Source organism: Nicotiana attenuata, unplaced genomic scaffold (genome assembly GCF_001879085.1).
Source record: "Nicotiana attenuata strain UT unplaced genomic scaffold, NIATTr2, whole genome shotgun sequence".
In the NCBI taxonomy this organism is placed as follows: domain Eukaryota; kingdom Viridiplantae; phylum Streptophyta; class Magnoliopsida; order Solanales; family Solanaceae; genus Nicotiana; species Nicotiana attenuata.
The window spans coordinates 106,255-173,066 of record NW_017671648.1 but is presented as its reverse complement, the minus strand read 5'-3'; the positions used below and the strand labels follow the sequence as shown (position 1 = coordinate 173,066).

General features: G+C 38.3%; 2 protein-coding genes across 2 annotated transcripts; one reads left to right on the top strand and one right to left on the bottom strand.

Moving 5' to 3' along the window:
* Positions 1–27,655: 27,655 nt before the first annotated feature.
* Positions 27,656–30,200, top strand: LOC109209479 (histone H2A.Z-specific chaperone CHZ1). The gene is made up of 3 exons (XM_019372750.1): positions 27,656–27,815; positions 28,096–28,166; positions 29,068–30,200. Exons 1-3 carry the CDS (start codon positions 27,741–27,743, stop codon positions 29,747–29,749), a joined length of 828 nt encoding a protein of 275 aa, XP_019228295.1. The 5' UTR covers positions 27,656–27,740; the 3' UTR covers positions 29,750–30,200.
* An 88-nt stretch (positions 30,201–30,288) lies between these two features.
* On the bottom strand, positions 30,289–41,786 carry LOC109209480. Its single transcript, XM_019372751.1, has 2 exons — positions 41,069–41,786; positions 30,289–30,766 (listed from the first exon to the last, which is right to left on the bottom strand). Exons 1-2 carry the CDS (start codon positions 41,278–41,280, stop codon positions 30,709–30,711), a joined length of 270 nt encoding a protein of 89 aa, XP_019228296.1. The 5' UTR covers positions 41,281–41,786; the 3' UTR covers positions 30,289–30,708.
* Positions 41,787–66,812: the final 25,026 nt, after the last annotated feature.

Here is a 66,812-nt window from a genome sequence, read left to right as displayed (position 1 = left end):
AGAGTTAACTTGAAGTTGTCACAACAGTAGAGGCTGTGTGCCACAACGGGATTAGACTTAATCCTAGGTTTACAAAAGAGTTTTTGTAAATGCAGTTTTTGGCTAAGTGATTTTAGTGGAGACTTAAGGAAAATCCTACTGGAAAGTAGGTCGTGGTTTTTTCACCTTTTGAGCCAGGTGTTTTCCACATAAAATCTTTGTGTTCTTTAATTTCTGTACTTATTATTCCGCAACAATAGTAGTTGGAACACTTAGAAGAACCAGGTCCTTCTATAATCAAGTTAAGTGAAAAACTGGGTACCACACAAATCATTCATCCCCCCCCCCTCTTGTGTGGTATTGAAGTATAAAACATCATTGGTACTTGCCAAAATTGGGGCAAGTACCATATAACATCATAATCTTGCAGATAATAACGAGGTAATACATAAAAGGCAAGTAAATCACAGAGGGAGTCCATGATTTACTCGGATTTGGAGAAGATGAGGGAGGTGGCTAGGGTTTTTGAAGGAGGGAGAAGAGAGATGAGAGTATACAAAGGCGGCGGGCAAAGAGGGAATGGGGTTAGGGTTAGGAGTTAGGTTAATTAAAGGTATTGTGGGCCGTTGATCTTGAGAGATCAACGGCCAGAATTAAAAGAAAGCTGGGGCGGGTCGTGTAAAGCGGGTACTGACTGGGTTGGGGTTAGTGGGTTATTTTTGTTGGGCTTGGTGTAATTGGGCTGAGATTTGGGGTAATTGGGCTGAGGTTTGGGTAGTTTTAGGTCCGAAAATAGGTAAGAAATTAGGCTATTGTTTGAATACCCCAAAATTTATCAAAATAATTTATAAAAAATGCTTAATAAATGAATGAAAATATTATTTCTGCACTAAAATACTTAAAATAATAACTTTGTATTCTAAAAATATAAATTTGCTAATAATATAAATAAAGAGCCTTTATGTATGAATATAGGCCATTATTGCAAAATTAGATAAATATCCTAAGAAATACTAATGTAATTATAAAAATAGAATAAAAATACTTGAAACATATATTATAGGTGAAAGATATGTATTTTAGGCAACTAAGTCATCACAAAATAATTTAAAGGATAATTACTGGATATTTAAATATAAGAAAATTAATTTTAAAGCTTTAAAAATTATGGGAAAAATTATAGAAAAAGTTTGTATAGGTTTGTAAACTAAATGATGATGCAAATTGATGTTTTTAAAGTATATATACTATTTGAAAAAATATGAGGGCAAAATTGGGTATCAACAACTGCCCCTCTTTAGCCGGGAATGATGGAAGAGTTGTCGGGTAAAGAAAATGATGACCAATTTTGGCCGAATAGAATGAGGAATGATGTAATTTAAAAGATGGGGGCCGAACCCTGGTTCTTGAGTTGCCTATATATCCCTGGTGTTACGGGAATCAGGCCGTATGTAGTTCTGGATCCAACGGTGAACGAAACCGATGGAGTTGTTGCAAGAATGGTCGTATGTTTTGGAAGTTGTTCTTTTGGGAAGGATAGTATCGGATGGTTTTATGCGAAGTCGTGAATGTGAATTTGAGACGTTATGGATGTATCACATGGCAAATATCTGAATGGTCATGGAGTGAAAGGTGGGCAATTATTGGTGGTCGGTTACGTTTGGAATAATTGCAGGATGTGAACGTTATGAACGGAAACCGGAGTGAAGATTGCTCCCGTTTGAAGAACGGTTACTTCCTGGATTACCTGCAAAACATAAAACACAATGCATGCAAATATATATATGGATTATTGTGATAATTTAAACATGATGCAAATTCCCTTTGGACCATGAAGGTTGTCTTTGGACGGTAAGGATGATGTCCTTAGACCATGACGTCCTGGGCCATGAATCGTGAGATAAGGGATTCGCAGGCCATGAAATGATGTCCTCAGGCTATGAGAATTATGCCTCTAGACCATGACGCCTTTGAATAATGATGTGCAATATTAAGAGATCCTCAGGCCATGGAATGGTATCTTCCGGCTATGAGGATGATGCCTTCGGATTATGATGCCTTGGACAGAATGGCGGTATTACAACCCATGAAATGCAAGACGTGATGCTTGGTCATATGCTAAACAAGATAAAGCTTAGTGTCGCGTAAGATTAGGGGAGTGCTTAGCCCCAGGTGAGTAGAGGATAGTGAATAGCGTAATGGAGATAGCATTTGGTCTTATGCGGGAAAAGGCAGTGCTTAGCCTCATGCAAGAAGAGGAGACAGAACTTAGTCTCATGCAAATAAGGGAGGCAGTGCTTAGCCTCATGCCGGAAGAGGAGACAATGCTTAGTCTCGATGAAAGGAAAGACAGTGCTTAGCCTAATGCAATTGGGGAGGCAATGCTTAGCCTCATGCAGGAAGAGGCGACAATGCTTAGTCTCGATGCAAGAAAAGGCAGTACTTAGCCTTATGCAATTGGGGAGGCAATGCTTAGCCTCATGCAAGGAGGAGATGATGCTTGGTCTCGATGCAAGGAAAAGGCAGTGCTTAGACTTATGCGATCAGGGAGGCAATGCTAAGCCTCATGCAAGGAGGAGACAATGCGTAGTCTTGATGCAAGGAAAGGCAGTGCTTAGCCTTATGCAATTAGGGAGGCAATGCTTAGCCTCATGCAAGGAGGAGACAATGCTTAGTCTCATGCAAGGAAAGGCAGTGCTTAGCCTTATGCAATTAGGGAGGCAATGCTTAGCCTCATGCAAGGAGGAGACAATGCTTAGTCTCGATGCAAGGAAAAGGCAGTGCTTAGACTTATGCAATTAGGGAGGCAATGCTTAGCCTCATGCAAGGAGGAGACAATGCTTAGTCTCATGCAGGGAAATGCAATGCTTAGCCTTATGCAATTAGGGAGGCAATGCTTAGCCTCGTGCAAGGGATAGAGACAAATGGAAAAGTAAAGTATTTCTTAGCTGAAGATGTTCGTGCTGGATAATTTGTTGTCTTCATGTATCTGCGAATATCGTTGTCTTATTATTCCTGCATTCAAAGAAAATTGTGAGTTCTGTGGGGGAAGATTGGTTCGTGCTTTTGTCTTCTGCCTTGCTTGTGCTCCTGTCTTGAGATTCTGTGAGATTCTGTTTGAGTTACCCTGGGTAACATCTGGCTGTCATAGAAATAAAGTTTTCAAAAAAAGTATGCATGCATTTGATAAATATAATTGTCTTCTAAAAACATAATAATATGCGCTATCAAGTAAGTTGGATGAACCAGTGAGTGTGACATATTTTAGAGACATTGCGATCTCCTTGCTTTAGAATTTTGAGGGTCCTCCTCAAAATTCTGCCCCAGTTTGAAAGCAATTCTTTGACTATTCTGCGTATGACAAAATCGGCTGGACTTGCTTCGGAATTTTGAGGGCCCTCCTCAAAATTCTGCCCCAGTTTCTGACCATGGCAAAATGAAGATTTTATTAAGATGTGACCGAACCCACAGGGCTGCCTACGTATCCCCTCTTAAACGGGAATCAGGTCAAGCGTAGTTCAGTTACATCTAATGAAGAAATGTAAACAATCCTAATCATAGTATCTCTTGACTGCGTCTGAGTTGATAGGTTTTGGCCAAATTTCTCCGTCCATTTCTGCAAGTATGAGTGCTCCTCCTGTTAGTACTCGACGAACCATATAGGGACCTTGCCAATTGGGTGAAAATTTCTCTTTAGCTTCGTCTTGATGCGGGAAGATTCATTTTAGTACCAATTGCCCCGGCGTGAATTGCCTTGGTCTGACCTTTTTGTTGAAAGCTCTGGACATTCTGTTATGGTAAAGTTGACCGTGACACACCACATTCATTCTTTTTTCGTCAATGAGAGTCAGTTGTTCATAGTGGCTTTGTTCCCATTCTGCGTCGCTGAGCTCAGCTTCTTGTATGATTCTAAGAGAAGGGATTTCTATTTTGGTAGGGATAACTACTTCAGTACCGTAAACCAATAAATAAGGAGTTTCCCCAGTTGATGTGCGAACTATGGTACGATATCCAAGCAAAGCAAATGGTAGCTTCTCGTGCCATTGTTTGTAATTATCTACCATTTTCCTCAATATCTTCTTGATGTTTTTGTTGGCGGCTTCTACAGCTCCATTCATTTGCGGCCTGTATGCTGTGGAATTCATATGCTTGATCTTGAAAGTTTCACACATGGCCTTCATTAGATCATTGTTAAGGTTGGCGGCGTTGTCGGTGATGATTGACTCTGGTACTCCGAATCGACAAACAATGCGATCCCGAACAAAATCTGCGACGACCTTCTTAGTTACAGCTTTGTAGGATGCGGCTTCAACCCATTTTGTGAAATATTCTATGGCCACCAGAATAAATCTATGCCCGTTTGAAGCAGCGCGATGACATCCATGCCCCAAGCGGAGAAAGGCCAGGGTGCGCTTGTTGCGTTGAGTTCATTGGGTGGTACTCGTATCATATCAGCATGTACTTGGCATTGATGACACTTTTGGACATACCTGATGCGGTCTGTTTCCATGGTCATCCAAAAATATCCTGCTCTTAATATCTTATTAGCTAAGACGAAGCCATTCATGTGTGGTCCGCAGGTTCCGACATGTATCTCTTCGAGCAATTTGGATGCTTCCTTGGCGTCGACACACCGTAACAACCCCAGACCCGGAGTCCTCCTGTATAGAATTCCCCCACTTTGGAAGAAGTGATTGGATAACCTTCGGAGTGTGTGTTTCTGAGTATCATTTGCGTGCTCTGGGTATTCCCCTTTTGCTAGATATTCTTTGATATTGTGGAACCATGGATTTCCATCTGTTTCTTCTTCAACATGAGCATAATAAGCCGACTGACTTTGGATTCCTACCGGGATAGGGTCGATGAAATTCTTGTCTAGGTGTTGTATCATGGAAGATAAAGTAGCCAATGCATCGGCGAACTCATTCTGAATTCTTGGAACATGTTTGAATTTTATCTTTGTGAATCTCTTCATCAACTCTTGTACATAGTGCAAATATGGCAATATCTATGGCTAACCTGAGTCCTAAGATGCAGGCCTCGTATTCTGCCATGTTGTTGGTACACAGGAATCTAAGCTTTGCAGATACTAGATAGTGTTGACCTGTTTCTGATACTAAGACAACTCCAATAACCACTCCTTTGAAGTTTGCACCTCCACTGAAAAACATTCTCCAACCATCGTATGTTTCGGTGATATCTTCTCCTATGAACGATACCTCTTCATCGGGAAAATACGTTTTCAGTGGTTCGTATTCTCCACCTACAGGATTTTCTACAAGATGATCCGCCAACGCTTGCCCTTTGACCGACTTCTTAATTACGTAGATGATGTTGAACTCACTCTGTAGTATCTTCCATTTTGCTAACTTCCCGGTAGGCATGGGTTTCTGGAAGATGTATTTTAGAGGATCCATTCTTGATATGAGATACATGGTGTAGGCACAGAAGTAACGCCTCAACTTTTGAGCTATCCATGTTAAAGCGCAGCAGGTGCGTTCCAGCAAAGTTTACCGTGCTTCGTATGGTATGAACTTCTTACTCAGATAGTATATGGCCTGCTCCTTTCTTCCCGTCTCGTCGTGTTGTCCCAAGACACAGCTGAAAGCCCTATCTAGTACAGATAAGTAGAGTAGCAGAGGTCTCCCAGGTTCCGGTGGGACTAAGACTGGTGGTTTGGACAAATATTCTTTGATTTTTCCCAAAGGCTTTCTAGCATTCTTCAGTCCAGCTTGTTGCAGCATATTTCTTCAACATTCTGAAAATCGGTTCACAGATCACAGTTGATTGTGCAATGAAACAGCTGATATAGCTGAGACGCCCTAAGAAACTCATCATGACTTTCTTGCTCTTTGGAGGTGGCAAGTCTTGGATAGCTTTGACCTTTGACGGGTCTAGTTCAATCCCTTGGCGACTGACGATGAAACCTAGCAATTTTCCGGCAGGGACTCTGAAGGCACACTTTGCAGGATTCAGTTTCAGATTGTACCTTCGAGCCGATTAAAGAATTTCCTCAAGTCTGCTATATGATCTGTGCTTCTTCTGGATTTGATGATGACGTCATTCACGTGCACCTCTATTTCTTTGTGAATCATGTTATGGAAAATGATTGTCATGGCTCTCATGTAAGTGGATCCAGCATTCTTCAGGCCAAACGACATCATTTTATAGCAATACATCCCCCACGGAGTGATAAAAGCTGTCTTTTCTGCATCCTCTTCATCCATCCAAATTTGGTGATATCCCGTAAAGCAATCCACAAAAGACTGGAGCACATGCTTGGCAAAGTTGTCGATCAGTATGTGTATATTGGGCAACGGAAAATCATCTTTGGGACTTGCTCTGTTTAAATCCCGATAATCGACACATACTCTGACCTTCCCGTCCTTCTTCGGAACTGGCACAATGTTGGCTAACCAGGTTGGATATTCAACCACTCTGAGAACCTTGGCTTTGATTTGCTTAGTGACTTCCTATTTTATCTTCAAACTCATATCTGGCTTGAATTTTCTGAGCTTTCGTTTCCCTGGTGGGCACGTGGGATCGGCGGGTAACTTGTGAGCCACTATGGATATGCTCAGACCAGTCATATCATCATAAGACCATGCAAAGATGTCTTCATACTCTTTTAGGAACTGAATATGCTCTTCTTTCTATGATGGTGATAGGTGAATACTTATACGGGTTTCCTTGACCGTTTCGGAATCTCCTAAGTTAACTGTCTCAGTTGGCCAAGTTAGACGTAGGCTTGTTTTCAAAATTTTCCACCTCTCTGACAATTTCCTCAGGTATTACATCATCTTCCATATCCTCTGAATCACTATCCTTATCCTGCGTTGTCTCATTACATGTCACAGTCGTAGGTTCATCGGGATAAGTAATAATAACGCTGTAGAGAAAACGTAAAGGATAATAATAAATACTAAAAATAGCAATTCATTAAATAAATCTTAAAAACATCAAAACAAGTACGGCTCTATGACTCGAGCAATTATTTCAAAACAAAAACGTTCAAAACAAAATACTGAAAATGTCTTAAATGCTCAAGATTGCTTTTAAAAAAATAAATTGTGCTAATTGCCAGGCTACCCAGGAACTCAACGGGCCAGGGATAGTGCAACAGTCCAATTCTTGAGGATAGTTCCTTTCTCCATGGTCTGAATAGTAAGGTCTTCCTCCTCCTCCTCCTCAGATATCACATTGCAGTCCATGTCTTCATCATCCAGAAACAAATTCCTTAGGCCAACTAAAGCTTCATCTTGTTCAGATCCCCATATCACGTCAGTTTGTTGAAATGTCTGGTGCAAATTCGGTATTGGTTGTTCCAGCGGATAATAAGGACCACGCCATGGTGGCGACCAATCCTGACACTCTTGCCAAGTGTATTCATACCCAAGCCCAAAAGTTGTACCATGGCGCTTTAACTGTACCAGTTTGGTGATCCCTTGGAGATTCTTGCCGAGACCCTTGCCGGGTTCATACCCTGTCCATGCCAGTATGCTTTCTATCTTACAAAATTACACCAATTTTCTTTCTCAATTGCGTTGACGTGCTCGATGCGATGGTATGTTTCTACACCAAACTTCCTTCTATTCTCGACGACCGGAACAGTCTGATTGGTATAAATGGGGTTACTCCCGTCTCCATAGATGATCACTTCCTGATGATTCCATTCAAACTTTACAGCCTGATGCAGAGTAGAAGCTACGGCCCCAGCGGCGTGTATCCAGGGTTGTCCCAACAGCAGGTTGTAGGTTGCAGATATGTCCAATGCTTGAAACTCGACATCAAACTAGGTCGGTCCCATCTGTAGGCTGAGGTTGATCTCTCCAATTGTGGCCCGTTGAGACCTATCAAATGCTTTCACATTCATACTCCATGCTCGTATCTCATACAGACCAACCTCTTCAGAGTAGTCAGCGGACATATGTTGAGACTTGAACCCCCATCTATTAGGACCCTGGCGATGAAATTGTCCTCAAATTGCACTGTGATATGTAGTGCCATGTTGTGGCTTAGTCCTTCTGGTGGCAGCTCATCTTCATGAAAAGTGATTTTGTGGCTTTCCAACACCTGTCCTACAAGTGTGGCCATTTCTCCACTGGTAATGTTATTGGGTACATAGGCTTCATTCAACACCTTTATCAGGGCATTTCTCTGTGCCTCAGAGTTTTGCAGTAGTGATAAAATGGATATTTGAGCAGGGGTTTTGTTCAGATGATCAACCACACAATACTCTCTTGCTTGCACCTTTCTCCAAAGGTCATCTGGGCCAGTCTCACTGACAGGCGGCTTAGAGGAAGCTTCTTTGCTTGTTCCTCCCAAATGCTCGGGTGTATAAACCCTACCGGTTCTGGTCATGCCCTGTGCTGCACCTGTTTCTTCCATTTTTACCTTCCCTTTCCTTCTTGCCTCCGCAACATAATCCCATGGTATAGCATTAAACTTATAAGATGGCGTAGGTGCTACCATCACGGTGAAGGGTGTTGTTACTTCAACCTCAAATGGAGTTGGTGCGGCTATCTTAACTTCAATCGGCACCTGAGTTTGCACTACAATGGGTGTGAGGGTGACTGGAAATGTTTTAGGATCATCCCCCTCCCGAATGAGTCCAATTGACCCTTCCGGATCCCATTCTTCGGGTCTCTATCACGTTCACTCCCTCACCTCTGTGATCTGCGAGAGGATTGTTACGGACATTGGATGCAGTCTCCTTTGCCTATATGACTTTAGTGTTAATTAATGTTTGGATCTTGTCCTTCAGAGTGCGACATTCATTAATGGTGTGACCCTTCATGCCCGAGTGATAGGCACATGTCTTGTTTGGGTTAATCCACTGGGAAGAGTTTTCCATAGCAACATCGGGAATGGGAGTGACATAGCTGCAACCTTCAGTCTCTCGTAAAGTTGGTCTATGGGTTCAATCGGAGTGTATTATCTGGGTGGTCTGCGGTCGAAATTTGGTCTTGGTTTTTGGTAATTTTGGTGGGCTGGTGGTGAATGATAGTATTCTGGCTGAGTGTTATAAGTATGGTAAGTGGCTGCAGGTTGTTGGTATCTGGGAGGTGAAGGCTGATATGTGGGTGGAGGTGTTTGGTATGTAAGAGGAGACTTTGGACCTTGGGCTACCATCACTGCCCCTACTTCCTTCTTCTTGGAGATACCTCCCGACTGTAAGGCTTTGTTTGTAGCTTGGAGTGCTTCAAAATTTGTCACTATTCCTCTTTTAATCCCCTTTTCTATTCTTTCTCCCATTTTGATGATATTAGAGAACTTATGGTTTTCAATAACCATCAACCTTTTATAGTACTGCGGATCCTGAGCTCTGACAAAGAACTTATTCATCTGTTCTTCTTCCAGTGCTGGCCTTACCTTTTGCGGCTTCAGACCTCCATCGAGTAGCATAATCGCGGAAAAGTTTCAGTTGGCTTCTTCTTAAGATTTTGAATGTAGAAAACGTCTGGTGCGTTTTTCGTATTAAACCTGAACCGGTCCATAAAATTTGATGCCACGCTCACCCAATTAACCCATTTCTTTGGGTTCTGACTGATGTACCAAGACAGGGCGTCCCCAGTGAGGCTCCTCATGAACAGCTTCATGCGGATTCTTTCATCCTTGCCAACCCCTACAAGCTTGTCACACTACGTTCTTAAATGCACCTTTGGATCACCAGTTCCGTCAAACATTTCAAACTTAGGAGGTTTGTAACCCTCCGGCAATTCTACATCTAGCTGAATACACAAATCCTCATAATTTAGACCCTCAATGCCTTTACCACCTTCGACTCTTTGAACTCTGCCAGTAAGCTTCTTGAGTTCTTCCGCCATGTTCTTGATGAGCAGGTCCTTCTCAGCGGATTCAGGTATGTATAGGGTCTGTTGTGGGGTGTGCAGTAAAGTTCCACATATATGGGATTGCTTTGATGGACTCCAGGAATCTGGGCATAGTGGTGGTCGTTGGTTGAGTTTTGGGGATCAGGGGTAGGTTGTGGTGCGTTTTGAGGAATGTGATAGGTGGTGGTTTGTGGATACTGAGTTGGATGGTGATAATGCTGTGGAGGGGTAGGTACTGGTGGAGGATTAGGATTTTGAGGAGGTGCGGTGTATTGCTGAGGTGCGGGAGCATTTTGCGGATTTTGGTTTTGTGTGTTTTGAGGAGGTGCCGGGTTTTGGGCGTTTGTGTTCTGTTGGTTGATATCGGGGACATTTAGGGTGAGGGAAAGGTTTGCCAAGTTCTGGACCTGCTCAAGCTCTCCTTGTAACTCCAGTATTTTCTGTTCCAAGCGCAGGACCAAATCGTTCTGTGCTGGAGTACTTCGGTCATCCGAAGTTTCAACGTTTTCTGCATTGTCTCTCCTGTTACCACTTAAATCGTCCATCTTTCCTTTCCCTTTGCTTTTCCCTTTAGGATCTCTTGGTGGAGGAGGAGGTGGAGGACCTCTGGATCTAGTGTGATATGCGGATGATGCCAGTATGCACGAACCAACCTTGGGGAATGGGAATAAACAAAAGGTAACCAATTTAGTAAGGGGTATTGAAAGAATGCTTGCAATATTAAACATGCTTTGCAAAATAAATTTGCGTCCTAATTTGGGGGACCTCATTGTGCCCGAGGTAGGCCTAGCGACATATAGACTTGGAGAAAATTGATGCACAATAATTGTGTCATTCCATTAATTTGAAAATAAATCAAATCTTTACTAAAACGACAATAATAAGAGAGTTACTAATGGCATATGCCTTATTACAATCGAAATCTAAACTAAACTAGAAAGCAGTAAAACAACATTCCCCTAATCGACTCTGTCTCAGAAGGACCTTCCCTGTGCTTGGCTCTTTGACTCGATCGATCAGATTCCCCAAGTCGCGCATATCCAGCAATAGATTTTCCACCAATCCAGCAGCAATGGTAGGATGTTTTGGATCATGCCGAACCTGGGAACTTCGTGCTTCATTTTTTGCAAACAAATAGAGTTAGCCCTTCCCCTTCCAGATTCGACTATTTACACACTAATGATCAACATATTGGCATATCTTCTCCAAGCAATGCACATAACGTGATGGTGTCCATTGGGATTGTGGAAATCCCGTCGGACTTTGGACAAGGCTTATCTTAGCGGGATATCACGTTGAAAATGTTATAACCCGTGCTAGGTTTAACATGATGAATGTACATTTATATTGGAATAAGGTTTCTGGAATGGTCTAGACTGATACTCTCAAGTGGACAACTTGAGAGGAAAAGGCACGGGACCGTCGACTGCACCGCTGATCGACTAGTCTACCGCAAATATGCCTTTCCGATTTAAAAAGGGTAATTTTGGAAGAGCGCGGACACTCATCAAGCGCCACTTATATTGATAATTGGAACGAGTGGAATATGATGTGGAGCATGCTTTATGCAGAGATAATAACACATTGCCAAGTATTGCATGATAAATTTGTAGAAAGCGGTAAATACAATATTAAGGTAAAACATAAGGAATATAAAAGAAAGACAAAGGAAAGAAGTTAGTTCGCGGAATATATGAGAATGTAATAAAGCAAGCAAGGGAGTAGGGACGAGAGAGGCATAATATAGCAATCTTTAAACAAATGAAGAGCAATTATAGCAAATAAGGGTGAATAGGAGAGGGATACGCATGTTACAACCAATTTAAGCAAGGAAAGGGTGAGAAGGGAAGGGATTTGCATATTTAAACAAGTAAAGGGAAAATAGAAGAGGGATGAGCATGTAACAATGAATTAGACAAATAAAGGAAAATGGGAGAGGGATGAACAAGTTGCAGCAAATAAAACGGAAGAAGGAAGCACGTTTTATCAAAGAAAACTAATCCATAAGCCAAATTCACTATGGTAAGAGCCTAAGTGTAAATTCCAGCAGAGTCGCCATGCCGTCGAGCCCCTTTTTCTCGCAAAATCAGGTTTGACACGTGACAACTCTTTTAAAGGAAGGGTTAAAAGAGAAGAGTGGCCACCTTAATTTTTAAGGTGCGTTAGGGCACCTATTTGCAAATGACTCAGGTTCAACTAGTTTGTGTCACCAAAGATCGGGTAAGTGCTCGAAATTACCTCGAAGAGAAGGTGTTAGGCACTCTTCGAGGTCCACAACTGTGGGTCCGGGCCGAACTTGAATTATATGGATTAGTCAAATAAACAAGGAGAGAGAGAGAGCACAAAGTTTGGGAATTTTATCATTATAAAAGACTTTGAGTAAATGAATACAAACACTTGATAAGGCAAAAGGGAAATAAGATGGGGGTCCTATGATTCATAAATAATACTTTGTAACTCCCTCAAGATGGGTTGTTACTCATATTATTCAGCGGGCACAGACAATCATCTCCTGCTACCCGATTACTATCTTTAAGTTGTTACCTAAAGCGCACTTGTTCAATTATAAGTCGTACCTTATGCGTGCACTACCCATCCCATACCTTTGTCCAGGAGGCATTGGACCTCTATTTTGGGTGGTTCTAGACTTTACTTAGGTTGCTCAGAACATGTCAAAACTAGGCGACATACAAAACACGTTGGACTTCACATATAGGCAATTAAAGGCTCAAGTTAGCCTCCACACTTAAAACACCAAATGCACGCGAACAAGTTTTCATGTTATGCAGTTCAATATTAAGGAATTTAAATCCCTATATACATGATTTCTACGTGATATGCACCAAGGCATGCAAGCAATTTTAGGAAGCAGCATTATTCACAGACCGGATTGCAAGGTTGTTACACATTGATTATTAAGAAGGCAAATTCCCAGTTATTAGTCCTGCAACTGTTGTGCTTAGGTGATTTTTGATAATGAGAGTAGAAAATCAGAATTACTCATGCTTTTGATAACGGCCTAAGTGAGCGATGAACAATGTTAAGAGGGGTGCCATTACCAGTTATTAAGGCAAACAGTGGCATCCTATAGGCAGGATTTCTAACGATTAACATTTGGGAACCTGATTTTATTGTTAAACGTTACAGGCAGGTTTTCTAGGTGAATAATGCGATGCAAGGACAAATAAAGGGATTAGAGTCCTATAGGCATGATCTCTAGTGGATACACTGCACTAATGCAAATTAGAGGGGAGTTCCAGGATATTTATTTCCAACGGCCAGGTTCTCTAATAACATATAGCAACAAAGATATTGAGGCATTTGAGCTTATGCTTTGCCAAGAATCAAGTAGTGCAAGTGTGTGCTTTTCCTAATAGCATGATTCTACAGTATGCATAGAGAATGAATAACATAAAGCTAGTGCATCATTCAATCCTATAGACATGTTATCTACCCATCGCATATTAATATTAGAATCTATCCCATCCCCTTTTACTAGCATCCCAATCGTTTATACAAAGATATTATTACAGACCCAAATTAATAAGTAAAGTAGTAATATTACATGACAATAGACAGGCATATAGCAGGCCCCAAATAAAACAACTAAATACCCAGCCTTGTTGGGCCTTCAATATTTCTGACATAGTGTACTTAGTCCTTCAACAAAGAACCACACGATCACACGATAGTTTATACACCAAGTGTTGCACCACTTGGAACAACCAGTATAGAACACAATACATGATAGGGAAGTAGAGCATTAGAGACAGTTTTGGAGGTTGAGGAAATGACTAGAACCTAGCCCTAGTGTGTTAGAGTTCACAAGGGCCTCAATTGGACCCCGAGCAGTGCTCTCACTAGGGAGGCCAACAATAGGACCGAGATAGCCTTGGCGTTCAGCCGACTAAGAATAGGAATTTAGAATGTATGAGTAAGAAGTAACGAGGGTAGACAGAGATCGTTGAACGGAGCATACAACACAAATGGTTAAGCAAGCCAGTTGGTTCAGCAAGGTTCACATAGAAAAGTATCACATAAACAACCATCATAGGAATTAGGACAAGAAATAGGTTTGCAAGCATACATAGGTTGCACTAGTAGACATCTAAGGGTCTAAATTAAGTTAAGTTTAATCAACACTTGAACACAATGGGGGATACACATATTGATAATAACAGAAAGGAGAGAATACCAGATGAACCAAGGCATACTGGAAAACATGTTAGCATTAAAGTCCTAAAAAAATAGAGTGTTTGTCTTTTAGAAACCCAGGATAGTATGAAAGCAAGGGAGGAAGAAAGATGGAAGATAAATAAAATAATAAACAAAAACAGAAAAAAGGATAAGTGGCACCAAATAATAGCAACTGGGAATACAATACTCGAGGCGAACAAAACCACATAACATAATAAAAATCTAAGACTATGAAGGGACTTGCCTACTACTAAGACTATCAGTGAACAACTATAAACTACCAACTAACCTTCTACCTTAATCCTCGACCTCCACCCTCTCCTATCAAGGGTCATGTCCTCAGTGAGCTGAAGCAGCGCCATGTCCTGCCTAATCAGCTCTCCCCAATACTTCTTAGGCCTACCTCGACCTCTTCTCAAACTCTCCATGGCCAACCTCTCACACCTCCTAACTGGAGCATCAATGCTTCTTCTCTTAACATGTCCAAACCATCACAGCCTCGACTCCCGCATCTTGTCCTCCACGGAGGCTACTCCCACTCTGTCCCGGATATCTTCATTCCTAATCCTATCTCTCCTGGTATACCCACACATCCATCTCAACATCCTCATCTCTGCTACTCTCATCTTCTGCACGTGGGAGTTTTTGACTGGCCAACACTCAGCCCCATACAACATAGCCGGTCGAACCACCACTCTATAAAACTTACCCTTAAGTCTTAGCGGCACATTCCTATACACAAAACTCCGGAAGCGAGCCTCCGCTTCATCCATCCCGCTCCAATGCAATGCGCGACATCTTCATCAATCTCCCTGTTTCCCTGGATAATAGACCCGAGATACTTAAAACTCGCTCTCTTGGGGATAACTTGAGCATCAAGCTTAACCTCTACGTCTGCATCGTGGGTCCCGTCACTGAACTTGCACTCCAAGTATTCTGTCTTGGTTCTACTCAGTTTGAAACCTTTAGACTCCAAGGTCTGTCTTCAAACCTCCAACCTCGCGTTAACTCCGCTACGCGTCTCGTCAATCAACACTATATCATCGGCAAATAGCATGCACCAAGGCACCTCCCCTTGGATATGACGTGACAATACATCCATCGCCAAGGTAAATAAAAATGGGCTAAGAGCCGATCCCTAGTGCAACCCCATCACCACAGGGAAATGCTCCGAGTCACCACCCCCAGTCCTCACCCGAGNACACTTGATAAGGCAAAAGGGAAATAAGATGGGGGGGGGGGGGGGTCCTAAGTTTTTTAGCCTAAAGGATCACCCCGAGCAACATAAATAATACTTCGTAACTCCCTCTAAATGGGGTGTTACTCATATTATTCAGCGGGCACAGACTATCATCTCCTGCTACCCGATTACTATCTTTAAGTTTTTACCTAAAGCGCACTAGTTCAATTATAAGTCGTAACCTATGCGTGCACTATTCGTCCCGTGCTTATGGTCCAGGAGGAGTTGGATCTTTATTTTGGGTGGTTTTAGACTTTACTTAGGTTGCTTAGAAAATATCAAAAATTAGGCGACATACAAAACACATTGGACTTCACAAACGATGCAATCAAAGGCTCAAATTAACCTCCACAATTAAACAACAAATGCACGCGAAAACAGATTTTCATGTTAGGCCGTTCAAGATTAAAGAACTTAAATCCCTATAGACATGATTTCTAGGTGACCTGGATTCAAATATTACTGCCTTTAGTGGTTTAGGCGAGGAAGCAGTAGACCATTTACTGTTAACGGTGGTTTTAGATACCAGTTTTAGAAAAGTGACATTGTCCTATGGGCATGATATCTAACAGTAGCATAGTTAAACAAATGAAGATAATTCTGGAAATCCAGCCTTGACAAGCGGATAATATTAAGCGAGTGACAGTCCTATAGGCAGGATTTCTAGCAATTGACAATTGAATTTTGATTTTATAACCCATTACCTCTTAAACATGTTATCTAGGCGGAGCAGTAGATGATTGGTTAATTAAGGTCCTTTAGACATGATTTCTAGGTGAAAATTAATGGAACATAAACTGGTGAGATCCTATAGGCATGGTATCTATTGAATATGATGCAATAATGCAAATTAATAGAAAGTTCAACGATATTTCCTACAGGCAGGTTCTCTAACAACATATAGCTACAAAGATATTGAGGCATTTGAGCTCACGCTTCACTAATAAACAAGTAGTGCAAGTGTGTGTGTGTTTTTCCCAATGGCATTCTCTCTACAGTGTGCACGGGAGTGAATAACATAGAACAAATGCACCATTCAATCCTATAGGCATGTCATCTACCCATCGCATATTAATATTAGAATTTTCCCCATCCCCTTTTACTACCACCCCAATCGTTTATACAAAGATACTATTACAGACCCAAATTAATACGTAAAATAGTAATATTACATGGCAGTGGACAGGCCTATAGCAGGCCCAAATAAAACAACTAAATACCCATCCTTACTGGGCTTTCAACATTTCTAACATAGCATACCACACGATCACAGGTCCATAGGGGAGTTTAAACCACTTTCAGTGAGCTACAGCACCAAGTATTACATCACTTGGAACAACCAGTATAGAACACAATACATGATAGGGAGGTAGGGTATTAGGGACGGTTTTAGAAGTTGAGGAATGACTAGAGCCTAGCCCCTAGTGTGTGAGAGTTCACAAGGGCCTCAATTGGACCTTGAGCAGTGCTCACACAAGGGAAGTCAACAAAGAGCCTAGGTAGCCTTGGCTTTCAGCCGGCTAAGAATAGGGATTCAGAATACAAAAGCAACAATTAAAGAGAACGGACAGAAATTCCCAGGATGACCATACAGCATGACTGGTCAGGTAGACCAGCAAAATTCAGCAAGGTTCAGTAGCAAAGCATCACATAGAAAAACATCATAGGGAAAGGAAAACAAGTGTGCAAACATACGTAGATTGCACTAGTTGACATTTAAGGGTCTAAAATTAAGTTAAGTATGACCTAAAGCCATATCAACACTTGGACATAATGGAGGGATACATATATTGATTATCACAGAAAGGAGAAAATAGCAAATGAACCAAGACATACTGGAAAAAACATGTCAACATAAGAGCAACGTCCAAGTCGATTGAAAAATAGAGTGTTTGCCTTTAGAGAATTAGGATAGCATGAAACAGGTTTAAACAAATCTCAGAGCAGTATTACAAAACACTCCAATATACAGGACTCAGTAAAAGTTAATTCAAGTAAAGGGGTTTCCATTGAGCTAGGGCATTATCTAAACACAATATGCAAAACAGCATATAACCACAATATTGAAGTCCAAAATTAACATGTTAAGATGCTACAGGGTATAGAACTAATCTTACGAGATAAGAGATCATAGAGTGAAAATTATAGTGAAGCATGACATGAACAGTAGACTATTCTTATGCGTCAATTAACACAGAATGATATCAAAGTTGAACACCATCACAGTTGAACCAAAGTTCAGATACATGTGCAGAAAGAAGGAAAGAAATTAAACATTATGAGGGTCTAAACACTAACTAGTAGCAGAATTAAAAGAGTGCAGAGTGTAGTAGAAAAAACCCCAAATCCCCGATGCTTCAGAGTTCACAAGAGCCTCGAGAATGGGATCCGAGCAGTGCTTGCACCGGAGGAGGTTATTCAATAGTTTTAGAGAGTTTGAGGGTAACAGTGAGTAAGTGAGAGAGTAGTGAAAAACAGTAGCCGGAATCAGGATTCAAAAAGTCTCTCCCTCTAAAGGGTTTCATGAGAGGGGTTTATATAGTATAGAAATCGAACAAGTAAACATGAAAAATAAATTATTCAAACACAAATAAGGAAAGATATACTATAATCAATTAGAATAGGGTTTTTAGGGTATAAACAAAGGGGTTCAGTAAATCAACAGGGAAACAATTATCATGCAAATAATACTAGAATAAAGGAATACAGAAGATTAAACAGAGAATAAGGAAAATATCATACCAAAAATCATTTGGAGTCAGATTTAGGGCAAAATAAAGTAGAAAATAGGGAAACATGGCAGATTAAACAGAAATATGGAAAAGAATAGTCAAACACGAAAAAGGAAAACTATCAATCAAGAACCAGCAAGAAATAAGGGAAAATTTCAAACCCTAGTTCGAAAAGGAAGCATGGATAGTCGAAGATCTCACTGAATCGGACCATATAGAGTGCATATAAACGAAATATCGTCTAAATTTCAAGGATTGAAGGCGGTGGAATCCCGTTTAGGTACTGGTACTTGCCAAAATTGGGGCAAGTATCATATAACATCATAATCTTGCAGATAATAACGAGGTAACACATAAAAGGCAAGTAAATCACAGAGGGAGTCCATGATTTACTCGGATTTGGAGATGATGGGGGAGGCGGCTAGGGTTTCTGAAGGAGGGAGAAGAGAGATGAGAGGATACAGAGGCGGCAGGCAAAGGGGGAATGGGGTTAGGGTTAGGAGTTAGGTTAATTAAAGGGAGGGTTTAATTGTGGGTCGTTGATCTTGAGAGATCAACGACAAGGATTAAAAGAAAGCTGGGGTGGGTCGTGTAAAGCGTGTACCGACTGGGTTGGGGTTAGTGGGTTATTTGTGTTGGGCTTGGGGTAATTGGGCTGAGGTTTGGGGTAATTGGGCTGAGGTCTGGGTAGTTTTAGGTCCGAAAATAGGTAAGAAATTAGGCTATCATTTAAATACCCCAAAATTTATCAAAATAATTTATAAAAAATGCTTAATAAATGAATGAAAATATTATTTATGCACCGAAATACTTAAAATAATAAATTTGTATTATTAAAATATAAATTTGCTAATAACATAGAATAAAGAGCCTTTATGTATGAATATAGGTCATTTTTGCAAAATTAGATAAATAGCCTGAAAAATACTAATATAATTATAGAAATAGAATAAAAATATTTGAAAACATATATTATAGGTGCAAGATAATTATTTCAGGAAACTATGTCATCACAAAATAATTTAAAGGATAATTACTGGATATTTAAATATAAGAAAATTAATTTTAAAGCTCTAAAAATTATGGAAAAAATTATATAAAATATTTGTATAGGTTTGTAAACTAAATGATGATGCAAATTGATGTTTTAAAAGTAAATATACTATTTCAAAAAATATGAAGGCAAAATTGGGTATCAACAACTCCAACATTATTATCTCTTATTTTTGTTTTACAAACAAAGCGATTAATTCATCTTCTCCAATACTATATGATTCGAATATTATTTTTTTAAATGAAATGAAATAATTCATTTATGGAGGACTTCTCTCTAAGTTAAATACGAGAATTTTCCACTTTCCTAATTTGGCGCTCTCTCTCTCCCTTGCCTTACCTTCCGCACTTCCAAATGATGCTTTAAATTGATCTTATCAACTCGTGACCTTTCAAGTATTCAAGTTTTTCTAGTACTATCGATTGTTACTTTTGTTTCGATTACTTTATTATCTTATTGTTGTTTAATATCGTGCGATAATTTCATATATTTGACGTTATTTACCCTACTTGCTTGTTGTTTGGATGCTAATTTGTGCGACAATTGCGGTTAATAGAGCTTATTTCATGTGTAGGAATGTTTGGACATGAATTGGAGAAAAGTTGCACGAAATGGTACCCAGAGCTACAAAATGGAGCAATAAAAGAAGACGTGCAAGGCAATAAAAAGTCATGGCCATAGACAGTGCAAGGCATTGTCCAGGGCACTATCATTGGCGTCCCAGACAGTGCCTTGCGCAGAAAGAATGGTGCCACAGATAGTGCCTCGCGCTGACGATGCCATCCGAGCAAATTTTAATTCCTCATTAGTTTTGGACATGTAGAATTTGGCCCCTACCCTATAAATACCTAATAAATGATGAAAAGTGCATATATTTGAGTATATTTGCATATTAATTCTTGTTTGAATCGCAGGAGTTTATGTGGTTTTCGAAGTTATATATGCTCATTATGTGTTTCTTATGTGTAGGAACGAGTTTGGATGATAAATGATTAAAATATGACAATTTGATACAAAAAGAAAGAGATGGAAAGAATTAGGAGCTCCTCTATTCTCGTGCGTAGCACGAAAACGGACACGAATAAAGGAGAAAAGTGAAGTAACAAAACAATGAAGCGAAGCAAAGGCACGGATCGCTTCGCGAAATGGAAGAATTTCAAAAGCTGAATCTGCGTCAAAGGGCGCGCGCTGCGCGAAGACAGATGCGGATTCCCAGCTTCTCCCATTCGAAGTTGGATTGAAAACTTCCGCCCCTCATCAACCCTAGGTCATATAAATACATCCTAAAATACCACTTTGAAGGGAGAGAAGACTTTAGGGAGGCAAGAATACGCTAGGAGCAAGGAGGAGAAGGATTCAATTTCACATTTTCCTCTTTCTTCCTCTATTTCCATTATGGTTATGAATTCTAGTATTGCAGTTTTGCATACTATTATGAATAGCTAATTTGTTATTTAGGGTTTTGGTGGAACCTTTTAGATGATGAATTCTTGTTATGTTTTTATATAATTGAGCCGTTGGATTTCTCTACCTGTTCAACTACGTATTTGTTGTTGTTGATTGAATGGCCATCAATTGCTTGTGCCTATTTAATGTGTATTGCTTGGAAAAGGGTACATATTTAGGTAGTTGTTGAACAATATCACTCCTAATGTATGTGAGGTATCAATACAGAGGGTTTAAAGGTATGATTAGGAATAACGAAGCCTTGGTGCAATCTTAGTGAGCGGTGCACTAGTGCCAGCTATCGTAGTTCGGAAGAATATGTCTAGTAAATTGTGATAGTTGCTCGGAAGAGAATTATGACACCCGAAGCACTCACGATCGGTAGAGAATATTTAGGCGAAATTATAGAAAACACAGCGGGAAGGATTCCGACAATTGGGGAAATCATAACTCTAGACCTCCTTAATCTTGTCTCCAATTATTATCCTTGTTAATTGATAGTTTTACTGCTTTTTAGATTTTTAGTTAATTAGATAGAAATAAACATTATAATCTTTATAATTAGGAAATTGTTTGGACTTGCGTTTCTTAGCAATATTGAAAAACTGTAGCTAAGCCTTAGTTCTCTGTGGGATTCGGCTCTGGACTTGTAAATCAGATTATATTTGTAACGATCGCTTAGTCTTTTTTATAAGGCATAGTTGGGCGTGATCAATACCCCTTAAAGTTAGTTTTATGAGGGTTAGACATAATAAGGGAAGACATTATTGGGGAGAGAGATATCATTAGAGAGGGGTTTCAACCCAAGGAGGCAAGAACACGCTAGGAGTAAGGAAGAGAATTCTTCTACGAGTTTTTCACTTCCTTTTTTCTATTTTTATTATTGGTTATGAATTCTAGTATTGTAGTTTTGAATACTATTATGAATAGCTAATTTGTTATCTAGGGTTTTGATGGAACCTTTTCTAAGATAAATTCTCGTTATATTTTTATATAATTGAACTGTTAGATTTTTCTACTTGTTCAACTACGTGTTTACTGCAGTTGATTGAATGGCCATCAATTGACTGTACCTATTTAGTATGTATTGCTTGAGAGATGGTACATATATAAGTAGTTGTTGAACAACATCACTCCTACTGTATGTGAGAGATCAATATGAAGGGTTTAAAGGCGGGATTACAGATGACGAAACCTTGGTGCGATCGTAGTGAGCGGTGAATTAGTGCCAGCTAGCGTAGTTCGAGAGAATATGTCTAGTAAATTGTGGTAGTTTCTCGAGAGAAAATTACGACACCAGAAGTACTCATGATCATTAGAGAATACTTAGGAGAAATTATAGAAGACGTAGTGGGAAGGATTCCGACAATTGGGGAAATCATAACTCTAGACCTCCTTAATCTTTTTTCCAACCCTTAGTATCCCTAGTTGTTAATTTACTACTTTAGTTTGTTAGTTAATTAGTTAGATATAAGAATCTTAATATTTATAACTTAGAAATTGTTCAAACTTGTCTTCTTAGTGATATTGAACAGTTATAGTGAAAACTTAGTTCTCCGTGGGATTCGATTCTGGACTTTTAGACCGGATTATATTTGCAACGACCAGTTATCCTTTTTAGGACTAGAGTTGGGCGTGAACATTGTTATTTCTTCTTTTCATTAGAGTATCTATTACTGCTTTTCTTTTCAACAATTGTGACTATGTTTTTACTGAGCCGAAGGTCTATCAGAAACAATCACTATACAAGGTAGGTGTAAGGTCTGCGCATACACTATTCTTTCCGGAGCCCACTTGTGAAATTATATTTGTTTTGTTGTTGTTGTTATTGTACCGCGTATTCAAATTTCTAGGGGTGGGTATAATAACTAAGTATTGATTTCCGGTATACGGTCTTCGATATTGGGATATCAATATTTCGGTTCTTCGGTTCAGTGTTCGCTCTTACCAAACCTCTTTTATTATGCATATTAAGTAGCTTAATTTAGCTTTGAGTCCAACCACAAACCTAACCCAAATTTCATTTTTTCTTTTTAGCTTATTAGAATACATTGATATTACCATTTCAGTGACTACTACAAAAATTAAACTTGAGGAAATTTGGTTTATTTGTGCTGCGACTACCTCAAGTCAATGCCATATTATGTTTATTGCATCCAGGGCAGATTTAGGGGGCAGAAAGGGGTGCCTGAACCCATTTCGTCGGAATATTACATTGTATATATAATGCAAAATCAGTTATATATTTTATTTTGAATCTCCTTGGCACAACCTAAAAGCATAGCTCAGTGTTCAAGGGGGTTTAACTTTTTCTTTTTTTAAACCCCTTTAGCAGAAATCCTGCCTCTGATTGCATCAACTTTTACTGGTCTTTAAAAATAGAAAACGGATTTGGTCTATCATTAACTAAGAATTTTGATCTCCAACAGCTACTAAAAGATGTTTATTTACTACATCTAATAATTAGCAAGAATGATATGTGATTGTCCCACAATGTAACAGAACAATAATAACAACAACAACAACAAGCCCAATAAATTCTCACAAGTGGGGTCTGGGGAGGGTAAGATGTACGCGGCCTTACCTCTACCGTGGAAGGGAAGAGATGTTGTTTCCGATAGACCCTTGGCTGGAGAGCGGATAAAAAAAGTAATGGCAACAAATAGGAATAACAACAAGATAAAATAAGAATGAAGCCAAAAAAGCATTTAAACTCTAGATAGTAATAACAATCTATCACAAAAAGAACATAATGTAAAGGAACATTTAACTTTAAGTAATCTAGATTCAGAACACATAGCATGACTTCTACTTCGAACCCCTAAACAATGAGTAAAATTTCAGAATTTCGCAAGGTCAATAGCGCTACTTGGAGTGATTTTTGCTGTATTTCTATATTGTGAGTTTGTATTAGGGCTGGAGAGTGGGCCAGGACCGGTCCTAAATGGGCCTAAGTGGGCCGGTCCTAAGTGGTCCCGGGCTTCACGGGCTTTTTGTAGGAACCAACTGAGACCGGGACCACGAACTAATGGTCCCGGGCCTAAGTGGGCCCAACGAATAAACTTTCTATTTTTTTTAAATTTTATAGAAGTTAGAAAAAAAAAAGATGGTAATAAAAATATCTAAGGCAATGCATTATAATTTTTATTATAGCATTAACAAAACATGGCAATATCTTTCTTAGTCTTCCTCCCTCGTATGGAATGAGCACAACAAGGTGCTAATACCACCATTGAGAAGAAAAAGAAACTAATCAAGATGTGCCAAAATACAAGTTACATATTAATTTACATGGTATCTCTTACAAACTTCATAAATCCATTAAGGTCCGGAGGAATTTCCGTTGGTGGTGGCGGAAAAAAAGCTTGGTCATCACCGCTTCCGGGCGAAGCAGAATCCTCCGCAAGTTGAGCTAGCATTTCTTCGTAAGCTTCGTCTACCTCTGGTTGCGATTCAGCAAGTCCAAAATTTCTTCTCTCCGAACGGATCCAATCTCTAAAAAGTACTCATTTTGTTAAGCTCTCCTTCATAGACGCTATATAATCACCGAGTTGAAGTCTTGCTTGACTGAAAGCGCTCTCCGATGCCACTGTTGAAGCTTGAATAGTTAAAATATCTCGGGCCATCCTTGAAAGAATCAGAAAGCGTTTTTCTTTGTCCTTCCACCATTCCAAAATATTAAATGAGCTGTCAGGATTCACTTCCTCAATTCCCTGTGACAAATAAACTTCAAACTCATTTAGTTGTGAAAAATCACTAGTACTAGAACCCTGAGAACCCCTGAACCCGGCCCAAGCACTAAGTGGTCTTACTGCCGCAGTTCTTTTAGATGATTGAGAATCAGAAGAAGAAGGAGTTGGAACATTTGGTCTAGCCTGATCTAATGCAACTTGATAAGCATTATAAATAGTTTGAGCATTTATTTTAATTGAGGCTATTGCTTCCGAAAGTTTAGACAACTCATCTTCTTCAAGTGCTAAACCATTATAAACAATTTCATACCAAAATTGAGGACCTCCTAATTTCATAGTAGGATTTAACAAGGCAGCAACACCATAAATAGGGGAAATAGGGAAAATATATTTTTTAAACTATTTTCTCATTGAATCAATAGCTTGTTCATAAATTTTCCCACCCTCTGAAAAATGAGCAAACAAATTTGCATTGTCTTAGACCCGGTACTAAGGCCAACCTGACTAGGAGTAGGTACACTTGTCCCCTCGGTCAAGGCTTTCATACGAAAATATTTGATTTTATCTTGAGGGTGTATCGATATGTGTCTTTTCAAAGTTCCCGTCCCTCCCTCCTCCCCCGACCGTCAAAATATTTAAAAGCTAACTCCTTGCCATAAATTTTACACTTAGCCTTATTTTGTGGAATTAGTTGAGTAAAAAAAGGCCAAACAATAGATGTTTCTGACCGTTTGGGACATTGTCTAGAAAAAGTAGGGGTAATAACAGGAGGGTCAGACAGGGCATCATGTGGATTATCATTAGTTGGGTTAACTTCAGGAGCATGACTAGTGGGTGTATCGTCATCCGGTTGCGTTTCATCAAAATCTATTTCCTCCTCATCATCTTTATCAATAGTTGGATTAGAATAAAGAGCATTCATTAATTCATGGTTTAACTTTTCACCAACCCCAACATTATGGCAAAATTGACTCTCAGTAAATTGTAATAAACTATTATCGCTATCAAGAATTGCAGGTGTAGGGCGGATATGGGGTTTGGGTCGGGGAGTCGGGGGCAGTGGAGGAGGAACAGATTGGCCACTAGATTCGCCACTCTTGGATTTTCCCTTATTTTTACCAAAAAGTTTTTTAAGGAAGCCATCATAATTAATCAAATAATAGAAAATAAATAAAACAAACAAAACTATAATATTAAAAATTATGAGTTGGAACGAGTTTACCGAATTGACGAACAACTTGTTGAAAATTGATTATCGTTGAAGACTTTAATTCACCAACTTCATAATTTTTCACAAATTGTAACAATAAAGTAAGGAATTATAGAAGAAAATTAGAGAGAGATTGATGATTTTGTGAGAAAAATGAAAGAATGAGGGGGTATTTATAATTGAAAATAGAGAAAAAGTGTAATTATAAAAAGTTTGGGGTTAAAACAAAGTTGGGGAGGGGGGGGTAGGGGAGGGGGGGGGTAGTTAAATGGCTATTTTGTAAATAGCCAACGACTATTTTGGCAGAGAAATGACTACATTTTAAACGCCCTACCAGGCAGATTTTTTTTTTTTAAAATAAGAGCCGTTGGGCCCGTTTAGGACCGCTTGTACCGGCCCACTTCCCAGCCGGTCCCGGTCCCAATTGGTCCCGGTCTCGCGCGCCTCGTGCACAGGACCGACCCACTACCCAGCCCACCTCCCCACGGTCCCGGTCTTATACGGTTAGGACCGTTTAGGCCCACAACCCATATGGGCCGCGGTCCTGGGCCGGTCCCGGTCCTGGATCGGCCCACTTGCCAGCCCTAGTTTGTATAATACAGTCAGACCTCTCCATAACAACATCCCTATATAATAGCCATTACTATAAAAGTTGAGTTTTTTCGGAACCGAATATTATATTATATAATAATATATGTCCTTTATAACAACACTTCACTATAGCAGCCAAAAAAATTCGGAACAAACGAGGCTGTTATAGAGAGGTTTGACTATACAATCAGACCTCTCTATAACAACATCCCTATATAATAGCCATTCACTATAAGAATCGAGTTTTTTTCGGAATCGAATATTATATTATGTTATAATATTTGTCCTTTATAATAGCATTTCACTATAGCATTCAAAAAAATTCGGAACAAACGAGACTGTTATGGAGAGGTTTGACTGTACTTTGCCCAGATGATGTCTTTTTGTTACCTTGCTTTCATTTTACTAAATGAAATTTGATTCGGTTGATGTATGAAATAGGACAACAATTTGTTGTTGTCGCTGCATTTTCTATTGAAATTTCAAGCAAATTGATAAACCGAAGTCATACTGAATCAAATAAGAAATATTGAACGTATCGAACGACTTTGGTATGGTATTCAGTATACGTAGTTGATAAAATTAAATATTGAAGTATCAAATCGAAATTTTTAAATATCGAACCGAAGTACGGAACACACACCTAGACCAGTTTCGTCATGTTCAAAAATTCAAGCACTTCCAAATTTGCAGTATATTGAAAGTCAATGTTCTCATAGTATATTTTAGTTGATAAGACTTGCTTCGAGATGCAAAACTAGCAGCCGCAGGTCCCTTAGATGTAAAATATTCTAGACTATGTAATTGATGAAAGACAAAGAATTCAAAAAGTGATTCATTTATTAGAGTTTTGTCAACATCAATTTGCGGAAAGCTCCAGTTACTTCACATTACCTCCTGGGTCGTTTGGTTGGAAATAAGTTATTCCAGAATTAATTATCTCAGGATTGTTATTTTGCCCTTTTGTAAGGATAAAAATAATACTATAATCTCAGGATAAGTAATACCGTAATTTTATCTCAACCAAATGTGAGATAAATTCATCTCAAATTTACGACCAGAATTAATTATCCCTTATCCCTCGTACTAAACATTCAATTTTGACTAAGATCTTTTTCTTTCCTTTTCCTTTAACCCAAGCCTTTCCATCCAAAAGAAATAGAAAAAAGAAGATAAAAGAGTATAGAAAAAACAAATCTTCAAAACTTCACAAAGCAATCTTATTACCAATTTCAGGCATATTATATACTATTAGATAAGAGTAGTCATAAAACTACAATTAAATTCTTTTAACATTTATTTAAATATTTTCAAGTCCTTACATTAACTTTTCTAAAATCTTTCTGTACCTCTTGTCAAATATCAAAAAATTCAAAAATATCTTTAAAATTTCTTAAAAAGAATTTGACAGGGTAATTAAAATTTTATTAGAAAAATAGAATCTCAATATTACAGAAATCAGAAAAAAGCTGGCAAACTGGTTTTGAACCTTGTCTTTTTACCCACTACCCTACTACTTCATTATTTTTTCTATCCCTTTTTCTTAACGTTCCTATTTTTCAAATACCGTTGGAGGCAACATATTTAAATCCTTCATTACCAAAAAAAGCCACCATTCTCCCCTACCGCCCACCTCACCCCCCCCCCCCCCCACCAACCAACAAACTTTCATATAAACACACTGCAAATATAAAAGACAAAATCTTCCTCCATTTTCTCTGCAGGGTTTTTTGGGAAAATCAAGAAAGCAGAGATCTAAAAAAGAAATGGGATGTTTTCTTGGCTGTTTTGGTTTTACGACCAAGAAACAAAAGCGTATAAAACCTTGTAACAAGTTCCAAGTAAGTTATACAACTGTTTGTTAAATTAATTTGTGTCAATTTTAACTTCTGTTTGTTTCATATGACACGTTTTTCAAGTTTAATTTAAATGGTTATAGGTGTGATGAGTTAGTTAGAAATGAAGGTTTATACTAGTGTTGATTCTAATTCTAAGCAAAATTTAGACTTTTTTTTTTTTATATATATATGAGTTGGATGAAGCCATATCCTTTCATATGAAGTGTTTCCCTTGTGTTATTTGGATTCCAATATGTTTGCTTTCTTTGAATCTTGTTTTTAGGTGCATCAAAAGTATGTACAACTAGACTCTGAGAAGGCAAATGCTGCAGATTCTGTAAATTCTGAACCCAGGTTAGTCAGTAACACATGAATTTTCATTTTTTTCCGTACAATTTTGATAATGGTGGTGTGTGAATCATGAGATCACAAGTCTGAGCCGTGGAAATAGACGCTTGTAGAAATGAAGGGTAAGATTGCGTACAATAGACTTTTGTGGTCCGGCCCTTCACCGGACCCTGCACATTGCGGGAGAAGGGGAGCCTTGGCATAACTAGTAAAGTTGTTGCCATGTGATCAAGAGGTCACGGGTTCGAGCCCTGCAAACAGCATCTTGCAGAAATATAGGATAAGGCTGGTACAATAGATCCTTGTGGTTCGGCCCTTCCCCGAACGCTACGCATAGCGAGAGCTTAGGCATTGGGCAGCTTTTTTTTTTTTTTTTTTGGATGTGGTGTCCGGATCACCTTGAGCCAATCCTCTTTACCTTCGCAAGGTAGGGGTAAGGTCTGCGTACACATTAGCCTTCCCAGACCCTACCTGTGGGATTACACTGAGTTTGTTGTTATTGTCATTGTTGTGATGGTGTCCGGATGAGTTTATGCATCTTGACTATTTCACCAAATACTTATTATCTTCCAATACACAAATACTGAATAATTTTGCCCACTAAGGCTTAAGACAAATGAGATTTAACCACCTAGTTTTTTTTGTTTGTCTCATTCGAATTTGCCCCTTGATCTCTTATAATTTTCACTCATTTCACCGACTTTTAAGCCACTTCATGTTAGGTAGTTCGAGAATTTTATTTGTTTTTTTTTCTTTCATAATTTTCACCGACTTCATTAACGTTAATCAGGTAGTTTGCGAACTTTATTAGGTTTTCTTTGATCTCCCATAATTTTTACCGACTTGATTGACTGCGTGGCCACTTTCATGTTGGGCAGTTTTGTAAAAATTATTTGGTTTTATGCAGGGATAAGCCTAAAGAATCATCAAAACCTAAGGTAAAAAAGAAAGTGAGCTTCAATTTGAATGTTAAGGCGTATGAGAGAATCCAAGATGATGACAACAACTCAACATATTTCTCAGATGAAGAGAAGAAGACACAACGTGAATACAATGAACAAGAAACAGCAAAATCAAGTATGTCTATGTACCCTTCAAGTTATCGATACTATAACTGCAACTATGAGGAAGACGAGATAACACTTGAGGAAAGTGATATCGATGATCTTGATGAAGAAGACTATGGCGTTAGCGATGATGATGATGATGATGATGATGATGATAATGAAGATGGAGGTGACGAGACACAAAACAAGTATGAAAATGATAAAAGGCTGAACAAGGATGAAACATATGAAGTAGGTCAAGATCATAGGAATGTGTATGGGAATTCTGTGCTACTTCCAGTTGAAAATCTCACTCAATGGAAAGCAGTTAAAGCTAGAGGAGCACAGCAAGTGAAACATCAGAAGGAAAACATTATCAAATCTGATGGAAAACAAGAGATACCTTTGCCTAGAAAGCCAGTAATCAATTGTGCAGACCTAAATCCCAAAGAAAACTCTAAGCCTAAGCCCCAGGAAATTGCAGTTGATACGAGTCTCTCAAACTGGCTGGTTTCAGCAGGAGCAGCAACAGTAAATCGCTAAAGATCATCAAGTTGTGATTGATGAATCCAATACCATATAAACAAAGAAAGTGCAGAGAATGGCCTAAATACATTTGGATTGATATTTGTGTAAAATATTGTTTGTCTTTATGCTTGGACACAGTATGTGTAACTCAGTGGAGGGCATATATGGAAATTTAAATAATTATTTGTGGGACCCAGGTTGAATGTAGGCAGGGGAAAATTAGTTATAAGTATAGCAGAGGGGGTAGAGTATTCTTTATGCGGAAGTTGTCAAGTCTTAGCTCTTTGTTCTCATCTCCCTTCTTCTATATTTCTCATCTCCAATTCTGTATCAGTCTAATTCTCATCCCCTTTCTTCTTAGATTTCTGTTGCTTTATCCTTACTATCGTTAGCATCTACATTGTAATTACAATTACTGTTGAGTTAATATAATCAGTTGGTTGGGTGTAATATCGGATTTGTTACAGTATGTGAGTGCAGTTGTGTTGTATTCTTTTCTAGACAAATTTGGGGGACAGAAAATTCCATTTGTGGAGACCTGTATGTGGTTGAGAAGCATATGAATGTTGTAATACATTACTTTTACAAAAAAACAAAGTAGTGGACAAATGAAGAAAGAAAGTTGTTACAAAACCAATTCTTGTTATGCATCCAGCTATATGCTAGAACACCATCATCATGTAAACTCATTTACATTATAATTGAGCAAAAGAAAACAAGAAAAACCCGAAGGTTCTGTATGCTACATACAACAGAGGAAGTCATTCTCTCTATCTGATTGTGTACAAAGGAAAGGGTCGATTCATTTGACTCGAGGTACCAGATAACTTGAACAAAAATTAGAGACAGTTGACTCTCTTTAACAAGCTGCTGTTATTGAAGGCTATATAAGATGTGAATCAAGGAGATTCACGCGTTGATTCACCCTGTATTAAGTCAAAGGAGAACTGGTTTGGTAGTGCATTCACTGAGAACTACATTATTCTACAAATGCAAGAATCTGATTCATCGTCATCTGAGTCACTGACATCACTGCAAAACAAACAAAAATTTATGCGTTAGAGCAATCCAAACAAACTATAGTTTAGTCATCTACTAAAAACATTGCATATAATTCCAAATTTCAGAACTAATCATTACACATTCCACAGCTCGGGGTAAAAGTAAATACATTTTGTCTTTTTAATGAACTAAATAGAGAAAACAAACAAACATTCACAAGCTCTATCGACCAGTGTCCTGCAACTGCAAGTGCCAGATCGCCAACAATGAGAAAACATAACACAGTGGCTCATTAACAAGAATTCAATACCTACACTTGTTCTGGATGTAAACCGTTAACCGTCAAAAGTCAAATTTATTATGAAAGTGAGATTTTTTTTAGTTTAGTTGTTTTTTTGGATAAAGGAAATTGATAGATTTTCTCATCTTAATCCGAATGTTGGGCAATATACATCTTTATGATGCATCATATGACACCACGTTTAGCTTATGTAGAACACTACAGAAACTAGTTCAGTAGGACCTTTATATATCATACAATAATTATGAAATTAGTAATGACTCAGAGCATGGAAGTCCAAGGATAATTGCCAATTTATACTATAAGAAAAGGTACTCAACTATATAACCGTCACCATTTGGAAGGAAAGCTAAATATAAGATATCATAAGATTACAAATGCAATTTCTACCTCATCCAGTATAATCATATTGTTTCAAAACGGAACTTCTACCCTTGCTGAACTGGAAGGGGTAGAAATTCCATTTTAGAACAATATGAATATACTGGGATGAGGTAGATATTACATTTGAACTTCTACTCTTTATTATATAGAGCCAAATAGTCACGCCGGAATCATTTTTCCACCCGTCAGTTAGTTTTTGCCCTTTTCCGTTTTAGAAACCAAACATCAAATTACGAGGTTTATGTGTTTCCACTAGGGATGGTAAGAGGGCAAGGTGGGTCAGGACAATGCTTAGGTAGACAGGGCAGGGCAGGATGGCGATCAATGTTTTTCTTTTTCTTTCTAAAATAGTAAAATATATAGTGGGGGCAGGGTAGGGAGCAACAGGTGTCTCGATGCCTCCGATATAACCACTTTTAATCTGCGACGACAGAAAGATGTAGTGGGTTTCTGTAGTTTTGTGTTATGCCTGGTTAATATTAGTTAGTTTATGAAATGTTTGTATTCTTCATTGTTGGATTTAGTGTATTTTCTTGAAGCTTTGGAAAAAGAGTTTTTGTTCAGGGTTAGGGTTGAGTATTCAGGATTATTCTACTGGGACTTATGTGAGCTTTGTTTTTTGATTTGAGAAAATAGAAAAGTTAGTTTCTAACTTAAGCTTTACTGCTTATGATGCTTTTAGATCATTTAATTGGTAGTATAGGAACAGCTTTCATCTGAGGAAAGGGCTTTGACCTTCAACCTTATAGTGAATCTCAATGACCAGTTTGGTAAGATGCATAATTTTAAACATATTAGATGGGGATTTGGCCGATGTTGAAGCCTCTTCGATCTGATTTCCGAGATGATTGGCTATCTTTGAAAGGAGAAAAAGAAAAGGCAAAACTAGTTAGCAGATTTGGCTTTTCGGTAATCTCCATTGGAATGTTATGTTTTTGCATTGTAATAGTTCTGGGAAATAGTACGAGAATTTTTGCAAGGATTTATTCATCCAATATGGTTGTTGCTAGCTATCATCATGGTTCTTTAGGGAATTATTTGCACTTCCTTGTATATTTTTATTATAACAGTATAAGATTAAACTTCAACCTAGTTGTTAGAGTAAAAACGATCACTATAATTCAGAGGACAAAATATGAAAACGAAAAAAAAGAAGCAAACTGAAATAGAAAAGTTTTAAAAAGAGAAAGAAGTTAAGAGGAGTGGAGGTAGGCAGGGTGTAAATAGGGGATTATGTTATACATGGAAGGGAAGGGCAGGTTAAAACTGTGGCGGAAGAAAGAATCATCAGCCCCATTTACCATCCCCAGTTCCTCTTAGCTAAGCCTAAGCAATAAACATAAATTTACTCTTAATTCATGTGCAAAGTCAGACAAGAAAATTTCAGAAAACTAGCAACTTTAATTGAAAGCACAAGTAAAAAGGTGTCAGTTAGCACCTACGAAGCAAGCTACCTTAATTTATTTTTTCGATAAGTAACAAGCTACCTTAATTATACACGAGGCTTCAACCGAACTCTGGTTATCTCTTACCTCATTTCTCCTGATCGAATGGAAACTGCGGTTATTTTTCCTCACACATAAGAGGACCACAGTAAGCGATAGCAATGCTGTTAAAGAAGAGAGAAGCATTGCTCCAACTGCGTTAAAACCCCTTACAATCTGTTTGGTTCCCTCGAGTGAAGTATCTATCATTTTCTTAGAGAAATGGAAATGATTTAGTTTCTCCTCTGTCCCAAAGGGTGGAAAAAGCTAACATGGAGGAACTTCCCATATTCTGACACACACACACACACACACACAAAAAAAAAAAAAAAAAAAGAGAGAAAATAAGCTTATGACTCCTCTTTCACTTTGTAAATCTTTCTACCCTTCCTTTTCATAGTTCAATCCCCCTAGCGAAAGTATTGGACCTCCTAGTTCATATGTCAAATTAAATCTGGAGGCATGGTACTGAATTCCGGAAACAGTCCAACTCTAGCCACCTTACAAAAATATCTTACCACCTTCAAAATCCAATCAAAGTATCATGTTGGTTGCTGAAATTTTGTCAAGACACATATACTCTACTGCTCAATTTTATTGTGATGACGTACTAAAGCAAACTGTAGAGACACACAGTTCCAAGCAGATGGCTCTATATGCAATAGTATTGTCGATAAGTCACAACATGAGAAAAGGCTTCACCTCTCCCAAGTTGTTAATCCTACTTCTCTTCTCAGGCTGCACACATATTTCTTAGTCCAAGAACTTTTAAAGTCTACACTAGTACTTGCTTCTGCAAGGGTCTTTAGATATTTGAGAAACCTATAATGAATAGAATAGATGGGCAAGTTAAAACTAAACGAGTACTGATAGCTCATTAAATGCCTATATTGCTCAAATAGGAGTGCTCCTAAGTAGGGGGAGTTGCCACTAAATTACACTTCAATATAAAATGACACCATGCTGCATTTGGATGGCGTACTACTTTGGCATTTTTTCACTGTGTTTTTGCTTTTTTGGATAGGGTGAGCATTAAATTGTTACATTGCCCGATGCTAACAGTGAAGCTTGTAGACTGACCAGATCAGGCCAACAATGGAGTCAGGATTAGAACATGCACCATTAAGGCCTAACAGTTCATCAGCTATTAGTTTAGGAAATCTAATGATCGCATGCCTTTTTTCTTGTGGATGATGGCGGTGTCATTGCCAGTTTGGCACACCTCGACTAATCCACCAAGTAGCTTGCGACTGTCCACAATCACAGGTTCTGGGTAAACATGCCCATCAAAGTTGGAGCATACGAGCTCACATTAAGTGTTGTAGCTGGGATACGAACATGGAACTCCAGGTTGTTACTACTGTGGCTCAACTACTCAGTAATCCGCTTGGGAACTAATAATAACAGGCTATATTTTGCTGCTTATATTCCTATATGCCAAGCACAATAGCATCGCGGACAGACAGTCTACAGCTGCGATTCACTTAATCAATCTGCGTATCATTGAAAAGATATCCACATACAGGCTACATATACATCATTTAGTACCGTGTTTCAGATTTGACATAAACGAAATACCACACTTAAGTAATTTCTTTTTTTATTTTGTTTTAATTTTTTGATAAATCAAAAAACTATCAGACTAAGTTACTATAACTTTTTTTTTTTTTTGATAAAGACTTAAGTACTACATGATAAATAATTCTAATGAAAATTATTCCTTTGCCACATTTATTCTAGTGATCGACTGTGTAAAATAAAGGGCAGTCCGGGGCACTAAGCTCCCGCTATGCGCAGGGTGAGGGAAGGGCCCGACCACAAGGGTCTATCGTACGCAGCCTTACCCTGCATTTTTGCAAGAGGCTGTTTTCCCGGCTCGAACCCGTGACCTCCTGGCTCCTGGTCACATGGCAACAACCTTACTAGTCACCCCAAGGCTTCTCTTCTGATCGACTGTGTAAAATATGGAACTTATTTAGCTAGTATGTGATGATAGGCTATAATTGCATATTTTAGTCGCTTATTACACTCGAATTTACTGCACTTTAATTGAGTTTGCGCTTTAATCACTAGTGTTTTGCACTAATTGTGTGTTTTATGCCTTGTAGGTGTGATTCCGAGCTATATATATATGTTATGGAATGAATTTAAGTGATTTGAAGCTTTGAAGCCTGAGTAAAATCTCAAGGAATTAAGCCGGGATCGTGTTCGGAGGTCAAATTTGATAATTAAGTACGAACGAAGACTTGACGAGGCATATTGCGCACTGTCTAGTAAAATAGACATAACTTTTTGCTCATAACTCCATTTGGGCTCCACAATATATGGTTGGAAAGCTAACTCAAAGGGCTACAACTTTCATGTTTTACGTTTATCTAAATTCCAAACGGAACAGGGTGAAAAACCGCGGTTTTTCCGCGACCGCGGCAGAACCGCGGCAGAAGATGGTCGCGGACAACTGAAGAATCAGAGGGCATGTTTGGCCGCGGTTCCACCGCGACCGCGGCAAAACCGCGGCAGGAAGCGAAAATTGCAGGGACTAAAGTGCAAAACATTGAATTTTTAAGTCCTAAACCCTATATTAAACAAAGGAGGCCGGCCAAGAACAAAAGGGGGACATATTTTGGACACAAATTAGACCTAAGGAGGCGGAGAGACACTACTTTAGGGTTAGACAACACCCTTGGAGGCAAGAACACATTGGGAGCAAGGCGGAGAATTCTTCTACAAGTTTTTCCTTCCTCTTCCTATTTTTCATTGTTGGTTATGACTTTTAGTATTGTAGTTTTACATACTATTATGAATAGCTAATTTGTTATCTAGAGTTTTGATAGAACCTTTTGTAGGATAAATTCTTGTTATGTTTTTATATAATTGAGCCATAGCTTTTCTCTATTTGTTCAACTACGTTTATATTGTGGTTGGTTGAAGAGCTCTCAATTAGCTGTGCCTATTTAGTACGCATAACTCGGGAGAGAGTGCATATTTAGGTAATTGTTGAACAACACCACTCCCAGAGTATATGAGGGATCAATAACCGAGGGTTTAAAGGTGAGATTAGGGATAACGAAGCCTTGGGTGCGATCTGAAGTGAGCTGTATTAAAAGCCAGCTAGCATAGCTCGGGAGAGTGCGTCTAGTAAATTGTCGTAATTACTCGGGAGAGATTTACGGTAATAAGAGTGCTCATGATCGGTAGAGAATACTTAGGCGAAATTATAGAAGACATAGCGGGAAGGATTCCGACAATTGGGGAAATCATAACTCTAGACCTCCTTAATCTTTTCTCTAACCCTCAGTATCGTTAGTTGTTAATTTACTATTTTAATTTATTAGTTAATTAGTTAAACACAAGAATCTTAATATCTATAAGTTAGGAATTGTTCAAGCTTGTCTTCTTGGTGATAGTGAACAGCTGTAGCTAAACCTTAGTTCTCTGTGGGATTCGACTCCGGACTTGTAAACCGGATTATATTTGCAACGACCGCATTGTCCTTTTTATAAGGCATAGTTGGGCGTGATCAAATTTTGGCGCCGTTGCCGGGGAACTAACGGTGTAGTTGTAGGTGTACATATTGCTAGGTTTCAAGTTTGAACTTTTATTTTATTATTTGATTTTTTTTATTTTTTTTTATTTTGTTTTATTTGTTTATTTGAGAAACATGACATCATGGAATTATGAGAATTTTGTTGTTGGTAATTCTACTTTTGATCCTCCTTATGCATATTGTGAAGGAAACCACCCAGGGCAAAATTATCAAAATATTCCTGAGAGCGAGTTTTGTGCACCAACTCAATCTTATGTGTGGAATGTGTGTGATATGTGTGGTGGTCAAGATGGTCACTTTCACGGTTGTGCTTATATTTCTTACCTTCCCCCAACCCCTTACTTTGATGGTTCTTCTTTTTCTGGTGAAGTTAATAGGAACAAAGAACCTAGGGAAGCTGACCTAAAGAAGCTCGAAGATATGTTAAAGTGCATTTTGGAACAACAGAGTAAATTACTACTGCGGATAGAAAGGCAGGAGGAAACTATTCACAACTTGAAAGTTCACATGAGTCAACTGGTTGAAGTTTTTAATGCTCAACAAGCCAATATTGTGAATAGTATCCAAGAAGAGCGTGAATTAGATACAGAAATTGATGAGCTAGAGGAGGAGGCTAGAGTAGAACACCAACAATCAATCACACTAGATTTTGAGGATGTCGATGTTGTAGAAGAGATACTAGAGTCAACCAAGGATATTGAGGATACATATTTAGTTGACTCTATTGTCATTAGTGTTGAGAATGTAGATAGTCCCAATGTTCATGTAGTTGAGCGCATTGGTCCTCACTCCAAGCATTTTTCCACATTGTGTTTAGATGATGATATGGAAATAGAGTCGTCCGAGCCATTTGAGGAGTCAAGGAATGAGGAACAAAGTGCTTACATTCTGGAATTCTTCTTGCCAGAAAGTCGGGATTACACACCTCATATAAAGGCCAAGAAGTGCAGAATACTACATTATTTTATTGGGCCAGTCAGATTCGTTCCACCACCCCAGGAGCATGATCATAGAGCAGAATCAAAACTTGGGGTCCGATTCATAAGTTCAAAGTGGAGGCAGAAAGTGATTCACGTCGTGCCGCGACGTTAAATCAAGCGCTTGTTGGGAGGCAACCCAGCTTTATTGCTTTCTTTTATTTATTTTTTTTTTTTTTTTAATTGTATTATTTTTGTAGTGTCAATTTTTTTATTTTCTAGGAGCATGGAAAGCAAAGGTATTGGAAGGATGCATCAGCAAACCAAATGGTTGGAACTAAGTGTGAGGTACCCACACGAAGGACCAAGCTTGGGAGAAGTCTGAGTACCCCATGAACTGCTAGTGCTTCGGCCTTTGGCCTACCAGGGAGTTTCTTTTACCCTCTTGTATGTATGGGTGTGCATTGGGGACAATGCACAATTTTAAGTGTGGGGTGAGGAGATTGTCTGGGTGATTTTTCATGCTACTTTAGCTGTGTTTTTTTTTTTAAAAGATTGGACTTTTCCTGATGACGGATCTTCTAGACAGTTTTCTTGAGGGAAGTAAGTCTAAAGAAAATACCAAAAAGATTTTTTGTTTTGTTAGGTAGTGTAGCAATTACCCCTTGGTTTTTCTTTAAACCACGGTTCTTTTCCAAGGGTTTTATTTGAACCGGGTGTAGTTAGTTTTTTTTTTGGGAATAGGAGCCATTGTGTTTTGTTTTGAAATGAAGCAATATCTCTTGACTTTGTTATGCCTTGAGAATAGTGAGTACTTTGGCTGTGACGCTTAGGCTCAGTTTTTGACTCTTGTATAAGTACCTTAAATTGTATGATCTTAAATTTGCTTAACTGCTCTGACTAGGGTGTCTTGATGAATCCAATCCTGAGTGAGTTATGTGCCATGTGTGTGTAAGGTTTTGTGATATTCTGTGCATTGCATTTGATGCCTAGAACTTGCCCCGTGTGTTTGCAAAGCGAAATAGTAGTTTTATTCAGTCTAGGAAGTGATATAGGCATTTCTTTGTTGAGCCAGATATGTATATTTTACCCGCCTAATTATTATGTATCGTAGTTAACCCCTTTGAGCCTGTAATCCTGTTTCTTTGGCAACCACATTACAAGCCTTACCCATTTGTTCGAATTAATCATTTGTTTTAACCTTTTAACCTCTCATGAGCACTTGAATTATTATGAACTGTGTAAAAGTTAAAGTGTGGGGTGGTTGGTTTGGCTTTTGAGTGGAACTAATGAAATAAGGAGAAAGGTGCACTGTTTTGAAAAAAGTAAGAGCCACTTGAATTGAAAAAAAATAAAATAGTTGGATTGTTGTGAAAAAAAATTCCTTGATAAGTGGTGGCTCTTGACGTAAGTGTGCTTAAAGAAGAATGGGATAATTTACATTGATGTGAAGGTGGAATTTTGGTTTGACATAAGTATGGGGTTTAAATGTTAAAATGTATGTATTAAAGTGCTTAGGGAGGTGTAGTCACTCTTATATCTAAATGTATTCCTACCCGTCCTGTAGCCTACATTACAACCAAATAAAGTCCTAATTGATCCAAGATTGAATGAGCTCGATTAGTGGAGTAGTACACTACGGGCAAGCTTATGATGCATCTTTTGTGGCATATGAATGTTATTTCTGAGAGTGAGTGAATTCTTTCTATCTTGAGTTCCTAAGTGTTCTTAAATTTTATTGTGTGGAACTACTCTCTTTTGTTGTGTGAGGGCACATGATTCATGAAGGAAAGGCAATGTCAGTGACCTCTATATTAGAGTAAATGGGTGAGTTGTGAATAACGTGTGGTACTTGTGAGTCAAATTTTGAGGTGAAGATATGCTTTTGTGCTTAGTCTATTTTAAATACTCTTGGTGTGATGAGTTAGGAGAATTGTTTAAAAAGGTCGTGTCTATAAAAAAAAATGTAGTTTGATTGCTCGAGGACGAGCAATGGTTTAAGTGTGGGGTGTTGATGATAGGCTATAATTGCATATTTTAGTCGCTTATTACACTCGAATTTACTGCACTTTAATTGAGTTTGCGCTTTAATCGCTAGTGTTTTGCACTAATTGTGTGTTTTATGCCTTGTAGGTGTGATTCCGAGCTATATATATGTTATGGAATGAATTTAAGTGATTTGAAGCTTTGAAGTCTGAGTAAAATCTCAAGGAATTAAGTCGGGATCGTGTTCGGAGGTCAAATTTGATAATTAAGTACGAACGAAGACTTGACGAGGCATATTGCGCACTGTCTAGTAAAATAGACATAACTTTTTGCTCAGAACTCCATTTGGGCTCCACAATATATGGTTGGAAAGCTAACTCAAAGGGCTACAACTTTCATGTTTTACGTTTTTCCAAATTCCAAACGGAACAGGGTGAAAAACCGCGGTTTTTCCGCGACCGCGGCAGAAGATGGTCGCGGACAACTGAAGAATCAGAGGGCATGTTTGGCCGCGGTTCCACCGCGGCAAAACCCCGGCAGGAAGCGAAAATTGCAGGGACTAAAGTGCAAAACATGGAATTTTTAAGTCCTAAACCCTATATTAAACAAAGGAGGCCGGCCAAGAACAAAAGGGGGACATATTTTGGACACAAATTAGACCTAAGGAGGCGGAGAGACACTACTTTAGGGTTAGACAACACCGTTGGAGGCAAGAACACATTGGGAGCAAGGCGGAGAATTCTTCTACAAGTTTTTCCTTCCTCTTCCTATTTTTCATTGTTGGTTATGACTTTTAGTATTGTAGTTTTACATACTATTATGAATAGCTAATTTGTTATCTAGAGTTTTGATAGAACCTTTTGTAGGATAAATTCTTGTTATGTTTTTATATAATTGAGCCATAGCTTTTCTCTATTTGTTCAACTACGTTTATATTGTGGTTGGTTGAAGAGCTCTCAATTAGCTGTGCCTATTTAGTATGCATAACTCGGGAGAGAGTGCATATTTAGGTAATTGTTGAACAACACCACTCCCAGAGTATATGAGGGATCAATAACCGAGGGTTTAAAGGTGGGATTAGGGATAACGAAGCCTTGGGTGCGATCTGAAGTGAGCTGTATTAAAAGCCAGCTAGCGTAGCTCGGGAGAGTGCGTCTAGTAAATTGTCGTAATTACTCGGGAGAGATTTACGGTAATAAGAGTGCTCATGATCGGTAGAGAATACTTAGGCGAAATTATAGAAGACATAGCGGGAAGGATTCCGACAATTGGGGAAATCATAACTCTAGACCTCCTTAATCTTTTCTCTAACCCTCAGTATCGTTAGTTATTAATTTACTGTTTTAATTTATTAGTTAAGTAGTTAAACACAAGAATCTTAATATCTATAAGTTAGGAATTGTTCAAACTTGTCTTCTTGGTGATAGCGAACAGCTGTAGCTAAACCTTAGTTCTCTGTGGGATTCGACTCCGGACTTGTAAACCGGATTATATTTGCAACGCTCGCATTGTCCTTTTTATAAGGCATAGTTGGGCGTGATCAGTATGCTTCTCCTTGACGAGCAACCAATACAATTCACATATAATCAGAGGAAACTTAAACTTTGAAACAAATCTTATGGACCAAAACTTCTATATTATTAACTAGTATAAGTTAGTAGCTAGAAGCCAAATAATAGCTGAATGAAGAGAATTTGATCAAAAAAAATTTACCTTGGCTGAAATTCCAAAACCTCAGCAAGTTTATTTCCATTTGTATCATTCCACTGCACTTTCCTCTTTGGTTTGCCTTTATCTTTTGACAACCCACCTTTTTTACAAGGCAACAACAATGCTTTAGTCTCATCATCCTCATCTTTAGAAGCTTCCACACTATCTACATACTTATTTTTCTCCCCTTTAAATTCTTTATTTTTTGTATCCATTTGCCAAAATACACAATAAAAGAAAGCTTTTTTTCCTGCTAAATATTACTTAAAGAACCCCCAAAATTAGATAATTCCAATGCATAACCAATAATCCCATTGCAAAAGCTCAAATCTTTGCAACAAAATTCCAAGATTTAATGCATTATCTTCACGACCCACAAAAATTCAGCTTCTAAATAACAATAAAACATGGAATTTGCAGATTCTTGATCTTCAAATCCTCATAAAAACCATATGGGTATGCATTAAAAAACTCAGCTTTTTTAAAGAACAAATAAAGGGTCAAACAATTGAAGCTCCAAGAATTCTTTTTCCCCTCTCTCAATGTGAAGGAAAATGGATCAAAAACCCCTTGAATTTGTATGATTAGATTGGAAAAAAGAGAGAGAAACAGAAAGGGAGACAGGAGAGTGTGTGTGTGTGTGTGTGTGTGAGAGAGAGAGAGAGAGAGAGAGAGAGAGAGAGAGAATGATTACAAAGAGAGAAGTGTGCGTTTACTTTGGTTATTATTTGTGGAAGCTCAAAAAATACTCTCTATTTCAATAATAACACTTTTCTTTATTTTGATCAGATATTTGTACATAGAATTTTTTAAAAAATTCGAAATAAAATTTATATATTTAAAAACTACTTAAAATATTATAGGTCATGATAATCTAAAATATTTAAAATATATATAAAAAATTATGGTCCAGGAACAACTAGTTGGACTCATTTTCCTATCTCAGCGATTTGTTCAAAAAACATGATTGTATTAATATGGTAATCTTAAAATCAGTTCTAAATGAATTCGACTAAAATTCGACTAATGAGTTTTATTTAATTTTTGTTCAATAAATTCATTACTCCAAATTATTAGTCTTAATTTTCATAGCACTATATTAGATAATTATGTTGTCATTAGGATATAGAAATACGACTGTGAAGAAGTCATGAGATTATATAGGAATTAGGATAAAAAATGGAAGCAAAAATTAGTATATCCAAACATAATTAGTACCTCTCTGTCTCTTTACACTTATCACTCATTTGTTTTAGAGTTAAACTAAAAAGGAAGTTTAAATTTTTTACTTCTGTAGGAGATTTGTAAAGCAAATCACATTGATTATGTACAAGTATTCTTTATACTCTGATGTACTTTATTTTATACATATACACACATCAAAATGAAAAAGTTAGTCAATTTTTGTGGAAATGACAGGTTTTATCCCATGAATCTTTTCACATGAAGATATTTTGTCTTGTATTTTTTATTTTCATTTATAAGTAGGTTAGATAGTTAATTCATTATCGTTGAATATTCCATAGTTTGAATATACTTGTTTCATCTACTACAAACCATGTTCCCCTTTACTTATTTATTATCATTAGACCTTCAAAAATGGTGTGCTAAAGTCAAGAACTTGAAATTATATGGAATGAAAATGTGAGGGTAAGGTGGAAACACAACTTTTTTAACTAAAACAAACATCATACTTATAATTAGCACACAATTTTAATTTTCAATTTCTGCTAAACATGTGATATATATGTTTATGAAGACATGTTGAATATTGAAAATAAGTTTAGATGACACGTTGATGTCTTCGTTTTACTTAAGGTTTTTTAGATACAAGGGAAACATGTCACATAGCATTCGACTACTAGCTCGAGAGAGGGCGACCTCTCTTGGGAAAACGATCCAATTTCTCTTCTTTCTTTTTGATTTTATTAAAAGGTGGGGGAGAAGAAAACCGAGTCTTTAATTGACGTGGACAAATAAATAATTTTCGGTGTCGAGAGAGATTAATTACGAATGGATAGATTATACTTTTTCCACTAAGAATGATAGAACCAATAAGTCAATTTTCTTAGTGTGTTAAACAATCGAAATCTAATTAGACTTTCTTCTTCCTATCACATTCGAACACACTTTTAAAATGATAATGACATCCCTTTTAATCATTCAATTTCACTATTTCCATCTTTTGGCTATTGGAAAAAAGAATAAAAGAAAAGGACATGTTGCTTGGATTTGAATTCTTTTTTGTAGGTCTACTTTGTCGTGAAAACATGAAAATAAGTGTGCCCCCCCCCCCCCCACCCCCCACCCCCCACCCCAAAAAAAAGAAAAAGAAAAAAGAAAAATCCATCTCAATTTGTATTTATATGCAAAAGATAGAATGTCAATGGTTAAAATTGAAAGAGTCTAGAAAAAATAGATTCTCCTTTAGAGAGGACTTTTTCTTAAATATTTTTCAGTTAACAAGTGTCGGCAAAAAAATATAAAGTGGATACAATGGAGTTATTAAAGAACATTTTGATAAGTGAAATAATTTGTTTATATTATCTCTTGGATGATTTTAAGTTGTTTTACGAACTTTTTTATGCAGTCTCTCATCTCCAAAAACTTTAAAAAAATAAAAAAGTCTTCATGAATAAGAAAAATGGAATGTATTAAACTATGGTTCTTTCGACCAGCTCTTTCTTGTTTTCTATTTACCCCTAAACATCTCCATCTTGAAAATTACATTGAGATTTTCTTCACAATTTCACCATTTTTACTGTTTATCCACATTTTTTATAGGTTATGTAGGTGCTCGTCCCTTTTCTGCGATATCAATTTGAATAACGGGCTCGATTTTTTTTATTTTTTTATTTTATGGTTTGTATCAGTTTGTACTTGAATTATGTTAAATTTAAATTGTAAGTAGTTAATTAAGTCTTTTAACTTATACTATATAATTATCAGCATACGATTCCCTCATATCGTAAAAAAAAAAATTATATTACTGGAGTATGGTTGAGTCAAAAAAATATGGACTACCTCACTTCCCATAAGAAATATGGAAAATGACATTGTATAGCCGCTCTCAAAATAATAGTCGAAAAAATGTATATCTTTTGTATGTATATACATTCTCTATGTTATATAAAAAATATACAAATTTTATACATTTTTTCGACTATCAAATATAAATAGTTTCTGGTACGGGCTAAAAGTGAAAAAGCCCTGACAAAATAAACACATAAAGCTTGTAGTTATAGCACTCTTGACCAAAAACTTAGATTGGACGTCTTTTCTTTCCACCAACATATAAAAATATATATACAGCTAATAACTATAGTAGTTATTCAAACTAAACAAACATGCTTTCCCAAAAAGCAATTAAGCTAAAACTAATTAAAACCTTATCCAACCGCAGCCATAAAATAAAGCAATTAACGACAAACATATATGGAACGTGAGTCAAAGGATATCTTAAGCTTTATATACTCCTAACGCTCATTAAATTAACAATTAAAGAAGAAACAAAGCAAATAAAATATTGGTGGAACGTTTTAGTAATGCTAGAATATAGTAGAATATAAGATACACTTTCATGCTTTTTGTGGACGGTGGGGCAGAAGCGGACACAGAATTTGGTGCTCGGAGCATCATGAGTTCATGACGTTAAATATAAATTTATTATTATTCATAAAAATTAGTACATGAGTTTATGCTAATATCTGATTATTTTTTGAAAATATTTGTAAGTATACATGGAATTTTTGTTGAAGTTTCCAAGGTGATTAGGGGCGAATGCATGTTTAACAAAGCAGTGTCACGCAACACCGCTTCGTTGATTTTTTTACTAAATATATGTATTAATATTGTGAGAAAACAAATAAGCAGGAAACCTCAACTAGCATTTCTGTTTTGCAAATATTTGAGAGAGCCTTTGTAGTTAAAAATTCTGATAAAATAGAATTGAACTCAGAGAAGGATCTAGGATTTTTAGTACATGGGTACACTACTAAAACAAATGAGGAAAAAAATATATTAAGTGGGAATTGATCCCTATTCCTCTAGCGGTTAACTCAACCTTTCAACTAAGTGCACCATTCACCCTTCTTGGAGCATGTGTGCCAACAGTTAATATTATGTCAATTTTAGAAAATATGTACATAAAATATTTTTGGGGAGAGATCATGGGTTCAAGTGCCCCATATTTTGGCCTATAAATCTGCTCCCGGTTGAACTCAGGATATTTTTTAACTTAAGTCTCAATAAAACTAATAGAATAAGGCTATTTCTTGTATAAAAATATGATAATTAAAATTATTATTTTAATTATTCTATAAATTTTGATATTATTTACAAAAATTTCTGCGTACATCTGTGTAGTGATGACTCCTCAACCTATAATGTGCATCGGCCTCTGGGTGAGAGTGCTCACCAACTGGAAAGATAAGGTCAACAATAAGAAAAAAAGCCATATCAAAATTGCAAAGTTTATAGTGGCATTAGTTGGCACTATTGCATTGTGACGGGTGAGTAACATGATTCAAAGATAAAGTGTCCACACGATTTATTGCAATTCCATTTTGTTTTTTCGTTCTATTTGGTGGATAATTTGGGCTTAAAGAAATTGCAAAACTTTGTAAGGTAAAAACAGAAATATATTTAGCCTTGAGTTTAGATCTCTTTCTCTGATAGCTTTTTGGTGCAATATGATTTTGTTTTACTCGCGGATTCAAGATGTGAAATTTATGAGTCTTACAATGACCTCAAGTTAAATAGTATATAATAAAAGTCCACAAAATATTTATAAATATTTAATAAATTTTTAATAAGTATATAACGTTTGGGCAAAAATTACTAAATTTCGTGAACACTTTAAATCCGACATCGCTCCCTGCATGATGTAGATGGTAGATATTAGGGGTGTACAAAGAAAACCAGTAAATCGCACCAAACCGATAATCCGAGTCAAATCAGGAAAAAAAAACCGATTGTGGTTTAGTTTGGAATTGAGAAAAAAAATCCGACCATAATTGGTTTGGTTTGGTTTAACTAAAAATAGTCAAACAGAAACCAAACCAACCCGATATTATATTTATACAATTTTTAAAAATATTTTATACATATAAATATTTATTGTAATGTAATTTATAAATATTTCTTAAACTTTTTCACAGTTTTATCTTTTAGCATATTTTTTTAAGTTTGGACTTAACACTCTTATATGATAAATAAATTTTATAGCCCATAAATTAATGAATTAACTCAAATAAAGTTCAAATCAATACTAATGGTAACAAAAAATTTCAATTCTACCCTAGGAATGATGTTAGTTTTTGATATCTATTTTTTAGTTTTATACTAATTTATAATAAAAATGCATAACTTAGTTTATCTTTTTCTTTAGTGCTTAGTTATGTAATTAATATTAGTATTTATTATCTATACTTGTTTTAGCATGACCTATATAATATTTTTAAATGATGTTAATTTTTATTAATTAGCAATATTTACTTTATGTAATTTTATTATCTTTGTCATTGAATATTTTAGTATTAATGCTATGATTTATCTCATATTATTGTGTTACTTTATTGAAAAATATACTATAAAGTTATATCTTATTAGGACTAAAGAAATATTTGGAGCACAAGTTATATATTTTGTGCTATGAAAACTTTACCGGAAAAAAAATCCGAAAATCCGAAAAAAATCGAAAATTCCGAGATTGAAAAATTCGATTTTATTGGTTTGGTTTGGTTTATAGATTTCAAAATCCGACAACCATTGATTTGATAATTAAAAAATCCGAACCAACTCTATCGATGTACACCCCTAATAGATATGATCGGGGACCTGCACAATTTGTAACTATGTTTCATTGCAAAAGCTTAGTGCTATTTTTATTATTTAATAAACTTCTTTATTACCTATCAAAAAAAGGGAAAAGGAAAAAAGAAGAAAGAAGAAAGAAACATTCTGAAGGTACTCAAGCTTTGTAATTCTCGTACGTGCATAATAACTTAACTATTGTGTAACCACTCAATTTTACAAAAATATTTTTTTGAATTTTTCTTTATTGAATTAATACCTATTACGGGTCAGAACGAAATTGTCCTTATGACAATATTTCTTACAATGTTCCATATTGATTTACGAAACAGATTTTATCTCCTTATATAATCTTGAACAGTTTTTTTTTTAGGTTGAATTAAGTCCAAAGTTCATCCTCTATTTCCGATGCATGATTTTTAAATTTACTTTTTTTTTTATCTCACTTTGCTCACAGAAATTATCAATGATGAATCTCCACTTATTTTAATTTAACTCGAACTCTTTGTCCAACTGTTTAAAAATAAAAACATTTCACAACCTAATACACTCTTCTCCTTCTCATCGCAAACGAGAGACCTTAATTCATCACGTAGTGAAACTTCATTTCTTTACGTCTTTTCTTGTATTTGTGAAAGAGATGCATGCACAAACAAATACTAATATTTTCGACTAAAGATAGAGAGGGGTGGTGTTGGTTTTTTTCTGTGGGGGTGGGGGGAGGGTGGGGTGGGGGGGATAAGGGGATGAAAATAATCATTTTGTTGGGTAGGCATCAAACAACATGCCCCATTGACATGTACATGATACTTAATTGCTTTCGTTGGATGGGTATAAAAAAATTCGGTCAACCAAATTGTATACTATCGAAATCAGGTATGCCCAATTTCCTGGGCTTGAGGGGTCACCTTAAGCCCGAGTTCAGGCAAGGTCGAGTTCGAGCTCGATGGACCGGACTCGAGCTCGAAGATAGAGTGCAATGCTCGAGGATCGAAGTACGATGAGTATCGAAGCCGAGTATGCTCAACCCCGAGATAATGCCGTTACAGGTTTGTAACAGAATGAGCGAGATTCCTGCCACGTCCCTAAGATCATGGGGTAAATCCCGGAATAGATTTATACGAATCCGTACTAGGCGGTTAAACAGCTGTCCCAATAAGATTCTTTACTGTAAATGGAAATGTACCTTATTTAGGGTTCCCCTATTATATAAAGGGGACCCCAATCATTTGTAAAGATCATCTAATCATTGGAAAAGAATATACTCTCTTACTTTCTCGCTCATTGTTCATCAGAATTGTCCTTTAGCTTTATTATTCTTGCTTAATTGTTCTTGATCCATCTCGAGGTCACTGGGCTCGAGGTCGATACTGCCTAGTAACACTAGTTTGATTTACTCATTTCTTTTATTCATACTTTATATTTCATAATTATTAATGGGTATTGAACTAAATCACATATCTTTAAAATAACAAATCAAATTTAATTATTACTCGTATTTTCGAGGTAAACAGTTTGGCGCCCACCGTGGGGCTAAAGATAATAGTGATTATTTCAGTACTGATTCTGATAACACACGTTATTTTCACACTTGTTCTTGTCAAGAATTTTTGTTCTCAGGATTAAACATGTCAAACTCGCAAAACGCACTCATTCACGACAACGAAGGTCTTGGATTTCGTGGGGAAAACAACAATGTAGGGGTCAGTGTACCACCGATAAACCCTGGGGAAGTGCCAAATGTGAAACCAGTTGATGTTAGTTCGCACATTGCTTTGAATGCAGATTTAGGCACAGACCCCGGAGGAAGTGTACGCAGGGAAGCCCGATCTGGGGGCCAAGGAACACAAGGTATAGGAGATGGGGAAGTCAGCCTCTAAGTGATATTCGAGATGCTGCAAGCTCAACAGATTGCCATCGCTCAACTTCAGAGTCAGAATAAAACTCCGAGTATAGTTGCACCAGAAACACTCGACGTGCTGAACCGGCACCAAAGAGATCAAACGAAAATGGCTCGGGGACTGAACCCACCATTATGAGGATGCTCAAAGAGCTCACCAAGAGGATCGAGACCGGGAAAAAGAAGATTGAGGACAATGACAAAAAGACGGAGACTTATAACTCCCGTGTTGATCAAATACCGGGGGCACCCCCGGTCTTGAAAGGTTTAGATGCCAAAAAGTTCATACGAAAATCATTCCTTCAGAGCGCGGCTCCGATGCCCATTCCTATAAAGTTTTTCATGCCCGATATACCCAAATATAACGGGACAACTGAACCTAATGAGCATATTACCTCATATACTTGCGGGATTAAAGGAAACGACCTGAATGATGATGAGATTGAGTCAGTATTGTTGAAAATATTTGGGGAAACTTTGTCAAAAGGGGCCATGATTTGGTACCACAACTTGCCCCCGAACTCTATTGATTCGTTTGCTATATTAGCAGACGCCTTCGTGAAAGCACACAACGGGGCCATAAAGGTGGCAACGAGGAAATCGGACGTTTTTAAGATTAAATAGAGGAATGACGAGATGTTAAGGGAGTTCGTGTCCAGGTTTCAAATGGAGTGAATGGAATTACCACTGGTCTCGGATGACTGGGCAGTAAAGGCTTTTATGCAGGGTTTGAATGAACGGAGTTCGGTCGCGTCTCGACAATTAAAGCTGAATCTAATCGAGTATCCAGCTGTGACGTGGCCAGATGTGCATAATCGTTATCAATCGAAGATCAGGGTCGAGGACGACCAGTTGGGAGCCCCCTCGAGTTCAGTTCATCCTAATAGATTGGCAGCCAAGCCCCCGAGGGATACAAACAGGGAATCAAGATCAAACAAGGAACGGAATTAGCCATATGTCGATCGGAGAAATAACGGTTCGGGTCGTAACGCTCCTCGGAATGATCGGAGAAACGATCGAGGTCAAAGCTCTCGGGGACTCATGAGTAAGAATGGGTTCGATAAACATACCGACCTCGCGGAGGCACCTCGATTATCGGAGTATAATTTCAGTGTAGATGCATCGGGGATTGTGTCAGCTATTGGAAGAATCAAAGATACCAGGTGGCCCAGGCCTATACAAACCGATCCTTCTCAAAGGAATCCAAACTTGATATGTAAGTATCATGGCACACATTGTTGATACCCAATTTTTCCAAAAAATATTTCAAATTGCATATATATCTTCAAAATCATGCATTGGTTAGCAATTGATATTTTTCCACAATTTTCCTATCTTTTTATTAATTTACCCACCATTTTATTCCCAATAAATAATTACAAAATGGCATTACAAATTATTTCAAAAGCATTTCTTGATTTAGTTTATTATTTATGGTCCTATTTAAACCAAATTATTTCATAATTAGCCAAATTGGCATCGTTTGGCTACAATTGCAATAACTTTGCAATTATAGCCCAAGCATATGATTTTATACTATTTTTTGACCGGAAATTAATTATTTGTATTTTAAAATACTAAGTAATCATTTTTAACTATTTTTTATGCATGAAATTCATTTTGTACAATTACCAGCTATTTTTGTAAATTGTTTTATTTAATTTAATTGGGTATTTAACAAATAGCCAATTTCATTTCAATTCTAGCCTAATTGAATCAGACCCCAACCCAATTAAAACAGCCCAAACCCCAGGCCTAATCCATCAAAATTACCTGACCCAATCCCTGGTCCAATCTGGACTGTTGATCAATTCTAATCAACGGTCCAGATCCCCCCTTTCCATAATTAACCTAATAGTCTACCCCCCCCCCCAAACCTTCATTTTCTCTCATTCTCTCATCACTCTCTTCCGTCACACCCTCTCATTCTTTCTCAAGCTCTCTCTGCTAAACCATGGCTCCTACTCGCCGGCCGTTGGCTCGCCGGTATTAATGGTGGTTCCACCACCACCCCTAGCCTCCATGGCTCCCCCATGCCGGATTCTTGCTACCCTGAGGTCCTCAAGGGACTAGTGGCTGTTCAACTCACACCTACGGTCTGTTCTTGCCATTCTCAGGCCACCTTGGCCCGTCTGAGTAAAGACCTTTCTATTTCTCCGGCTAAGATCCATGGCTTCTAAGCCGGAATCTCTCCATCTCTGGGTTATCTCTCTGAAACCCTAATTTATCTCTTGACTTCTTAGATCTGTAACAGATCTAAGAGTATTCTGAGTTATTTTGCTGTTTTCCCTGATAATCTCTCCGATTTTTTTTTAAAAAAATGCCTCTTCGTCTTCAAAACTAGGGTTTCTTAACCCCTTTTCAAGATGACTTTTCCTCTGATTTTCAGTATTATTCTATGATTTTTACTATGTTTAAACGGTTTATTTAAGTCTCTCCTTTTATCTGATTAACTATGTTAAGAACCCTAATTTTTGGTTTTAATCTTGGGTTCTGAGAATGTCTTTGCTTATTTGCTTGTCTGATTTGTGCGTATGTCTGTTTCTCATGCATATGTTCTGAGTCTCTGTGATTTTCTACCCCCTTATGCTCATTAGGGTTTCTGATTTTTCTTCTCCCGCCTATATTATCTTTACTTTGTTTATTGAAAGAAATTTGTAGTAATTTCCTCTAATCAGTACTATTTCTAGTTGAATCCCTAATTTTCTGTGATTGATACCTTTTACTGATTTCCTATGGTAATGTTCTTTACTAATTTCCGACTTTAGCTTACTTCTTGCCTTATTACATGGCTGACTATACTGTTAATTGATTTTTATATTATTTCCTTAATTAGAACCTTATGAACCTAGCCCTAATTGTTTACTTTGTGCCTACTATGTTTGAATTATTTCCTTATCTGTTATGCTCCAGTTGCACATTGATTTCTTTCCTTATTTGCTACATGTTCTTACCATTCGAATTGATTTCCTTAATTAAAGGAAGTGCTTATACTGATTTGATACTAATTGATACCTAGTTCTATAATTACTATACAATTGTGATTTTTACCTTATTTTACCTAGTTTCAAACTACTATATATATGCCCTCTCATTTACAGTCAACACACACGAACACATTAGCTCAAACTCTCTCACACTCAAAACTTTTCTGCTCTCTTTCTTTGGTTACTTGCCATTATTCTGAGTTAGCCGGCTGCAAGCCAAGGCTAATTATTGCGCTCTCCTCTTCTTCACTTTGTATTTACTATCTCTTTACTGGTATGTTCTGATTTCAATTCAAGTCCCAAAACCAATATGTTTCTTTTACTGCTTCAGTTTATCATATTTTTAATTTGTTTCTATTTATGGTTCTGTTGTTCAACATGTAATTGACATGTTTACATTATTGCTTCATCTAGCGTGCTAGTCTAACCCTCTTAGGGCATTTCAGAACATGTTCTACTTCCCTGATAGTCTGTCTCAATGTGACTCTACCCTGTTTTGAATGCTTGTCTACTTGTTATCCAGTTTTGATATTCACTTACTTTGCAAACTGATTCACTTTAAATGTCTGATTCTATGATTGGTTCTGAAATTCATACTGTGTTGGTACCACCAGCTATCCCCTAATCCCATAAACCCCCACAAGAACTGCTATGCTCCTATATACTATGTGCTCTATGTGTCCCCAAATCCCATTACCCCTGTTTGTGGTGGCTGAACCTGCCTTGGTTCTATGTTCCTTGGTTATGTATGAACCTGTTTTGGGTGCTGTGTTTGGACTGTTGCTTATTACTCTACTCTCTTTTCAAAACTGTCCTATTGAATAACTCCCTCTGTTGTTTTTACAAAACTATTTCAAACAAGTCTCTTTTCAAACTGTTTTCCTGCTTAAATCTTTTCAAAACTATGTTAAGCACTCTTACATCTACTCTTAGGTTTTAAGTTCTGCCCTTCTAATGTGTGACTGCTTAGGGATCCCCATGAGATCCCTCTGAACTCTGATACATTAGAGCTGACCCTTCCACACTGCACTTACTCAACTATGATTATGAAATCGGGGTGTGAGCACTGCCCGGGATCCCTTGAGGTCCTTAGGAAACTCTGACACACCCGGATTATGTGAAAGGCTGTGAGGCAATCTGGCATTGGAAATTCTGGAAATCTGGGCCTACTTTAAGGCTCCCTATAGTGTTACTTCTTATTTTCCTTATCTACTTATGTAATTTCATTTGATATTGGCCTGTAATATTTCATTGTAAACAGATACCGGGGATGGATAGTGAAAATATGAGGTTAGCTATGCGTGTTATAGACATCAAAAGGGTAGAAACCATGCTTTACGTTTACATTTCCTATATGCGTAATAGAATCCATGTTTAGGGCCAACATGTGCAAAGCATATCATGTATTAGAGACCATGCTCCCTAGGTTTTTCTATTATGTATGCTGTTTCGGCATCTCATTTTGACATTCTTGCTATCACTTAGAAATTCTGTTTCTAGGATAAATGGCATTAAAACAAGAAACTGCTACCCCTGCACACTTGACAGCATGCTCTACAATGCTGTAACCTTTTATGCATTTAGAAATCCTGCTTTAGGAAATTCTGTAATCATGCCGTGCATTTAGAAATCCTACTTTAGGAATCTTTCATATAAATCATTCTATACCTTATGTGTGCATATTAGATACCATGTTTAGGTTCTCGTTCATACTCAGCTACGCCTAGTTAAACTACTGATGCATGAAAAGGAATATAAACAGTCTCATCCTACTTTAAACAAATTAGTAATAATCCTGTATCCTGTAAGACTTAGAACATCATGCTCTTTTAGGTAAAATTACTCCTTTATTGTTCTAATGGTTATGGTAACTGTTGTGCATTATCCTACGCCTAGGCAAAGCCTTAGGTAATCAACCTTTATGAAACCAAAAACTGTTCTTTGTGTTTACTGCTTAATGGTTAACAGGCTTAAAATCAGTAGGCAAACTGATTAGGGACCCTGCTTCTGAGTTATAAAATAACACTGCATATCTCATGTGTTCTGATACTCACCTAGACATCATGTCTTAGGATCCTATTTAACAATACTGCCCTTATTTATGTTTGAGTCGTGCTGTTTACATGCCTTGTCTGTGGAGGTAAAACTGAGCCTCTTATTTGCTCTTTCCTGCTTTTTGTTTGCTAAAAGTCCTATGTGTTCTTGCTTGTCGCCCTAGTATTTTCTCCTTTAAGCCTAAGGGTCTGTCTAGAACTGCCTGTAGGTAGAGGTCCTAAATTCCTCCAGGACCATTAGGAAGGGACGGGTAACAGCACGCATAGAGATCGCTTAAATAAAACTCGTTTTAATAACCGCTAAAGGGTGGGAATGGGTAGATATGGATATGATGACTACGCGCTAATGTCACATGTAGCCCCATTGAGGAGTGTTTACCGGGCATTGCGTGGGGTGATCTTGTAGGCTAACCAACCTAGGACCCCTACTTCCCAAAATGCCCTTTGCCTAAAACTTTACTTTTCTATATAACTTGTTCAAATTCTTTGTCTCATTATTTGAGTCATACAATGTCCAACATGTTTTATCTGCAATTATGTGTTTCAACTACTTACTTGTTAAAAGACTAATTCATATGTATAAGTTCGGCTGGGACTCACCGTTGTGGACCGAGAGAGGTGCCTAACACCTTCCCCTCAAGGTTATTTCGAGCCCTAGCCCTAAATCTCTGGTAATGCAAACTAGTCTAAGAGTTAATCGCTCTAGGTGCCCTAACGCAGCATAATCCGTTAGGTGGCGACTCTTAAAATACCCAAATCGTGATCGAGCTAAGAATCACTTCAGGGAGAGAGATGCAAGCAGAAAAAATGAGCAGGAAGAAACACAACATGTAATCCACATGATCGTTGGCGGTGTTGAAGTCCCACAAGGACCTGTATTCAAACGCACCAAGGTGTCGATCACCAGAGAAAAACGGACTCGGAGCTATGTGCCCGAGGACGTCCTATCATTCTATGAGGAAGCAGAAGGCATATCTCAGCTGCACAATGACGCCCTGGTAATTTCTATTCTTTTAAACAAAATTCAAGTTAAATGTGTTCTAGTGGATCCAGGTAGCTCAGCAAACATCATCAGATCGAGGGTCGTAGAACAGCTCGGCCTACAGGATCAGATTCTACCTGCATCCCGGGTCCTAAATGGCTTCAACATGGCAAGTGAAATAACAAAGGGGGAGATAATCCTACCAGTAAACGTAGCCGGGACCATACAAGATACAAAATTCCATGTCATTGAAGGAGACATGAGGTATAATGCACTCCTCGGGAGACCATGGATACACAACATAAGGGCGGTACCTTCAACTCTTCATCAGATGATGAAGTTCCCAACAAAGGATGGTGTGACAACGGTTTACGGAGAGCAACACGCTGCAAAGGAAATGTTTGCAGTCGATAAAGTGACGCCGATACCAGAGTCTTCAACCTCGGAAAAGTCGAACTTCAAAGGTAAGCAGGCGGCTAAATAGCAATCACCGCCCCCAGCCTCGACGGAATCGGAGCAACAGGTAATCAAAGACGAAGAAGAGGATTTTCTTACTCCTCGAACTTTCGTCTTTCCCGAAGAGTCCGATGCAACCAAGTCAACGGTCGAGGAATTGGAGCAGGTCATACTGATCGAATACATGCCCGAGAGAAAGTTATACCCGGGAACGGGATTAACCCCCGAACTCAGGAAAAACTCATTCAATTTCTTATTGATAATATGGATTGCTTTGCTTGGTCCCATATAGATATGACAGGGATTCCACCGGAAATAACAACACACGGTTAAGCCTCGACGCCAGGTTCAAACCGGTAAAGCAAAAAAGGAGGCCCTAGTCCGAGGTGAAGTATGCATTCATAAAGGACGAGATAACCAAACTTCTTAAAATAGGGTCTATTCGGGAGGTAAAATACCCCGAATGGTTATCCAACATAGTTGTAGTTCCTAAAAAAGGAAACAAACTTAGAATGTGCGTAGATTACAAGGATTTAAACAAAGCATGCCCAAAAGACTCTTTCCCACTGCCCAACATCGATCGTATGATCGATGCCACGACCGGCCACGAGATCCTAACTTTTCTCGACGCCTACTCCGGGTACAATCAAATTCAGATGAACCTGGAGGACCAGGAAAAGACCCCGTTTATCACTAAATTTGCAACTTATTGTTGCAACATAATGCCCTTCGGGCTAAAAAATGCAGGAGCTACATACCAACGCCTAGTTAACAAAACGTTCGAGGAACAAATAGGTAAATCGATGGAAGTTTACATTGATGATATGTTGGTTAAGTCCCTGCGCGCAGAGGACCATGTAACTCATTTGCACGAAACGTTCAAAATCTTGAGGAAGTACAACATGAAGCTTAACCCGAAAATATGTGCCTTCGGAGTCGGCTCGGGTAAGTTCCTCGGCTTCATGGTATCACGATCGTGGATAGTGTGAAGGCCGTGCAAAGGCTAATAAGACGAATAGCCGCCTTGGGTCAGTTCATTTCGAGGTCATCAGATTGAAGTCATAGGTTCTTTTCCTTGCTCAAAAAGAAAAAGGATTTCGCATGGACCCCGGAATGCCAGCAAGCCTTGGAAGAATTAAAGCGATACTTATCGAGCCCGCCTTTGCTTCACACCCCGAAGGTAGATGAAAAGCTTTACTTATATTTGGCAGTACCCGAGATAGCGATAAGTGGGGTACTAGTTCGAGAAGAGCAAGGTACGCAATTCCCTGTTTATTATGTAAGCCGAACTCTAGGAGATGCTGAAACTAGATACCCTCACTTAGAAAAATTAGCACTTGCATTGATAAGCGCATCTAGAAAGCTAAAGTCATATTTCTAGTGTCATCCCATATGTGTATTAACCACTTACCCCCTTCAAAATGTTTTGCATAAGCCCGAGCTATCGGGCCGGTTGGCCAAATGGGCCGTCGAACTTAGCAGGTACGATATCGAATATCAACCCCAAACGGCCATCAAGTCTCAAATCCTAGCTAACTTCATAGCCTATTTTAAGCCTACCCTCGTACCCAAAGTGGGGAAAGAACTCCTGCTAAGATCGGGTACATCATCGGGGGTATGGACCCTTTTCACGGACGGTGCCTCAAATGTGAAAGGGTCCGGGCTTGGCATTGTCTTGAAGCCACCTACAGGTAGTACCATTAGATAAACTATCAAAACTTCTAGGTTAACTAATAATGAGGACGAGTATGAGGCCATGATTGCAGGTCTCGAGCTAGCTAAGAGCTTGGGAGCAGAAGTCATTGAAGCCAAGTGCGATTCACTATTGGTGGTAAACCAAGTAAATAAAAGTTTTGAAGTTCGAGAGGATAGGATGCAACGGTACTCGGACAAGCTACAGGTAACTTTGCACCGCTTCAAGGAGTGGACTCTGGATCATGTGCCTCGAGAAAAAAATAGTGAGGCCGATGCACCTGCTAACTTGGGATCCTCGGTTGAAGAAGATGATATTGTCCCGGGGACTGTCGTCCAATTATCAAGGTCTGTGGTTGAAGAGGGTCATGCCGAGATAAATTCTACAAGTTTGACTTGGGATTGGAGGAATAAGTATATCGATTTTTTGAAAAATGGAAAACTCCCATCGGACCACAAAGAATCGAGGGCCCTACGAACCAAGGCTGCTAGGTTCACATTAGATGAAGATGGAACATTGTACAGGAGAACGTTCGATGGACCATTAGCGGTATGTTTAGGGCCAGGGACACCGATTATGTTCTACGAGAAATCCACGAAGGTACTTGTGGGAACCACTCTGGTGCCGAGTCTTTGATTCGCAAAATTGTCAGAGCAGGGTATTACTGGGATAGCATGGAAAAGGATACTAAGGAGTTCGTTAAAATATGTGATAAGTGTCAACAGTTTGCACCGATGATCCATCAACCCGGAGAACAACTCCACTCGGTCCTATCCCCATGGTCTTTCATGAAAAGGGGAATAGACATAGTCGATGTTGATACCCAATTTTTCTCCATATACTTTTAATACATAGTACATATGCATTTATAAGCATGCATAAGTTTTTTTTATAATAATTTTTCTATAGTTTTAAGAGCTCTAAAAACCAATTTATTTCTTCTCTTTTATTTATAAAATATCCAGTAATTATCCTCCAAATTATTTTCGCGGTGATTTAGTCATCTAAATTCTTTATTGATGCCAGCATAGTGTTTAAACAGTTTCAATGCATTTTTGTAATTATATTTATATTTTTTAGGCTAAATTGCACATCTTTGCAATAATAGCCCTACTAATGCATAATTACATTGTTGATGCACAAAATGGTCTTTCATATTTTTAAAATGTTAAATAGCTATTTTAAATCATTTTTAGCACAAGAAATTATTTTTTCAAATCATTTATTATTTCTTATAAATTATATAGTATTAAAATGGCTATTTAAAATATGACCTAATTTTATTTCAATTTTAGCCCCAATCCAACCCCAACCTAACCCAATTACCAGCCCAGTACTCAATTAAATTATCCGGCCCACACCGCAAATACCCGATCCGGTCCCCCACACCCTTTAATCCCGAAGATCAACGGCTACCATCAACCCTTCCTAAAATAAACCCAAAAGACCCCCAAACCCTATCATTTTCTATACACCCGCCGCCCTGAAAACCCCTCTGCTCTCAAACGCTCTCAACCTAACCCTAGTCCAATCTCACTGACCTTCATCTATGGCTATCTCCGGTGACCTCTCATCACCCCCCAGGCCTCTAATGGCCTCTCTCATGTCATTCTTGCCACCTCCAGGGCCCTCAAGGGACCAGGGCTAATTGACTTGCATCTATGACTCTTCTCTTGCCTGTTTCAGGCCATTCCGGTGTGATTCCGAGTGAGATCGTCCTATATTAGCTACGATCTATGGTTTTCTAAGCAGGTTTCTTTATTTCTGTATAGTTCTCTTCGAAACCCTAATTTCTTTTCTAAAACCTCTTAGATCTGTACAGGTCTAAGATTATTTGGGTTTGGTTCATGTGAGTTTTACAACGGCCTTAAGATTCTTTACAAAACTCGTAGGATTTTCAAGTGATTTTCATCTTTTCCTAAAACTAGGGTTTCCGGAATTTCTTTTCAAAAATTGTTTAATGATTTTCTCTTTCTCATATATTTTGACTGATTTTTATGAGCTTGCTGCAACCTTAGCCCGTTTGTACTGAAAACCCTAATTTTTGGGGTTCTTCGTTTGGTTTCTGGATATTGGTACATTCGATTGTGCTCTTGCTTTGGGTTCTTGTGATTTCTCGTGATTTTCTTGTCCTAATATGTTTCCACTAAGTTGCTTAGTTCAACGCTTTCACTGATTCTATATGCTTGATCTTTCTCACTGAATCAGTGTCGTTTAACTATGTGTTTTGTTAAAGCTATGTGAAATCCTGACTATTCATGTTCTACCTTATTTTATATGCTAAGCATGCTACCTCTTTCATGACTTTCTGAACCCTTGATTACTATGAATCCCTTGTTTCCTGGTTTAATTTGAACACCTTCCATTTAACTCTTGATTCTTACCTCTCTATTCGATTTGACTGGGTTGCTCGCCTTAATTAAATTTTTCCCTGCCTTGTTTGTATTCCGCTGATTATTACTGATTTATTTCCATAATTTAACTATTGTTCATTTACCCCTAATTATCTATTCTGTACCAAAACTTTACTTGATTCTTTTCCTTAAATAACTTAGCATGTCTTACCGTTGATTTAACTGTCCCTTGGTTAAGGGAAAGACTTTGCTGATTTACGTGTGACTTCCCTGATTTACTACTTAATTGATCTCTTACCTTATTTGTCAAGCTTTTGATTGCTATATAAACCCTTCTCTCACTTTAAGTTCTGAACAACAACGAACACTAGTTCAAAAACTCTCTCTTATACTTAAAGCTTTCTGCTCTTTTCTGTTACTTGCTACTTCCATTGAACTAGCTGGCTGTAAGCCAAGGCTAGTTATTGCACTACATTATTCTATACTTTGTGTCTGCTCTCCTTAACTGGTATGTCCTGATTTAATTACAAGTTCAAAACTCTATGTGTTCTCTTACTGTATTAGTTTACTGATTTCCAATCTTATTCCTGTCTATCACTTGGCTTTTCGATATGTAACTAGCATGCTTAAATCCTGGTTTCACTTAGCATATATGAGTTCTACCCGTTCAACTTATGATTAACATGTCTGATGACTTATCTATTGCTTTCTCTGGCATGTCTCAATCTGACTCTACTCCATGTATGTATGTTTGATTATCTGTCTGTTTGTTTACCCAGTTCCTGATAGTAATTTACTTTGCTGGGTTATTTACTACCCCCTAAGTACTTCTGACTCTATGTTCAACTCTGCCTAGTATAACTATGTTCTCAACTGTTTGTTCTATATCTGTACTATAGCTGTGTGATTGACTCCTAAACTTCTGTGCTCTTGTTGTTACATTAATATGTTCTAGGTGTTCCCCCGACCCTTTCCCTTGGATGAAGTCTATGTGTTCTATGACTTGCTCTCTGATTTTTTTAAAAGATGTTCTTCATGTTTTCTCAAACTATTTCTTCTCTAACTATGTTCTGACTTTCACAAAGTTCCTTCTAACTACCAAAACCTTCTTTCTATTGTTTACCAAACTCTTTCAAAGTCATCATACACTCTCACGTTACTCCTAGAATATTAGGTTCTGCCCCTCTAGCATGTGTACTGCCCTGAGATCTCTCTGAACTCTGGCATGTCAGAGCTGGACTTTCCACACTGCACCTAAATCAGTTATTGTTTGAGAAAAGGTCTAGGTGTGAGCACTGCCCGGGATCCTTGAGGTCCTTAGGGAACTCTGACACACCTAGACATGATACTGTCTATGGAACTTTGGCATTTGAGGCTATTGGAGGCTTGGGAAGTCATTTGGGCCTGCTTCAGGCTCCCTATAGTTAACTTCTTTTTTTTTAATTTGTTTATGTAATTTATTCAGCTGGTCTGTAATAATTATTTGTAAACAACATTGGGGTGATTAGTGAAAAAGGCTGGGTAGTTACATATCTGTTGGGTAACTCGGGTAGATACCATGCCTATAGGATTGTGTTAATGCATTTGCTATGTTTTGCTTTATTTCCACAACATTAGAAACCATGCTTGTAAGATCTAAATGGCTCTAATAATAGAAATCATGCTTATAGGGTTAAAATTAACCTTACAATTAGATATCGTGCCTATTAAGTGTAAAGTGATTGAGTTCAGTTTCTGTTACAACATATACTTACATTCGTCTCACTAGAAATCATGCCTATAAGTTCGAAAATCAGTTCTTAACAATTAGATATTGTGCCTATCGCAATTAAAATCGGTTCTAGTAGAAATCCTGCCTATAGAACTTAAAATCAGTTTATTTAAACAAATCAGTTTAGTTCATGTTAGTTCATTTTGAATTGGTTTAGTCAACTGTCCGCTTCTTTAAATGAGTTTTCAAGCACTGCCTTAATTTACTACCGCTAGAACGCATGTCTATAAGATCTCAAGGGTCCGTTTAAAATTGTTCACTGTTTTACTACATCAATGTAGATATCATGCTTTTAGGACATCACTGTTCTGCGCTTAGGCAAGCCTCTAGGGCGATTTAAACTCTACAACTATGAAGTTGTATTTTGTTATTTAAAACTGTCCAGATTTAACAGGTCTAAATCAGTAGGCAAGCTAAACAGGATTCTTACACTTCGTCCTAATTCAATACTGTATAATCCTTGCTCACCTAGATATCATGTTCTAGGATTTTCTATTAAATACCTGACTGTTGTTTGAAGACGTGCATTTACTTGTTATATTTGTGGAGGTAACTGTGAGCCTGTAATTTGTTCTCTTTAAATGCAGTCCTAATTGTTGTTGATTGACGCCTAGACTTTTATCCTTTAAAACCTTAGGAAGGTCTAGAACTGTCCAAAGTAGAGGCCCTAAAATACCTCCAGGACCACGAGGAAGGGACGGGTAGTGCACGCATAGGATATTTTCAAGGTTGCTAGAACGCTTTAGGCTATGACCAAGGGGAGGGAATTGGGTAGTAGGGATATGATGACTACGCGCTAATGTCACGTGTAGCCCCTCATTGAGGAGTGTTTACTGGGCATTGTGTGGGGTGATCCTATATGCTAACCAACCTAGGACCCCTCTTTCCCAATTCCCGATGTTTAAACTTTGCTTTTTCCCTATACATGCAATTTGTTCAAGTCTTTCCTTTGTCTCTTTACTTGAGTCATACAATGTCCAAAGCATGCCCTTATTTGCAATTATGTGTTTAAACTATTTATTCATTAAAAGGACTAATTCATAAGTATAAGTTCGACGGGGACCCACCGTTGTGGATCAAGAGGGGTGCCTAACACCTTCCGCTCAAGATTATTTCGAACCCTTACCCTAAATCTCTGGTAATGCAAACTAGTCCATGAGTTAACTGTTCAAGGTGCCCTAACGCACCGTAATCCGTTAGGTGGCGACTTTTCAAAAACCCAAATTCCCAAAAGGAAATGATTTATTCCCCCATGAAATGTCGAAACCCGGACTTCTCCCTGCGAGGAGGGAAAAAAGGGGGCGCGACAGTCGGCCCTCTACCAACGGCCCCGGGTAAAGCTAAATTTATTTTGTTTATGACTGATTATTTTTCTAAATGGGTGGAAGCACGGGCCTTCGAGAAGGTCAGAGAAAAGGAAGTTATTGACTTCATCTGGGACCACATCATATGCCGGTTCGGGATACCTACCGAGATTGTATGTGACAGTGGAAAGCAATTCGTCGGCAGCAAGGTAACGGGGTTCCTCGAAGCGCACAAAATAAAGAGGATCTTATCAACACCATACCACCCAACCGGGAATTGATAGGCCGAGTCAACAAACAAAACTATCATCCAAAACTTAAAGAAAAGGTTGGACGATGCAAAGGAAAAATGGAGCGAAGTTCTACCCAAGGTCCTTTGGGCATATCGAACAACATCGAAGTCTAGTACAAGGGCTACTCCGTTCTCTTTAGTATATGGCTCCGAGACCCTTATCCTTGTCGAGGTCGGAGAACCCAGCGCCAGGTTTCGACATGCATCGGAGGAGTCAAATCACGAGGCTATGAATACTAGCCTCGAGCTATTAGATGAAAAATGAGAGGCAGCACTTGTTCGGATGGTCGCGCAGAAGCAAAGAATCGAGAGATACTACAATAGAAGGACCAACCTTCAACACTTTGGAATCGGGGACATAGTTCTACGGAAAGTTACCCTCAATACTCGAGACCCGAATGAAGGGAAACTGATGATAGGCTATAATTACGTATTTTAGTCAATTATTACACTCTAATTTACTGCACTTTAGTTGAGTTTCTGCTTTAATCGCTAGTGTTTTGCACTAACGGTGTGTTTTATGTCTTGTAGGAGTGATTCCGAGCTATATAGATGTTATAAAATGAATTCAAGTAATTTGGAGCTTTGAAGTCTGAGTAAAAGCCCAAGGAATTAAGCCGGGATCGTGTCAGGGGTCAACTTTGATAGTTAAGAACAAACGAAGACTCGAGTAGGCATATTGCGCACTGTCCAGCAAAATACACATAACTTTTTGCTCAGAACACCATTTGGGCTCCACAATATATGGTTGGGAATCTAACTTAAAGGGCTACAACTTTCATGTTTTACATTTTTCCAAATTCCAAATGGAACGGGGTGAAACGCGCAAGATTTGAGCCAAAACGAACGAAATCGGAATAAAGGGCCAGTTGGGCGCCACAGGCAGCGCCTGGCGCCACCTGTGGCGCCAAAAACAGTATGCACAATATTTGGGCGCTATGGAGGGCGCTTAGCGCCGGGCTGGGCGCCGATGACGTGAAATGTGTCCTATTTCGCCCGGGACAAGGTTATTTCGGCCCTAGACCTACCCAACACGTATAAAAGCAAGACCAAAACTTATTTTTGAAGGGGAGGACGCCACTTTAGAGAGATCTAACATACTTTTAAGGGAGTTTCACGTGGGGGAACACACACCACGCTTGGAGGAGGCTTTCAACTAGTTTTTCTTCTCTTCTCTTCGTTTAATCTCATAGTTTATTAGTTCTAGAGTTTTGGGTGCTACATGAACGTTGTAGTTTGAAGCTTGAATTGTTCTTATTATTTTATCATATTGGTTTGTTTATTCAATCTTGCGCTTAATTATTTGATTGCTTGATCACCAATTGAATACTATCTACGAATCTAGGATTGAACTCGGGAGAGGGAATTCTAGATTGCATATAAGATTGAGTAGAGCAAGATCTTAACTCTTAGGGGGAGCGGATTTGCGGTTAGGATAGGAATATACCTAATCGCCTTGCTTTGTTATTATACGGGAATTATAAATGCGTTCTTGTTAATCCTAATTCCATAGGAATATAGGCGTTAGGTTAGCTTGAATAGGCGAGTTGTACTTCGGAAGAAGGCTACGAGCAATATTAACCCTGTCAACCAATAAACCAGATAAATTAATTAGACGATTTAGGTGGAAAACTCAACGGGATTGTTAGCTAACCCATAGCTCTAGAATATTCACTCACATTGAATTCGTCTCTATAATTCACCAACTTGTTTTCTTTAATCTCTTAGTTTACTACTCTAGATTATCTTTAGTTAAATATTCATACTTTAGGATTCGCTTGAATAGATTAATTGTTTGGTTTAATTTAGTTGATAGTTAATCACAAGTCCCTGTGGGTACGATATCTGGACTTACAATCCTATATTACTTGTCGACCACGTATACTTGCGTGTGCGTTTGGGAGCAACAGAAACTAGGCCCAAATTGGGAAGGACCATACCAAGTCATCGGAGTTGTCGGTAAAGGATCTTACAAACTTAGCACAATGGAAGGTGAACAACTGCCGAACAATTGGAACGTATCACTATTCAAATGATACTATTGCTAAGGTATGACTTTCTCCTTTTGTTCATTTGAATTTGAAACTAATCTATTGCAGGTGATCGATCGAATATATCGACGACACCTTTCTACACGAAGGCCTTAGGTTTTAGAGCACGCGTTGCACTCTTTTTCCCTTAGATCGAATTTTGTCCCAAATGGGTTTTACCGGCGAGGTTTTTAACGAGGCAACAACTATGTGCTACCTAAGGAGAACTCAACAGTATCCAAGGCTTCTTTTCAATCAACCTCGAATATTGGGGGGCATCACCCTCGGAGGTTATATTTTTGAGGAAAATACTTCATGCCAAAGAGGGCCTTGTTAGGAGAACTTTGTAATGGGCCAAACGGTCAGATGAACCGTGTCCATGTAGAATAGTCGAGCCTCGACGGCAAAAACATGTATGCATGTATCAATTATTCAAAGAAGCATTCTTTATATATCAAAACGCTTTGTGTCTCAAAGTAGTCTACTACTACACGAGCTTCATACTTATAATTCTACGAGATCGGCTCAAGAACCAGAACGCAAATGCACCCCGAATACTCGGGGACTATCATCGACAGTCAACACATCCGAGTCATCGAAAACACGAACTCATAAGACCTCAAAGAGGTATCCCCTCGACATAAAAAGGCCAAGGCCATCATACTTGGGGACTAACCTTTCGAACAAGTTTGAAAGGTTATCGGGAAACAAGTTCGAAAGACATACCCGAAGGCTACGGCCATATTAAAGGCTACGGCCATATTAAAGACTACGGTCATATAAAAAGGCTACGGCCAAAATAATGCGGCTCGGAGACGTCCGACTTCCGCCATAAATTAAAGGCCTTCAAACTCTTTGAAAAATCGGTTAAATCAGGCTACCCTCGGCAAAAGCAAATGATAAAGGGCTTCGATAAAGTCAGCCCTCGAATAATTTAAAGGCTTCGACAACATCAGCCTTCAAATAAACCTCAAGAGGTATTCGATTATCGTTACACAAATGAATTACAAATAAGGTTCCGATCGGTCAAACCTTCGAAAAACCCAACGGGTACAAAAAACACATGCTAAGGCATAGAAAAATTTTCACTAAGTTTTTTAGCCAAAAAAGGGAAAAATTATAGCCGCTTTAGAGGCCAAATTGGCCTAACTTAAGGAGCCTAAGGGCCGACCTAAAAGAGCCTAAGGGCCGACCTAAAAGAGCCTAAGGGCCGATATAAAAAAGCCTAAGGGCCAAAAGGTATAGAGTTCGAGACCTTGCTCTCGCTCAACTTGAACTCAAGAGTCCCGCCATCCCGAGCTCGCATCCAATTAACCAGGGCATAGCTCGAGGATTGCCAAAAACCTTAAGAGGTATTTTGTTATAAGTTCGAAGATCGCCCACTGATCACTAAAAACCTAAGGGTTGTTATCAAAAAAATTTCACAAAATAAAGACAATGCGGAATCCAGTTCGAATCAGAGACGAGGCAAAGGAATTCTTTGTATTTAATTACAAAAGATATTTACAACACCCACGAGGGGTCCTTACACAAAAACAAAGAAACAAAAAAGAACCTAATCTATTTTGGGGCCACATCCTCGGGAGCCACATCCTCAGGAACTACATCCTCGGGAGCCACATCCTCAGGAACTACATCCTCGGGAGTTGTATCTTCGGGAACCTCCTCCTCCTCGGGGACTTCTTCCTCATCTCTCCGCCCTCAGAACCACTAACAGAATCTTCATCATCGGAAGAAACGAGAAACCTGGCATCGGTTTCCAGTGCCTTTGCTTGGGCTATTTCTTCAGTGAGGTCGAACCCTCGGGCGTGGATTTCTTCGAGAGTATCCCTCCGGGCTTGGCACTTGGACAAATCATTACTATGTTTTTCTCAGTCGGAGGCCTCCCTTAGCTCCGCTTGAACAACCTCGGCATCCCTTAAGTATACGGCAATTGTCTTATCAGCCGTAGCCTTCGTCTTCTCAACTTCAGCCTTGGCCTGTGCAACTTCTGCCTCGGCTCTAGCAAGCTTTGCCTCTAGCTCCTCAATTTTCTTGGCCTGGGTCAGATTCTTCACTTTAATGCCTCGGAGTTGAGTTTCAGCCGAGGCCAATTGGGCTAGAGCAGCTT

Excerpts from the sequence above, each read along its gene's own strand:
- LOC109209479 (XM_019372750.1), top strand. The coding sequence starts at position 27,741 with ATGGGATGTTTTCTTGGCTGTTTTGGTTTTACGACCAAGAAACAAAAG. Across the intron at positions 27,816-28,095 it reads AACCTTGTAACAAGTTCCAA|GTGCATCAAAAGTATGTACA; the intron begins GTAAGTTATACA and ends TCTTGTTTTTAG. Across the intron at positions 28,167-29,067 it reads TCTGTAAATTCTGAACCCAG|GGATAAGCCTAAAGAATCAT; the intron begins GTTAGTCAGTAA and ends GGTTTTATGCAG.
- LOC109209480 (XM_019372751.1), bottom strand. The coding sequence starts at position 41,280 with ATGGATACAAAAAATAAAGAATTTAAAGGGGAGAAAAATAAGTATGTA. Across the intron at positions 30,767-41,068 it reads GTTTTGGAATTTCAGCCAAG|TGATGTCAGTGACTCAGATG; the intron begins GTAAATTTTTTT and ends TTTGTTTTGCAG.